The sequence below is a fragment of the Lissotriton helveticus genome, chromosome 12 (assembly GCF_964261635.1).
Source record: "Lissotriton helveticus chromosome 12, aLisHel1.1, whole genome shotgun sequence".
Taxonomy (NCBI): domain Eukaryota; kingdom Metazoa; phylum Chordata; class Amphibia; order Caudata; family Salamandridae; genus Lissotriton; species Lissotriton helveticus.
In genome coordinates this window covers 138083687-138155775 of record NC_136073.1, presented here as the reverse complement: position 1 = coordinate 138155775, position 72089 = coordinate 138083687, and positions in this window count along the sequence as shown.

The window sequence follows — 72089 nt, the reverse complement described above, 5'->3', positions numbered from 1 at the left end:
AGACTTACATTGGGTACACACCATATTGTGATCCGCTGCTTTAACTAGATTATTAAAAGGCACTGATTTGCAGTCTGGTAAAGTCAAATATATAAATCTTTCAGTGTCTATTCTAGTAGTACTTGATAAAGTACAGTTGTCGCAGTCATGCTGCCATTGAAAGGCTAAAAAGATTTTTTATATCTACACCTTCATCTTCCAATACATCAAACATATACATTAAAAATTCCTGACAATCCTGCTGAATATTCTGTGAAAATTGATTTTGACCAGAACATATGTCTAGAAGATTTCGAATTTCTGAAACACTTTCTATTTTTGCTCTATCACTGCTACATTTCTCAAACACGGAATTCAACAAACAACAGAATCTTTGATCCCGATTTTCAACAATCTGTTCTTGTAAATTTTGAAGAAAAAAAACAACATTAACCACTACATTAGCATAGCAGTTGACACCAGAACTGTTTTCAAACTGAAATCCAACAACATATTCAACAGAATCCTTTTTCTTTCTCCTTACAATTACAGTTTCATCTAGTTTTTGTCTTTTTGCTACTACCTCACTGCAATTATTCTCATTTCTTCTTTTTCGGCCTACCACACGTTTTTCAAACAGAGGATATTGAGGCAAATGTGGAGCATACTCTCTTCTTAACCTATTGTATTCTTTAACACAATGTAGATCTGCACAAATCTTTGTTTCATCACACTCAATCAAGTACAATCCTGATAAAGTTCTGACTCGTGATAATGCCACATATGCCATACCCTCTTTAAACACAGAACTTCCAATGTTCACCAAAGCGCTATCTACACTTAAACCTTGAGATTTATGAGCTGTCACCGCATATGCCAAACAAATAGGAAACTGTTTTCGGCGAACATATAAGTCTTTCACAAGCAAAAACCTAGCTGAACAACGACAAATTTGTTCTATTTCATCAATGCCATCAAATTTAATTTTTAAAATTTCAATTCATCTCTATTTTTGTAATTCACAAAACCAACAACATGACCCATTGCTCCATTTACCAGACCTCTTTCAACATTTAAATTCCTTCTCAAAATGATACGACAATTTAAACATACATTCAGAGTGTTTTCAAAACCAGCAGTATTAGATATAGTCTTCTCTAATGAATCCAATTTTGATTTCAAATTTTCAGACAAAATAATTGTTGCTCCCATATGTTCAATTTTATCTATAGCTTCCAGTCCACTATCTCTTCATTTTCTAACTTTAACATTTTGTTGTTGAACATGGAACATTCTTTCAGAGTTGGCATCAAACATATGCCAGATTTCTTCTCGTTAATTTTCTTAAAAATATTCTCTGGAAGAATGTTTTCATTTGGGTACAAATTTGAAATTAATCGTCCATGTAAAGCTTCTTTCCCTTGCTGACTTACTTTTCCGATTCTTACATCTTGTAGAATATTTTTATAATCTTCATCCTTTGCCTGCCGCATATTTTGAAGCAGTTCTGCATATTTGAAGTTTAACCATATATTAACGTTTCCAATGGTTCCTAGGCACTTCCTGGTATCTTCATGCGTGAGCATTTTGAACACAGGTTGTCCTTTCACTGGAGTCAACTGCAGTAGATCTCCAAAAACAATAATATGTTTTCCTCCAAATAAGACATCATAGGCTGTTCTAAGAATTTCTTGAATTCTCAAATGCACAAAAGCAAGCATTATATTTGACACCATGCTTACTTCATCAATGATAAGAAGTTTCATTTTCTTCAGGACTCTCGAAACTTCGGAACACGCATCTCCAGATAGCTTGTGATATTCCAATTTGTTATCATGATCCACTGGCAGCATCAGTAAACGATGTAAAGTAATCCCTTTAATATTATGTGCTGCCAGCCCAGTTGGAGCGGTAACAACACAAGATAGCGGTGATTCAGTCCTTTTCTGCAGATAAGTTGCAATTGCTTTAATCAGAAAACTTTTTCCAGTTCCCGCTTCTCCACTTACGTACAGTTGGACTGGTTTAAATGATGTACATGAGCACTCTTTTTTCTCATGAGTGAATCCATGTTCAATCTGATCTCTGACTTCGTCATATATCTGTTTCTGCTCAAGGTTTAGCTGTTTCACCAAATCTTCTAAGTTAACTACATCATCTTGAGCTTGTTCCATAGCTCTTTCCACCTCATCCATGGCAGTGGCAGCTTCATTTTGAATAATTGGTCCTCCAAGTGGATCCTGAGTCAATGAAGCAGAACTCTGACTGTCTTGAGAACTGTCTCTAGCAATCTCTGCAGCAATTGTTGTTTCTTGCTCTATTTCTTCGTTCAACATTTGCAGATAATTTGGAAAAACAGGACATTCTATGGTATCCTTGGTTGCATTAAAAGAATCTTCGTAACAGAGAAAATCTCCAAGTAGTTCCTCTTCTGTACGCCATGGCTTAAAGAGTTGCAAAAGAGCTAAATAGTAAAATTCCCTTTTCTCTGGATTTTCACAACTCAATTTTCGATGATTAATCAAATGGCCTTTTTTCAGTCTCACTAGACATCCTTCACACCCAATGATAGCATATATGCCATTGTTGATATCTTCCCTGATGGTTCTCTTATAAATATAGTTTTGCAGAACTTCATACAAACAACTGTTCTCAAGATGACTACTTCTATTTGGATAGTATGTATCCAACATGTTTGTCTTCAAAATATCTGTACTTTCTGGTTCTTTCTCCGTCAAATACTCTATTTCTTGTACAGATTTCAAAACTCGATTTCGTGTTGCAGCAAGACCTAGACTCACCCAAATGATGGTTCTAGATTTGGCATAGAGACTTGCTGATGACAATCGATCAGAACATTCATATGCTCCAATTTCTCGATGCGACAACATCTTCAGACTGTAGCTGTATAATTTCTTGCTTAGACTCTTTTCATGTGAAATGTCCTCCCACATTTCCTTCAGTTCTGTCTTTTCTTTTTTTGTGATGTAAGACGTCACATATCGAGCCACAGCAATAGAGTTGTCAGCAACGAATTGAATATCTATGTTAGCATTCCACATGGACAAAATCACTGGGTTGTAGTCGTTGAGTACTTGGACTCTTCGTTTCTTTTTAAATTGTATGTATTTTTGGGTGATTTCCTCGTCACAGTATGTCACAGAGAAGACATCAAATTATTTACTCTTCCTTTAGAAATCACTGGTCGTGGAAAGCTGAAACGACATTTTGTGTAGAACTTGTCCTTGTTTCTGAATTTTCGACGACAGTACTTTCCACAACGATGGGATTGAAAGCGTAAAACCTGTTGCCTTAAACTGTTTTCTTCGGTAGTTTTCGGAACAGCACATGTTGAATACTCTTCAATGAAGCTCATCACTGTCTCATCCGAATCTGTTCCAAATTTGGGTGCATCTTTAATCCACAACAACATATGTATGTGAGGAGCACCTCTCGCTTGATACTCCTTTCTCCAAAAGAAATCCAAAACCTCTCCAAGGGGAGGATTTTTTTGTTGGTAATAAAAGACATCATAGCTTCAAATCTATGATTGAAATATCTGCATACATTCACTGGATCCAAAGAACACAGTTCTCCAGGTGTTTTGAATTCTATATTTTGTATATTTGCATTTGCCTCTCGTAGAAATTGAAGTCGTCCCATGCATACTCGGCACAGCTAAGAGTGAGAAACCATGTAGGAGTTCCTAAGTTTCTTAGCATACATTTCAATTCCCCATGACGACGGTACCAATACTCGTTTGTACCACGCTGACATGCCATGAGATTGATTAAATGAGATTCCAAAATATTATCTTGCAGATTCACTTTCTCCATAAAGTCCCTCGCCGAAACTTTTTGCAGATGTGCTCCACTTCTCAGTATATGGTTTACTGCATAAGAAAGCCCAGACAAGTCACTTTCATACAGTAAATGAAACAAATAGGGAATGCTTTGACGAAACCTTGGATCTTCATCATATAATCTTACAGTTCGATATTCAGATGCAGGAATTTGAAGTGGTCGATCGTCATATCGTCCACCTCGACCTGTTGGAAACAGCTGTGGAAAACAAAGAGCTTCCAATCTTTCTTCCCATACACTAATGGGACTTCCTTTTGCTGCTTTCATTTGAAACAATTCAATTGCATTCCCCATTACTTCTTTGGAATGCAAAGGATGAACAGTATAATGTTCATATATTTCTTCACTTCTAGACACATCAACTTTTTCAATTTGGCCGCCTGAACAATCACTGTCTTCATCTGCAGCTGTTTCCTCTGCTGCAACACATACATCTTTGTAATACTCATTGTTTTTGACTAAATACAACGTTGCCTTTTTGACTTTCCTAACATCCACTAAATCTTGCCAGATTTTCTTACTCTTTGTCGGAACCCCATTAACTAGAATAACTAAAGGTTCCTCTTCTACTTTTTCTATACCAATTGTATCAATATTTTTTTTGAAATCTAGAGGCAAATAAACAACTCTTCCCTTTAATCCTCTCTGCAAATCTGTAGGAGGCAATTTCCCTATCTTAGGCTCCATGCGAACAATCGCCTGAAAAGGATGGACACATTGAATCAAAATAGACTCATATGTATTTAAATCCATCAATTGACGGGGAATGTCTACCAACTCCAGATTATTATGAACAGCTCTAGCAGGCATTCTAATTTGATTTAATTTATCATAACAATATTTACAAATACGCTGATCAGAACTCAAATCAAAACAATTCTCCACCCACAAATAAGTTGCAAAATCCTTCCACTCATAATTATTTATCTTTTCACTTTTTACGTATAAATCAACTAATCTAGTTTGATGCTTGTAAATGTGTAAATGTAGTTGAGCTTATATAGCGCACAGCTACCCGCAGTGGGTTTTCCGGCGCTTGCTTAGGGAACCCTTCCTGGTATTCCCCTGTGAGATAGCAGGGTATCCACAAGGTGAAAGTCAGGCATCCCACCGCGAGGGGCCGTTGTGGAGATTAAGCAAGCTATTGCCCAGAGTCGCAGAGTGTGAACCCGTGAGTCAAGGAGGCACCAGGAGTCGAGGAGGCACCGGGGCGAGAATTATCGAGTCTGTGGAATTTTTAGCCCAAGACCCTTGTCCAGGACCGATCTCAGCTTCCGGGTCTGCTGCCTCTAACCCCTGAGCCACACTTCTCCACATGCTTATAATGACTTCGTCGACAACACACACAAGTAAAATTCGGCCTTTCACTTGTTTTCACCTTAAACCTGGTAATTTCCTGGTCAAACTTTTCTGTACCTGAAATCTGTACATTGTCTTCCACATTACCTTGAATTGCTGTGTCAATTTCTACACTGTCCTCTTTTTCACCAAAATAACAAATCTCAATTTCTTCGCAAATCTTCTTCACATCTAATTCAGTTCCATGCAAAAGAGCACTGTTTAATTGTTTAAGCTTAAGTGCTGGACTTTTTGCATAATGCAACATCCTCACTAATTTCCTCATTTTGGTATGATGCACTGCTAACATCCTAAAATGATGAATAACACTCTGACAGACTTTTCTAGAAAGACAAGCCAGTGAATGCCCTTGCAAACCTGTGTTTTCTCTCACTCTGAAAGGATCTAAGTCTTGCAACAACTTCACTTTCTGCTTTAGACTTTTCTTACTATATGTACATAAGAAATTACAAAACAAATCAATTGATTCCTGTCGCACACTACAAATACGACTACACTTCCAAGTTTACACTGGACCCTTAGTACGTCTCCCTAAAACTTCATCAGTTAACACCTCTTCTGGTTCTCTAGGCACAAGTTTCTCTTTTTCAATCGGACAACCGTCTTTCACTTCATACGCTCGACCACTGGTGTCAACTGCATGCACTAAATCATTCTCCTGGAAGTAACTCTCCTCATTAAAAAATGGCTCACAACTTGAACTGTGCATCCATTCTCCTGAAAAAACTTTACAAAAATTAGTCAGATAAATTACTCTTTTCCATCTAATGTTTGATTTGAAAACATCAAATGTTTTGTTAAGTGTCCTAATTCTGTTGATTATTAAAATAAATAATTTTTTCTTAACTTCAAAAGCCTGATCAACAATCTTCTCTACACTTTTCTTTTTCTTATAAAAAGCAGCTCTCTGTTTACCTTTCCTAATATATTTTAACAAATTTAAAACCACCCTATTGCGAAACATTCGTTTACGAATGTCTCTAAACTGATTCTGCCTTCTATTGCTATACATATTAATCTTTCCTGCTCCAGTTGTAGGATTCTTTGAGGGTCTCTCCTTCCTTTTCAAATTTACTCTCTCATTCTCTTTTTCTACATGCTGTCCAACATTTGTTTTGATCTACATATGTTCCGTAGGAAAGACTTAGTTGTCTTACCAGGAGCTTTGTTCCTGTTTTTTGAAGTATTTGTTGTGGAAGAGTGCTGTAATTCCGTTGCTGTTTTTGTTTTTTTGCGGTTGTCATGTTTTCTTCTCCTTTGCCTTGAGGGCATCTTTCTTTACTCTTGAAATCTTGATTTCAATCTTTGTTAAAGAAAAAAATAGCACATAATAGACCACTATTACCAAACAACAAAGCAATGACAAAAAGCAAACGGTCTATTCAGGGTTACAGATCAGGTGAGGATTCTCCAGGGGTGTAGAAGAGGTGAGGCCTGTATTGAAGAGTGTAGTGGAAGACAGCTCTGTCCACAGGTACAAAGAAGATGAGACCTGTGTCTAAGAGTGCAGTAGGGGATAGGCTTCATGAAGTCTAGTCCACTGCACTCTTACACACAGGCTTCACCACCTATGCTTCCCAGGAAAGGCCTCTCTCCCACTACAGTCTTGAACATAGGCCTCACCTCCTCTGTCCCTCTGGACATGCCTCACCTCATCTGTACAATCTACTTCCTAATCTGAAGTAACACAGGTGACATTATTGTGAAAGGAGGAAATATATGTATTTAATCATGCAGACATTATTTATTCCTTCTCAAAAATCTAAAACTCATTGATATGCACCAAAATCGTTTTTTAAATAACATTTTAGACACAGAGTGCAGGTCCTATATACAAGCATTCAGTGTCCATGAGTACAGTGGAGAGGACTGACCTCCTCTCACCCTTGGACAAGCTTGACCTCATCTGTGTCCTCTGGGCAGGCCTCAATGTATTGAGTATAAATGATGGTAACTGGGTGCAGATGAGGTGACGCATGTCCAAGGGTGTAAATAAGCTAAGGCCTGTCTAAGGATACAGATTAGTTGAAGTCTATTCAGGGTTGCAGATGAGGTGAGGATTGTCTAGGGGTGCAGGAGAGGTGAGGTCTGTATTGAAGAGTGTAGTGGAAGAGAGGTCTGTCCACGGGTACAAAGAAGGTGAGACCTGTGTTTAAGAGTGCAGTGGGGGATATGCTTCATAAAGTCTAGTCCACTGCACTCTTAAACACAGGCCTCACCACCTATACTCCCCAGGAAAGGCATCTCTCCCACTACAGTCTTGAACAAAATACTCACCTCCTCTGTCCCTCTGGACATGCCTCACCTCATCTGCACAATCTACTTCCTAATCTGAGGTAACACAGGTAACATCATTGTGAAAGGGGCAAATTTATTTCTTTAAGCATGCAAACACTCTTTATTCCTTCTCAAAAATGTAAAAGCCATTTATTTTCCCCAAAATCGTTTTTCACTTCACATTTAAGAAACACAGCACATGTCCTATGTACAAGCATTCCATGTCATTACTGAAACCTCACTATTTTACAAAATACAATTCCTCTATGCAAGCAAACTCAATGTGCTTCCTACACTGAGGTAACACAGGTAACATCATTCTGAAAAGGTCAAATTTATTTCTTTCAGCATGCAAACACTATTTATTCCATCTCAAAAATTTAAAAGCCATTCATTTTCCCCAAAATCATTTTTCACCTCATATTTAAGAAACACAGCACAGGTCCTATGTACAAGCATTCCATGTCATTACTGAAACCTCACTATTTTACAAAATACAATTCCTCTATGCAAACAAACTCAATGTGCTTCCTACACTGAGTTAACACAGGTAACATCATTGTAAAGAGTCAAATTGACGCCTGTGTCTAAGAGTGCAGTCGGGGTTAGGCTTCATAAAGCCTAGTCCACTGCACTCTTAGACACAAGCCTCACCACCTATGCTCCCCAAGAAAGCCCTCCCTCCCACTACAGTTTTGAACAAAGACCTCACCTCCTCAGTACCTCTGGACATGCCTCACCTCATCTGCACAATCTACTTCCTAATCTGAGGTAACACAGGTGACATCATAGTGAAAGGGGCAAATGTATTTCTTTAAGCATGCACACATTATTTATTCCTTCTAAAAAATGTAAAAGTCATTCATTTTTCCCAAAATCGTTTTTGACATCCCATTTAAGAAACACAGCACAGGTCCTATGTACAAGCATTCCATGTCACTACTGAAACTTCACAATCTTACAAAATACAATTCCTCTATGCAGTAAAAACTTTTTACCAAGCATTATCAAAAAGCATGACACAAAGCAACATTAAAAAACCACAATTTGCTTCCAAATCTTCTCCATAGAGTATACAAGTCTCTATGTATATTAAATGAATCATTACTCACCTTTACAAATGTTTTAGGAGATTGAGAACAGTGTCAGACACACACACCAATATTTCTTTAGCAGAGCAAAAGGTATGTACTCCAGGCACTGCAACCATGAATGGCACAGAGAACCTCTAATTCTACACACATATTGCACAGGATAACCAATCAAAACTCTTCCCTCTCTATTTTCAAACCAACACCCTTCTCCCCCTCAGCCTTTTCTACCTGTTACCATAGCAACTCCCTCCTCACTGAGCTCTCAGGGTTAAAAGTTTATTCTACAATGTTGCAAATGAACTAAGCAAGGATGTTTGACCTCTCAATACACCAGCTTATCCGCTGCAATCTTTCTTTAAATGACTTTTTCTTAACCATTCAAATTGCTTCTTTCACAGAACAGAACCATGCACCCTAACTTCCAGTTTTCAACTATCTGAATCCACCAATCATTGCTTGTGATTGAAGAGCACTGAAACTCCACAGTTTTTTTATTTGCAAAATCATACTGTTCCAACTGCCATTTCATTCCCACACTTCATCTGACTGCACCAGAACCTCCTCTTACCATGTATTCTGTATGGATTATTGGACATAGCTACATCCACTGGGCTCAAAGGTATGCAGCTACTAGAACTTTTCACAAGCTTGATTTACCAAATGTAGACATAAAATGGATTGGCCAAAGAGTATTGAGATGTCATCAATTGATACCATTGGTGAAAACCTTTTTGCATCTCCCACACCCTAACCTCATAATTCTGCACTGTGGTGGAAATGACTTAGGCACTTTGACTGGGGTAGGTCTGGAAATGCTTTTAAAGGACACCTTTGAGCAATTGATGGCACTTTTTCCTCAAACTGCCTTGGTATATTCCAATATATGCCAAAGACAGAAATGGAAGTGGTCCAACTAATTTTGTCCACAATTTGAGAAAGCACAGAAACATGTGAATAAATCTGTTTCTGCTTACATGAGAGACTATGGAATGGGTTCAATATACAACAACAACTTGCGTTATAACATGCAAGATATCTACAGAGGAGATGGTGTGCACTTCTCAGATGAGGGGAATAGAATGTTCCTCCTGAATTTAAGACTGTGCATTGGAACCTGCTTGTAGGTACCTAAATCAGCCACAGAACCCAAAAGTTCTTTTCAGAGCTACCCTACCTCTGATCACTCAAAATGATTATTTTTCTCTAACTTTTTTCACTAACGTACGCTCCCCGGTACACTTCCCGGTGCGCGTACCGGGCGCTCCCCCCGCGAAAATTTAAAAAATAATTGTTTTTTTTGGGCCTATATGGGCCTCCTAAGCCCCCCTCAGAAAACCTAGGGGGTCAGGGAGTGTCTACCGTGCCCCCTTTTACCCATTCCCAACGTTGTTTGTCCTCCATCTTGTGTCTCAATTCTTCCGAAACACAAGATGGAGGACTCCCGTAGCGCTGCCGGTACGCGTACCGGGGCGCGCACCGGGAAGCGCTCCCAAAAAATGTTAAAAGTTAATTTACATAAAAACCACTGGAGACACTTTCACCATATATAGAATAGGCCCTACTACATACCAATCCCTACCATTTTCCCAAAATTGGTGGAATTCCATTGAGCCATTTGAGCTGTAGCATTGTCTAAATATCCTGAGGTACATGACAAAAACACATCTGAAGTGTTAGAATTTACAACCAATTAAAATGTTACTTTCATTTTCTACTTTTTTTTCCTGACATTTGATTGGTTATGTACATGAATATAAATGAAAAATGAGAGGGAAACACGGCCATTTTGACTACAACTACCTGAGGTACATCTTGAAAGAATTTTCACATTTTTTCTTCTTCACCTCTCTGTAAAGTAAGTTGATAATTTATAAGGGGCACTTTAAGTTAATTTGTAAAAACGTTTTCTGATAGTTATTTACTGTCCCTCTGCTATAGTTATAGATAGAGATAGGCTCCTCTGTTATATTTATGGATTGACTTAGGCTTCTCTGCTATAATTATGAATTTACTTACGCTTCTTCACAGGCACTTTTTTATATTTCTACTTCCTGCCTGTTACCATACACTGCCCAAAGTTAACTTCACTGTTAAAAAATCAGAACTACCTGTCTGAACTTAAACCCAACAGTGCCCTAACTCTACTGATATATTTATTTTTTATGCAATTTACAGCAAAAAAATGGAAGGGGAGCAAGAAAATATCAATGTTTCCTTCGAGATTACATATGAGGAGATTCTTAATGAAGATTTTTTTGAAGAAGATTTTATGGATCAGTCTTTGGATCAACAATATATTGAATGTTTACAAGATATAGAGACATGCATTTTTGAGGAGATTCCAGATGATCTAATGCTGGAAGTTTTATTGAACTATGAAAATTCTAACCAATACATTTTTATTTAATAATTAAAAATTGTTTGAGACATTATTCATTTTTATATCTAATTCATGAAGTACTACCAAAATGATTATGTTTATATTATAGTATAAAGTAAAACTTACAGTATACTGTGCAATTTTAAAACATCATAAGGGAGCAGGGTAGACTACCCATGATCCCCTAGGTCTTCTCAGGGAGTACTTAAATGATCTGTTTCTGGTTTCCTGACAGACTATGGTATGGATTCCATATACCACAATAACTTCTGTAACAACATGCAAGATATCTACAGAAAAAAAGGTATACATTGAATTTAAGACTCTGCATTGGTACCTACATGTTGGTACTTAAATCACCCACACAACATAACAACTCTATTCAGAGCTACCCTACCTCTAAGCACTTTAAATGATTATGTTACTGTTTCACTGAGTTTTCCCCATGTGTGGGGGGGGTGTGTGTGGGGGATGGTGGGGTGTGTCTGTGAGGTGTGTGTGTCTGGGGGGGTGAGGTGTATAGGTGTGTGTAAGTGTGTAGGGTATGTGGGTGTGGGTGGGGGTGTGGGGGTGTAAGGTATGTGTGTGGGTGTGGGTGTGTGGGGTGTTTGAGTGTAGGTGGAGGTGTGGGTGTGTGAGGTGTGTGTGGGAGGTGTGTGGGTGTGGGGGGTATGTGTGTAGGATGTGTGTGTATGTGTGGGATGTGCGGGTGTGTCTGTGAGGTGTGTGTGTGTGTGTGAGGGGGGAGGGAGGTGTGTGTGTGGGGTGTGTCTGTGAGGTATCTGTGTGTGCGTGTGTGTGTGTTGGGGGGATGAGGTGTGTGTGGGGGTGTGTGGGGTGTGTGGGTGTGGGTGTGGATGTGTAAGGTGTCGGTGTGGGGGTGTGGGGTGTTTGGGTGTGGGTGGAGGTGTGCGTGTGTGAGGTATGTGTGGGGAGTGTGTGGCTGTGGGGGTGTGGGGTTGTGTGCGTTTTGGTGTGTATGGGACGTACTTGTAGGTACCTAAAACAGCCACAGAACCCAAAAGCTCTTTTCAGAGCTACCCTACCTCTAATCACTCAAAACGATTTTTTTACACTACTATTTTCACTATTTTTCACCAAAGTACGCTCCCTGGTACGCTCCCCGGTGCGCGTACCGGGCGCTCCCCCCGCGAAAATCGAAAAAAAAAACTTAAAAGATTTTTAACCCGCGAGACTCTTTTATGGCCCCCACATCAAACCTAGGGGGTCAGGGGGGTCTACCCTGCCCCCTTTTGGTTATTTCCCCCTTTGTTTTTGACACCTCTTGTGTCTCGATCCTACCGAGACACAAGATGGCGGCCGCTCCGGACTGTTTGGAATGTTTACAGACACCCGAGAGCCAATCAGCTTTCCGTGCGCAAGTCGCGTGGCGCGCCCGGAGCGCTCACCCGTGCGCGTACCGGGGCGCGGCTATAGATATATATATTTTTTTGAACCTAAATTACTCAAAATCCTCTGGAGCACATATCTTGAGACATAGCAAAGGCACATCGGGCTACCAGTCCCTACAATTTTGCCAAGTTTGGTGAAAATCCATTCAGCCGTTCGAGCTAAAAGTAAGACCGACCGCCCTATGGAAATTAACATGGGAAAAACACGTTATGGGACCCCCCTTTTATCTCGACCCCCACTTCACGGATCCCCCCCAAACTTTCAGGGAAGGGCCGGAGCGCCGCGAGGCAAAGTTGAGGAAAATTTCAGGCAGGTTCCTCAACCGGCGCAAAAGTTATTCCCAATAGAATGTTGCGATTTCCCTATGGAAAACAATCCTAACTATAACTACCTACTGGCGACTGCCAGTAGGTACTATATATATATATATATATATATATATATATATATATATATATATATATATATATATATATATATATATATATATTACCTACTGGCGATAGCCAGTAGGTATATATAGTTAGGATTTTTTTCCTATGGGATTTTTGAAAATTCTATGTCGAATAACTTTGGCGTTTGAGGACAGAATTGGCTGAAATTTTCAGGAAAATGGAACATTTTGTTTCTGAGCAGCCCCTGAAAATTTGGGGGGGGTTCGTCAAGGGGGGGCCGAGAAAAAAGGGGGGTCCCAAATTGTGTTTTTCCCATGCAATTTTCCATAGGGCGGTTGGCCTCACTTTTAGCCCGAACGGCTGAATGGATTTACACCAGACTTGGCAAAATTGTAGGGACTGGTAGCCCGATGTGCCTTTGCTATGTCACAAGATATAGGCTCCAGTGGTTTTTACGAAAATTAACTTTGAAAAATATATATTGGGCTACATTGGGCTATATATATGTTGGAGCCCAAATGTAGCCCAATGTAGCCCAATGTAGCCCAATGTAGCCCAATATAGCCGAAAGATGGCCACCAGAGACAAAAAAAACAAATGTAGCCCAAATATCAGCCAGATGTAGCCCAACTATAGCCCAATGGCAGAATGTCCCAGAGTGTTCTAAAGAACAACTAGAGTGCTAACAGTCCTACTTATTACAAAGGTATGGCACACCTGAAGCCATCTTGATTGGAATAAAGTGGTAACTCTTAAAACATTTAATTTAAAAAGGAACAAAATGAGGGGGTTCATTTTGCCATAGAAAGTATGATTAGCGAATATATGATGAAATCCCGCATACCATCAGTCCGCAAAAAAAATCCTGCATGTACTATTAGGCCGCAAATTAAAATAACGAAAACTTTTAGAACGAATATGCCTTTAGCATACACTAAACAACTAAACTACCCTAAACCCTAAAACACTACCCCCAGCATGACCCTACACTACACAAACAGTACAACACTACCCTAAACCCTAAAACACTACCCCCAGCATGACCCTACACTACACAAACACTACAACACTACCCTAAACCCTAAAACACTACCCCCAGCATGACCCTACACTACGCAAACACTACAACACTACCCAAAACCCTAAAACACTACACCCCAGCATGACCCTACACTACGCAAACACTACAACACTACCCTAAACCCTAAAACACTACCCCCAGCATGACCCTACACTGCACAAACACTACAACACAACCCTAAACCCTAAAACACTACCCCCAGCATGACCCTACACTACACAAACACTACAACACTACCCTAAACCCTAAAACACTACCCCCAGCATGACCCTACACTACACAAACACTACAACACAACCCTAAACCCTAAAACACTACACCCCAGCATGACCCTACACTACGCAAACACTACAACACTACCCTAAACCCTAAAACACTACCCCCAGCATGACCCTACACTACGCAAACACTACAACACTACGCAAAACCCTAAAACACTACACCCCAGCATGACCCTACACTACACAAACACTACAACACTACCCTAAACCCTAAAACACTCCCCCCAGTATGACCCTACACTACACAAACACAACAACACTACCCTAAACCCTAAAACACTACCCCCAGCATGACCCTACACTACGCAAACACTACAACACTACCCTAAACCCTAAAACACTACCCCCAGCATGACCCTACACTACGCAAACACTACAACACTACCCAAAACCCTAAAACACTACACCCCAGCATGACCCTACACTACGCAAACACTACAACACTACCCTAAACCCTAAAACACTACCCCCAGCATGACCCTACACTACGCAAACATTACAACACTACCCTAAACCCTAAAACACTACCCCCAGCATGACCCTACACTACGCAAACACTACAACACTACCCAAAACCCTAAAACACTACACCCCAGCATGACCCTACACTACGCAAACAGTACAACACTACCCTAAACCCTAAAACACTACCCCCAGCATGACCCTACACTACGCAAACACTACAACACTACCCAAAACCCTAAAACACTACACCCCAGCATGACCCTACACTACGCAAACACTACAACACTACCCTAAACCCTAAAACACTACCCCCAGCATGACCCTACACTACGCAAACACTACAACACTACCCTAAACCCTAAAACACTACCCCCAGCATGACCCTACACTACGCAAACACTACAACACTACCCTAAACCCTAAAACACAACCCCCAGCATGACCCTACACTACGCAAACAATACAACACTACCCTAAACCCTAAAACACTACCCCCAGCATGACCCTACACTACGCAAACACTACAACACTACCCTAAACCCTAACACACTACCCCCAGCATGACCCTACACTACGCAAACACTACAACACTACCCTAAACCCTAAAACACTACACCCCAGCATGACCCTACACTACGCAAACACTACAACACTACCCTAAACCCTAAAACACTACCCCCAGCATGACCCTACACTACGCAAACACTACAACACTACCCTAAACCCTAAAACACTACACCCAGCATGACCCTACACTACGCAAACACTACAACACTACCCTAAACCCTAAAACACTACCCCCCAGAATGACCCTACACTACGCAAACACTACAACACTACCCTAAACCCTAAAACACTACCCCCAGCATGACCCTACACTACGCAAACACTACAACACTACCCAAAACCCTAAAACACTACCCCCAGACTTGACCCTACACTACGCAAACACTACAACACTACCCTACACTCTAAAACACTACCCCCAGCATGACCCTACACTACGCAAACACTACAACACTACCCTAAACCCTAAAACACTAGCCCCAGCATGACCCTACACTACGCAAACACTACAACACAACCCTAAACCCTAAAACACTACCCCCAGCATGACCCTACACTAAACAACCACCACAACTCTACACTACACTAACACAACACTACACTACACAACACTACACTACACAATCACTAACCCACGAAAAAATTAACACAAACCCACTTACCTCTCTCGTCATCGTGGTTTTCACAACGCAAATGCATTTACCATACATGCCTTTAAAACGTAATTCTTTGTAAAGGCATGGTCGATAAATGCACATGCGTTTTGAAAAAATGCGGGATAATGGTATGCGAGGTCCATGACCTTGCGGGATAATGGTATGCGGACTGAAAGTCTGCGGGATAAAAAATGCGGGAAAATGGCTGCAAACCATGATTAGCAGCAGACTTCCCTGGTGAGCACTAGCTTTACTACAGTCATCTAATGAGCAACTAGAGTGCTAACATTCAGAATTTATGGCAAATGTGTGACACATCTGAATGCCTTCTTGATAGAACCAAAGTAAACAAGCATTGAAAATGCAATAGATCTCGCCCTCGTTTAAGTTAAAGCCATTCTGTTTGTAATGAGGTGGCTTTTTAGCTTTGCTTTTATTAGTGTTTTTAAAACTTTCATGTAAATAACATGCATATGTATTCATATATGTATATGTATGCATGCATTTATATTTATATAGATATGCAGATTATATATGTTTATATATGTATATTACCTACTGGCGATAGCCAGTGGGTATATATAGTTAGGATTTTTTCTCTATGGGATTTCTGAAACTTCTATGTCTAATAACTTTGGCGTTTGTGGACGGAATTGGCTGATATTTTCAGGAAAATGGCACATTGTGTTTCTGAGCAGCCCCTAAAAATTTGGGGGGGTTTCGTCAAGGGGGGGCCGAGAAAAAAGGGGGGTCCCAAAACGCGTTTTTCCCATTCATTTTTCCATAGGGCGGTTGGACTCACTTTTAGCTTGAACGGCTGAATAGATTTACATGAAACTTGGCAAAATTGTAGATATGGTTTGCCCGACGTGCCTTTGCTATGTCTCAATATATGTGCTCCAGTGGATTTTGAGAAATTAACGTTTAAAAAAAATATATATATCTGTGACAGCGCTCCGGTTAGCGCCCCGGTTCGCGTACCTGACGCGTAACTGAACTTCGCGAAGTGAAGCTGATTGGCTCTCCGGTGTCTGTCAACATTCTAAACAGTCCGGAGCGGCCGCCATCTTGTCTCTCGGTAGGATCGAGACACAAGATGTGGTGAAAAACGAAGGGGGAAATGAAGGAAAGGGGGCAAGGTAGACCCCTCCTGACCCCCTAGGATTGATGAGGGGGATATTAAAGTCCCCCGCGATTTTTCGCGGTAGAGGCGCTTCCCGGTACGTGAACCGGGCAGCTAACCGGCAGCGTAACGGGAGTCCGCCATCTTGTGTTTTTGGAGCGTCGGGTTCGCGTACCGGGTAGCGTCCCGGTAAGCGTAACAAGGGGAAAACCAAGAGAAACAGTAAAAAAAAAATGAAGGTAATAGATTTCCAGCAAACTTGGCAAAATTGTAGGGACTGTTTGTTTGATGTGCCTTTGCAAGGCCTCAAGATATGTGCACGTGTGGATTTTGTCTAATTAAGGTTAAAAAAAAAATATATATCTGTAAGCGTGCTCCGGCACGCTTACGTTACGGGTTTTGTTTGCGCTGCAGAGCCGATACGTCACGGTTATGCGACGCGTCATGAGGCGTCTCACGTGGCTACGTGATACGTCACGTAATAAAGAATATATTTTACAGCTATAGATATTAGCTTTTAAAAAAACCAATGAAATTCACTGAAAAAACCATAGGTTATAGACCATATGAAATTCCATATATAGTTAGTTGCACTAACTATATATCGCGCACCCGCAATCCCCTGCTGATGATGTCACATATTACATCATTCATGACATGGTCAGTGACATCACTGATGACATCACTGATGACATCTCAAATGACATCACTGATGACATCACTGATGACATCTCAAATGACATCACTGATGACATCATGACACACGAATACCAGTTACTACATACGCACTCACTGATTCCTACGTCTACACACACATTCACTCATTCACCCATACAATCACTCATACATACAGTCACTCATTATTACAACACTATCATATGCACTCATACACCTATGCAGACACTCACACACTGCCACTCATCCATGGAGTTACTCACACACCTAGTCAGTCCTGTAAAGAATCAATCACACTTCCATTTCCTCATCTATACAGTTAAACACAGAACACCATACTTCAGTGACATCACTGATGACATCACTGATGACATCTCAAATGACATCACTGATGACATCTGAAATGACATCACTGATGACATCATGACACACCAATACCAGTTACTACATACGCACTCACTGATTCCTACGTCTACACACACATTCACTCATTCACCCATACAATCACTCATACATACAGTCACTCATTATTACAACACTATCATATGCACTCATACACCTAGTCAGTCCTGTGAAGAATCAATCACACTTCGATTTCCTCATCTATACAGTTAAACACAGAACACCATACTTTTTCACACATATACTAACACATACTTACTCTCTTATACAATCACTGATACAAGTACACATTGATATGCACAGAGTCACACACCTCTCAGCCAGCCACACACACACTCAGTCTTCCATACATCCACTCATTCTTCAATATGTAAAACATATTTAAACTTTACAAAAACACACAGACACTAGATGATGTCATCAGTGATGTCATTTGAGATGTCATCAGTGATGTCATCAGTGATGTCATTTGAGATGTCATCAGTGATGTCATCAGTGATGTCACTGACCATGTCATGAATGCTGTAATATGTGACATCATCAGCAGTGGATTGCGGGTGCGCGATATATAGTTAGTGCAACTAACTATATATGGAATTTCATTGGTTTTATGTCAATAAAATGTCCAGCTAACTATATATGGTCTCTAACCTATGGTTTTTTCAGTGAATATATATATATATTCACTGAAAAAACCATAGGTTATACACCATATATAGTTAGGAATTAGCATTTAAAAAACCTTATTTTACTCACACAAAACCAATGAAATTCCATATATAGTTAGTTGTACTAACTATATATCACGCACCCGCAATCCACTGCTGATCATGTCACATATGACATCATTCATGACATGGTCAGTGACATCACTGATGACATCACTGATGACATCTCAAATGACATCACTGATGACATCACTGATGACATCTCAAATGACATCACTGATGACATCACTGATGACAACATCCAGTGACTGTATTTTTCTGTAAAGTTAAAATATGTCTTACATATTGAAGAATGAGTGGATGTATAAGTGTCTGGATGAAGGATTTAGTAGGTGCATGACTGACTGTATGAGTGAGTGGTTAAATGTGTCTCACTGAGTGCATGGGTTAGTGACTAAACTGTCTTAATTTGTGCATCATTATGTCTGTTGTTCTGTAAACTGCTGCATGTGTTGATCAGTAGCTATATGAGTAACTATATGGGTTATTGATTGGTTGCCCAAGCATTTGTATGGGAGACTGAGAGTGTGTGTGGGTGGCTGGGAGGTGTATGACTCTGTGCATAGATGTATGGGTTCAAAAGTGCATGTGGAAACACCTGTATGGGTGGTTGACTGTGTGCATGACTGTATTGGTGAGTGAATAGATATCTCAGTGCTACATGTCAAAGTAAGTACATATGTAAAATACAGTACATGTGAGAGTTGACATATATAAATAACTGTGCATAAGAGCCAGTGAATGTGTGAGTGGCTGTATGGATCATTGTGCTCTTGTATCCAGGATTGTATAAGTGAGTAAATATGTTTTAGTATATGTTTGAATAAGTAAGGTGTGTATAACTGTATAGTTGTGAAAATGGAGCTGTGATTGATTCTTTGCATGACTGACTAGGTGTGTAAGTAACTCCATGGATGAGTGACAGTCTGTGAGTGTCTGTTTACACTGAGTGTATCTAAGGTTATATTAGAGTCTGAAGAGGTTCATCGTATTATCACATGAATGATGTCATCAGTGATGTGATCATTAATGTCAAATGAGATTTTATCAGTGATGTCATCAGTGATGTCATTTGAGATGTCATCAGTGATGTCATCAGTGATGTCATTTGAGATGTCATCAGTGATGTCATCAGTGATGTCACTGACCATGTCATGAATGATGTCATATGTGACATGATCAGCAGTGGATTGCGGGTGTGTGATATATAGTTAGTACAACTAACTATATATGGAATTTCATTGGTTTTGTGTGAGTAAAATAAGGTTTTTTAAATGCTAATTCCTAACTATATATGGTGTATAACCTATGGTTTTTTCAGTGAATTTTCAAGGTTTTGTAAATGCAAATTCCTAACTATATATGGTCTATAACCTATAGTTTTTTCAATGAATTTCATTGGTTTTTTAAAAGCTAATATCTATAGCTGTAAAATGTATTCTTCTTTAAATACAAAAATATATTTTATATGTTTATTAATAATTTTTTTTTAATATTTTTTTTGTTTCGCTCCCGGTCCGCGAACCGGGAAGCTTTCCGTTAGCTCAAATAGATGCCGCGACCCGGTCCGCGAACCGATAAGAAATCAACATAGTGACGGTATCGCGTTGCCGCGTAATGCGTCTTATGACGTACTGCGTTAGCGCACCCGGAAGTGTCCCGGGGCGCGGACCGAGGCGCGAAACGCAGCGACCCGGAAGCGATCCGCGGCGCGTCGCGAAAGCGCGACGTATCGCGTTGCCGCGTAATGCGTCTTGTGACGTATCGCGTTAGCGCACCCAGAAGTGTCCCGGGGCGCGGACCGAGGCGCGAAGCTGAGCGACCCGGAAGCTAACCGGGGAGCGTTCCGCAGCGCGTAACATGAGCGTGAGAGGTCATGTGACTTGGTAATAAAACTTTTCATTGGTTCATTTCATTTTTGGTTTCATAATGATGGAAGGCTAGGTCAGGTGACCTAAAAATAACACTTTTCATTGGTTGAGAACTTTTGCTTTTCCCAAATGATGAAAACCCCTCCTTCTTTCCTCACTCTGACTTTCATCTTGGTGAGAGAAAGACCCTTTTACATTCTAGAGAAATGGCTTCCATTGTTGCTTCAGCTAGTGTTCCCCCACCACCACCCCCACCTCCTCAAGGGAAGAAAGGACCACTTGCTCAACCAATCTTTGAAGAAGAGGAAGATCAAGAAGAGGAGGAAGAGGAGGAAGAGCCTGAGTTTTTGCCAGAGGAGCCCAGGAGGTACAATAGAAAAGAAAACTACATCTGGCAATTTTTTAAATTTCCAGCAGGGCAAAAAAAAGTCAATGCCAGATATGTGTTTTGCCGTATTTGCGACGAACGACTTTCAAGGGGCACAGACAAGAAATACAGCTTTGGAAATTATACGATGCACAGGCATATGAGTAGGTGGCACCCAAATAATTATAGTGCTGCCCAGCTTCGTGATGAACAGCAAAATCCCCTGGCAATGGTGAGAAGATCTGTTGTCAAAGAAGTATCGGGACCAGAGGCGAGGGAGGTGATCCCGAACATTCAAATGGACATGGGGGAAGTAAAGCAAGTGTGCGTGTGGTGCAGCCAAACACTTTGCTACCGAGAAAGTAGCATTACTCTTATAATGAGAGCTATCAAGAATCATGTTTGCCCGAAACGCCCCAAAAAATAAATTCTTCTTTTTTTCGTTGCTCCTGTTGAGCGCTTTTCAATTAATCATTTTTGTTTCCCCCCTCCCCCCCAAAAAACAAAAAAATTACAAAATGTTCAGAAAAAACAAAAAAAATATAAAAAATGTTCAGAAAAATAATAAAAAAAATTTAAAACAACAAAAACCAAAAAAAAAAGTTCTTTTCAGAACTACCTCCCCATTATAAAAAAAATTGGTAGAATTTTTGAAACTCTGCCAACCTCTATTTCTTTTAGTTCGCTTCCAGTTCGCACTCCGGTACGCGAACCAGGAGCGAACCAAAAATTTTTTTTTTTAAAAAGAACAGTAAGTATAAGGGAAGGAAACAGACAGTTATGTTACAAGAAAGACAGCTACAGGGAGTAAAGAAAACATACTGTTACCCGCAATCCACTTCTGATCATGTCACATATTATATCATTCTTGACATGGTCAGTGACATCATCAGCAGTGGATTGCGAGTAACAGTATCTTTTGTTTACTTCCTATAGCTGTCTTTCTTGTAACATAAATGTCTGTTTCCTATCCTTATACTTACTGTTCTTGTTTTAAAAATTTTTTGAGATCATTCAGAAACAGTAACATTAATAGAGACAGAATGAGTGAATAATAATGAAGAAGTATGAGAAGAGAGGGACTGAGAAAAATACTGGAAGGAGTAGAATAATTAAGTAATAGAGAAAGGAATGAGAGAAGTAGCAAACGCAGGAAAGTAAGGATTAAAGAAATGAAGCAGTAGAACTAATAGATGTTAAATGTGATAGATTAAATGATTGATTCAGGATGACGATAAGGTGTGTCCTCTCCAAAAGTTTGTTTAAGATGAGGCCTACTCAGGGTTGCATATCAAATTTATGCTTGTTGAAGAATACAGAGGAGATAATACATGTGAAGGCCTACCATTGAAGTAAAACATGTCCACTTCACTCTTGAACAACGGCCAGACCTCTTCTGTGTCCATAGACAGACCTAAAGTTCATCTGCACAATGTCATCCGTAAACTTAGAAAACACAAGTAATGTAATTGAAAAACGTGGAGTTTCTTTTGCTCATTTCAAAATCACATCACCTGTGTTGCCTTTGCTTAGGTATCTCATAGTGCAGATGTAGTTCAGCATATGAAACAGTACGCAGAAGTGCAGCAGTGTATGCATTAATACATGTGAAGGCCTACCAATGAAGTAAGTCATGTCCACTTATTACATCATTCATGACATAGTCAGTGACATCATCAGCAGTGGATTGCGGGTTAAAAGAGTAGAAAACATTTACCTTATAAATCTTGTTAACTTTTTCAAATATTTTTTCATACTTTCAATCTGTAAAAGAGAGAAGAAACATTTCAAAAATATTAAAACATGTATTTAAAAATTTGAAAAGACAAGGGAAAAGGTTCAAGAAGAAACAGTTTTTCAAAAACTTTGAGATTTACAGAAGCCTCTGCTGCTATACGTCCCCTACACAATCCTAAAGATATATATTTTAAACAAACAGTATCTTGATGCTGATGAAGTGAGGCCTATTTTGGAACATGGTGCATCTTTTGCACTGCTGATGTCTCACAATAGTGATGCAATAGCAGCGCAAAAAAGATGTAAAGCCATCATAAAATTGTGTCTAACATTTTAAATGATTCTTTCAGGATACAAATAAGATGTGTCCTTTCAAGAGGTTTCTTTAAGGTGAGGCCTATTCAGTTTTCAAAAAAAAAACAGTACCCAGAAGTGCAGCACTGTAAGCATTAACTTTGACACTTACAGAAGCCTCAGTTTCTCCATATCTACCTCACATTTCTAAATGTATATCATAAGTACAAAAAGTAGAACATTAATTATACATGTTAAATGGTTTATTTTTGCTGTTCTCAGAATGTATCAAATTTCACTAAAAACAGTGACTTGAAGGTATTCATCATGTAACAGCGGGGGAAAAAAAACACAATCAAAATGATTGTGTTTAAAAAACCCAAACAACATAAGAAATCAAAATTCAGAACTCCTTAAAGTTAACTTACTTTCCATGACGTCCAAGGATGTCCTATGAACAGCTTACACTCTTTTGTGCTGTTATTACTTTCAGCCCGCCACTTTCTGAAAGAAAATCTCCATCGTTTTTAAAAACACGTTACATGCAATAAATGACTTCTTGCTCTCTACCACAAGTTTCCACAAGGCCAAATCTGGTCAGAGCCATTTATAACTCTTGGATTTCTTGTAAGCCAATCCCGTCATTTGTCATTTCCGCAACTTTCAGAATTAAAATGTTGAAGATCATTTTCACAATCCTGGAATAGTAATATCTTCCCCTTCTTGCTCAGTCATGTTCTACATTTCCTATGACACTGATACTGCTTACTATGAAGCAGACTTACACTACCTCTATGACTACTACAATTATTTAATTCTCTACATCACTTTTAATCACAAAGCAATGTAAAACAGTAGACAGCATTGCAGACTTACATTCCCTCTACTCCATGTTTTGATTGGCTGCTTCAATTAGCTTATAAAAAGAAACAGTTTTTCTGAACTCATTCAAAGTGCACGTATTTCTCCATGACGTCCAGTCTTATGGTTAGAAGTTATGTCTCTGAACTACACTTATCCTCAAGGCCAAATTGTGTAGGAGCCATTAGAACTTCTTGAAATTCCACAGAGCACATCCTGAGATTATTTCCCTAACATTTTGGTTTTAAAAACACCAGGTAAGAGTTTTTAAGGTCATACGGCAATTTTGTTTTTGAAAATTAAAACAGAATCATTGCAGAATGACCAGCCATTTCTAGACTTTAAATAAGCTGTGTAATGTCCTGATGTTATTGAAGGGCCGTCATGATATATAATTGCTGCAGTTACAAAAGTCCTTCCTGATATTGACAACTGCGAAGCTACAAAATTTTTAATTAAAGTTGTCAATTTTGTTCCATCAGGCCTACATCGTTGGAACATTAAAATTACATACTGGCCATATGTTCGTATAAATAATGTGGACATCATTTCAGATTTACATTGGCTACACTCCATGTTGTGATCAGCTGCTTTTACTAGCTTATTAAAAGAGACTGATTTACTGTCTGGCAAAGTTAAATATATAAATCTTTCTGAGTCTACACTAGTAGTACTTGATACCATACAGTTCTCGCAGTCATGCTGCCATTGATAAGAAAGCCCAAACAGCTGATCTACATCTACACCTTCAGCATGTAATACATCAAGCATATACATTAAAAACTCCTGACAATCTTGCTGAATATTTTGAGAGAATTGTGTTTGCCCTGAACATCTGTCTAACAGATTTCGAATTTCAGACACACTTTCTATGTTTCTTCTATCAGTGCTACATTTCTCTAACACAGAATTTAACAAACTGCAAAATCTTTGATCAGAATTGACCACAATCTCTTCTTTTACATTTTCTAGAGAAAACAAAACATTAACCACTACATTAGCATAGCAGTTGACACCAGAACTGTTTTCAAACTGAAAACCAACAACATCTTCAACAGAATCCTTTTTGTTTCTGCTTGTAATTTTAGGTTCATTGACTTTTTGTCTTTTTGCTACAACCTCCCCAGTATTGGTCACATTTCTTCGTTTCCGGCCTACCACACGTTTCTCAAACAAAGGATACTGAGGCAAATGTGGCGCATACTCTCTTCTTAACCTATTGTATTCCTTAACACAATCTAGATCCGCACAAATGTTTGTGACATCACACTCAATCAAGTACAATCCCGATAAAGTTCTAACTCGTGACAATGCCACATATGCCATACCCTCCTTGAACACAGAACTGCCAATATTCACCAATGCACTGTCTACACTTAAACCTTGCGATTTATGAATTGTCACCGCATATGCCAAGCAAACAGGAAACTGCTTACGGCGAACATATAAGTCTTTTACAAGCAAAAATCTAGCAGAACAACAACCAATTAGCTGTACTTCCTCAATGCCATCAAATTTAATTTTTAAAAATTCAATTCCATCTCTATTTCTGTATTTCACAAAATCAACAACATTACCCATTGATCCATTTACCAGACCTCTTTCAACATGTAAATTCCTTCTTAAAATTATACGGCAGTTCAAGCACACATTCAGAGTCTTTTCAAAACCTGCAGTTTTAGATATACTCTTCTCTAATGAATCCAATTTTGTTTTCAGATTCTCAGACAAAATAATTGTTGATCCCATATGCTCTACTCTATCAATAGCTTCCACTTTCACAATCTCTTGCTTTTCTAAATGCAACATTTTGTTGTTAAATTTGGCACATTCTGCAAGAGTTGGCATCAAACATATTCCAGATTTCTTCTCAGTAATTTTCTGAAAAATATTCTCAGGCACAACATCTTGTTCTGGATATAAATTTGACAGTAATCGTGCATGTAAAGCTTCTTTCCCATGCTCGGTCACTTTTCCAATTCTAACATCTTGTAGAATAGTCTTGTAAACTTCATCCTTCGCCTGACGCATATTTTCATGCAGTTCAGCATAATTGAAGTTTAACCATATATTGACGTTGCCAATGCTGCCTAGGCACTTCCTGGTATCTTCATGCGTGAGCATTTTGAACACAGGTTGCCCTTTCACTGGTGTCAGCTGCAGAAGATCTCCGAAAACAATGATGTGTTTGCCACCAAATAACACATCATACTCTGTTTTGAGAACTTCTTGCATCCTCAAATGCACAAAGGCAAGCATGACATTGGAAACCATGCTTACTTCGTCAATGATAAGAAGTTTCATTTTCCTCAAGATTCTTGAAACTTCAAAACAAGCATCTCCAGATAGCTTGTGATATTGTAATTTGTTGTCATGCTCCACTGGCAGCATCAGTAAACGATGTAAAGTAATCCCTTTAATATTATGTGCTGCCAGTCCAGTTGGAGCAGTGACAACACAAGACAGCGATGACTCTGTCCTTTCCTGCAAATAGCATGAAGTTGCTTTAATGAGGAAACTTTTTCCAGTTCCCGCTTCTCCACTCACGTACAGTCGGACAGGCTTCAACGACGTACATGAGCACTCTTTCTTATCATGACTTAATCCATGATCAATTTGCATGGTAACTTCGTCATATATTTTCCTCTGCTCAACGTTGAGTTGTCTTTCCAACTCTTCTAAGTTAACCGCATCTTCTTGAGCATGTGCCATGGCTCTTTCCACTTCATTCATAGCAGTGGCAGCTTCATTTTCAATAACAGGTCCTCCTAGTGGATCCTGACTCAATGAAGCAGAACTCTGACTGTCCTTAGAACTGTCTCTGGCAATCTCGGCTGCAATCGTTGCTTCCTGCTCAATTTCCGCATTCAACATTTCTACATATTTGGGAAAAGCAGGACATTCTATGGTCTCCTTGGCGGCATTGAAAGAGTCTTCGTAACAGAGGAAATCTCCAAGCAGTTCCTCTTCTGCACGCCAAGGCTTGAAAAGTTGCAAAAGTGCTAAATAGAAAAACTCCTTTTTTTCAGGAGATTCGCCACTCAATTTTCGATGGTTTACCAAGTGGCATTTTCTTTGCTTGACCAGACATCCCTCACTTCCTATTACAGCATACACTCCTTTCTCAGTATCTTCTTTGATGTTCCTCTTGAATATGTAATTTTGAAGAACCTCATACAGACAAACATTCTCGAGGTGAATGCTTCGATTTGGATAATATGTATCCAACATGTTGGTCTTCAAAATGTCGGTACTGTTTGGCTCCTTTTCCGCCAAATACTCAATTTCCCGCACAGGTTTGAGAACTCGATTACGCGTTGCAGCAAGACCAAGACTCGCCCAAACGATACTCCTGGACTTGGCATAGAGACTTGCTGAAGACAACCGGTCAGAACATTCGTACGCTCCGATTTCTCGATGCGACAACATCTTCAGACTGAAACTGTACAACTTCTTGCTGAGGCTCTTTTCATGGGAAATGTCCTCCCACATATCCTTCAATTCTGTCTTCTCTTTTTTGGTGATGTAAGACGTCACATACCGAGCCACAGCCATACAGTTATCAGCCACAAACTGTATATCCATGTTAGCATTCCACATGGACATAATCACCGGGTTGTAGTCGTTGATGTACTTGGACTCTTCGTTCCTCTTCAAATTGTAAGTGTTTTTAGGTGATTTCTTCATGACATTGTGTCGCAGCGAAGACATCAAACTGTTTACTCTTCCTTTAGAAATCACCGGTCGTGGAAAGCCGAAACGACATTTAGTGTAGAACTTGTCCTTGTTTCGGAATTTACGACGGCAGTACTTTCCACATCGATGGCTTTGGAAACGCAGAACTTTTTCTCTTAGGCTTTTCTTCTCCTTTGCGTTTGGAACAGCACACGTAGAATACTGTTGGATGAAACTCATCACTGAGTCTTCTGGATCCGTTCCAAATTTAGGTGCATCCTTGATCCACAGCAACATATGTATATGAGGAGCACCTCTTGCTTGGTACTCCTTTCTCCAGAAGAAATCCAACACCTCTCCAAGAGGTGGATTCTTCTTATTCATGATGAAAGACATCATAGCTTCAAATCTATGATTGAAGTACCTACATACATTGACTGGATCCAAAGAGCACAGTTCTCCGGGTGTCTTGAATTCGATGTTATCTACGTTAGCATTTGCCTCTCGTAGAAATTCAAGTAAGTCTTCCCAGCCATACTCGGCACAGCTCAGAGTGAGGAACCATGTGGGAGTACCTAAATTCCTCAGCATACATTTTAAATCACCATGACGACGGTACCAGTACTCATTAGTACCACGCTGACACGCCATGAGATTAATCAGGTGAGAATCCAAAATACTGTCTTGGACATTGACTTTATCCATAAAGTCACTTGCCGAGATGTTTTGCATGTGTATACCACTTTTCAAGATGTGGTTCACTGCATATGACAGTCCAGACAGATCGCTTTCAAACAGGAGATGAAACAAATAAGGAATGCATTGTCGAAACCTAGCATCTCCTGCATACAATCGCAAAGTCCGGTATTCAGAAGCAGGAATTTGATGAGGTCGCTCATCATATCTTCCTCCCTGACCTGTTGGAAAAAGCTGTGGGAAACACCGAGCTTCCAAACTTTCCTACCAAACACTAATGGGACTCCCTTTGGCTTGTTTCATTTGAAACAACTCAATAGCATTCCCCATGACTTCCTTGGAATGCAAAGGATGAACACTATAATGTTCATATATTTCTTCACTAGTAGAGGGTTCTACTTTCTCAATTTGACCAGCACACAAATCGCTATCCTCTTCCTCACTTACTTCCTCTTCTGCAACATATACATTCTTATAGTATTTATTATTTTTTTTCAAATACAATGTTGCCTTTTTAACTTTCCTAACATCTACTAAATCTTGCCATATTTTCTTATTCTTTGTCGGAACCCCATTAACTAAGATAACCAGAGGTTCCTCTTCCACTTTTTCTACTCCAATTGTGTTAATGTTTTTCTTCAAATCTAGAGGCAAATAAACAACTCTTCCCTTTAATCCTCTCTGTAAATCTGATGGAGGCAATTTCCCTGTCTTTGGCTCCATTCTTACAATAGCCTGAAAGGGATGGATACTTTGAATCAAAATAGATTCATAAGTATTTAAATCCTTCAATTCAGAAGGAATCTCAACCAATTCCAGATTATTATGAACTGCTCTAGCAGGCATCTGGTTTTGATTTAATTTGCAACAACAATAACTACACACACGTTGATCCAATCCCAAATCAAAACAATTTTCTACCATCAAGTATGTTGCGAAATCCTTCCATTCACTATTATTTTCCCTTTCACTTTTTGCATATAAATCCACTAACTTAGTCTGATTCTTATAATAAGTGCGTCGACAACACACACAAGTGAAATTTGGCCTCTCACTTGATTTCACCTCAAACGTCGCAATTTCCCTCTGGAAATTATCTGTACTGGAAACCTGTACACTATCTTCCACATGACCCTCTTCTTCTTGCTCAATTTCAACATTCTCCTCTTTACTTCCAAAGTAACAAAACTCAATTTCTTCACATATATTCTTCACATCTATTTCAGAACCATGCAAAAGAGCAGCGCATAATTGTTTAAGCATAATTGCTGGACTCTTAGCATAATACAACATTCTAACTAATTTCCTCACTTTATTATGATGCACTGCTAGCATCCTGAAATGATGAAAAACACTCTGGCATACTCTCCTGGAAAGACAAGCCAGTGAATGACCATGCAAACCTGTCACTTCTCTTACTCTGCAAGGATCTAATTCTTGCAACAACCTTATTTTCTGCTTCAAACTTTTCTTATTAAATGACCGTACAAAATCACAAAGCAAATTGATGGAATCCTGTCGCACACTGCAAATACTACTACACTTCCAGGTGTACACAGGACCCTTAGCACGTCTTCCTAAAACCTCATTACCTAACACCTCTTCTGCCTCTGTTGTCACAAGTTTTTCTTTTTCAACTGGACAACCATCTTTCACTTCATAAGCACGACCACTGGTGTCAACTGCATGCACCAAATCATTATCCTGGAAATAACTCTCCTCATTAAAAAATGCCTCAGAGCTGGAACTATGCATCCATTCTCCAGAAAAAACTTCACAAAAATTACTACGATTAACTATTCTCTTCCATCTACTATTTCTTTTGAAATCATAAATTGCCTTGTTTAGCTTCCTAATTCTATTGATTATCAAAATAAATAACTTACGTTTAATTTCAAATGCCTGATCAATAACTTTCTCAACTTTTTTTTTTCTCTTATAAAAAACCAGTTTCTGTTGACCTTTCTTAATATTTTTTAACAAATTGCCAATTATCCTGTTGCGGAACATTCGTTTACGAATCTCCCTAAACTGTTGTTTCCTTCTACTATCATGCACAGAGTTATCTCTTGCTCTAGCACTAACATTTTTGATTGGCCTTTCCTTTCCATTTGAATTCCTTCTCGTTTTATGGACTGAAACATTTTCTGTAGTAATATTTTTTTTACTACACATATTTCTTATGAAATATTTTGTGCTCTTACCCGGTGCTTTCTTCGTGACTTGACAAATCTTTTTGTTAGAGGACTGCTGATTATTTTCTTTCACCTGCTGTCTTTGACGTTTTGCAGCCTTTCTCTGTCTTTCTATTGTTGGCATGGTGAAATCTTGAAATGATCTGCAGTTGAATCTGTGGTAAAATATAATAAAAAATGTTATTAACCATTATTACCAAACAGTAAAACAATAACAGTGATCAAAAACTTAACACACTACTTGACATTTTAAATAGAAGATTTTTTAGTCCTTGCAAATTTACAATACAGAAATAGCAGAAAAGAAATGACATTTATATTTATGTTACCTGTGCTATTTTATATGTGAATCTGATCTAATTTTATGAGCATATTTTAATATTTTATTGAAGACACTACACATAACCTGCTTTTGAAGGTGTCTTTATTTTTAAATTAAACGGTTTACCTTTTTACTTTTTATTAATTATACATTTTAAAAATAAATGTTTATATTTCCATAGGCTCAAGCAGGTCAGCTTCCCATCCTATGTCATATAATTCGGACAAATCTGCATCCTCATCACGCTCTTCTTCATCCTCAGGATTTAAATCATCCAAGGGATCAACATCCACTGATGTTTCAATTACAAGTTCAATGATGAGGTCAAAATCAACTGATTGCAGATTGTCGCTCATGTTGAGGTTGTCTTTATCTTTAAAGAAAGATAACAACAATGAGATGTTGCAGAGTAAGAGACAAATCTCAGAGATTATAATAGTAAAATTGTTTAACAAGAGTAATATTTTGCAGCTATTATTTAGCCATGTCCAGCAATGCTGAGCAGGTGAAGACTATGTCTAAATTTTCAGTGAACAGGACTCATCTCTTCTTAACCTTGGATAAGCCTCACCGACTCTGTGTGTCCAGCACATACTTAAATGTAAAGGGGCAGATTTATGTTAAATGGCACATCCCCAGGCATGCACCAGTTAACGTGCACCACTACTCTGCCACCCATGGTGTGCCGTATTTACAATCAGATAGGAGAAAGCTTCGTCAAAACCCTGCGCCTGCTTTAAGCAGGCATAGGTCTTGACGCAACATTGTGGAGATGGGGCACCCCTGAGCCTTGCTTGAGCTGCATCGCACTTGCGATACAACTCCAGCAATCACTACCTTTACAGCACAGATACGTCACGCATCTGTGCCATTTTTGCCCCATGATGCCCCGCATTCTAAATGCAGCACACCATGGGTGGCGGAACAGCGGCGCAGGATGACTGACACATCCCTGGTGATGCACCAGTCATCATAAATCTATCCCTAAGCTTCTTATCTTGTTACAGATGAACCGCCATATGTAGCATGAAACTATTTTGCATTTCCTAAATAGCGAATTTTAAGGAATAAATAGCAATTCTTTACCATTCCTAATTTGCAATGAGCAAATTGCTAATTGCAAGTTACCCATTCATTTCCATGGGCTAGGAGGCTCATAGGAATGAAGGTTTAATTTGCGATTAGCAATTTGCTCATCACAAATTAGGAATTTTTCCAAGGGTGCAGGGGTGTCTCAAGAACACCCTGCTGCACCCCTGAAAAAGAAATTTGGGGGCATATGGCACACATACATGCCCTAAGGGCATGTGTTGGCGTCATATGGGACCTTTTGTTTTTTTGAAAAAAAGCTTTTTGAAAAGAATTCACAAATTACCACCAATTTACCACAATAGTTTCCAAATCCTTAATGTCATTTTTTACATATTTTTTGTTTGATACATTGCATTTAAGTAGTCACAAAATTTGCAAATCCTTCAGTGCAATTGCAAAATAAGGAATAGCAAATTTTGCTACTCCTTATTTTGCATCAAACTTGTTTGATACATACCATTTGTCTAATTAACATTCGCAAAGGCCGAAATTCGTAGAATTTTGATCTTTGCGAATGCTAATTAGCTTGATACATATGGCCCCAAGTGAGGCCTGTCTTGCGACATGGTGCATCTTTTGCATCACTGCTGCATCGGTTTCATGTGGTACGTTTTTTTTACACCATGACATATCTGCCTAAATGCATCAATTTGTAATGTTGTCGCCTCATAGCAAATCTTTTGCACCGCCGCTGCATCATAAAAGTGACGCACAGTGGCACAAAAGAGGCATACACCTATCATAAATCTGTTCCTAGCATTTTAAATGATTAATCCAGGATGACGATAAGGTGTGGCCTATCCAGAGGTTTGTTTAAGGTGAGGCCTACTCAGGATTGCAGATTAAAGTTACGCTTGATGAAGAATACAGAGGAGATAATACATGTAAAGGCCTACCAATGAAGTAAGTAATGTGCACTTTATTGCGCCAGTCATCATAAATGTATCCCTAAGCTTCTTATCTTGTTACAGATGAACCACCATATGTACCATCAAACTATTTTGCATTTCCTAAATAGCAAATTTTAAGGAATAAATAGCAATTCTTTACCATTCCTAATTTGCAATGAGCAAATTGCTAATTGCAAATTAGCACCGCCGCTGCATCATAAAAGTGACGCACAGTGGCACAAAAGAGGCATACACCTATCATAAATCTGTCCCTAGCATTTTAAATGATTAATCCAGGATGACAATAAGGTGTGGCCTATCCAAAGGTTTGTTTAAGGTGAGGCCTACTCAGGATTGCAGATTAAAGTTACGCTTGATGAAGAATACAGAGGAGATAATACATGTAAAGGCCTACCAATGAAGTAAGTAATATCCACTTTATTGCGCCAGTCATCATAAATGTATCCCTAAGCTTCTTATCTTGTTACAGATGAACCACCATATGTACCATCAAACTATTTTGCATTTCCTAAATAGCAAATTTTAAGGAATAAATAGCAATTCTTTACCATTCTTAATTTGCAATGAGCAAATTGCTAATTGCAAGTTACCCATTCATTTCCATGGAGCAGGAGGCCCATAGGAATGAAGGTGCAATTTGCGATTAGCAATTAGCTCATCGCAAATTAGGAATTTTTTCAAGCGTGCAGGGGTGTCTCAAGAACACCCTGCTGCACCCCTGAAAACGAAATTTGGGGGCATATGGCGCACATAAATTTTAACAACATTCCTTTACCTCAAAAACGATTTTCAATTCATAATTTGAAAACACTGCCCACAGGGAAATTACTTAAAATGTCCTTAAGACACATGAAAGTGTTTTTTTATTGCCTTTCCAGCATGGTTTGGTCACTTTTAACATGGCTATGTAACACAAACATTTAAAATCTAAATTTCCCATGCAGAGGTCGGAGCATATTTACAAGCAACTTGCGCCACAGAGAAAGGTCTTACATTAAAATGGGAAAAATAACATCAGGGACAGTCAATTGCCTTATAAAGAAGCATACACCATTATGTCCTTGTCATAAATTTAAAAACAATATCTTTTCCCCAAAAACGATTTTCAATTCATAATTTGAAAACACTGCCCACAGGGAAATTACTTAAAATGTCCTTAAGACACATGAAAGTGTTTTTTTATTGCCTTTCCAGCATGGTTGGGTCACTTTTAACATGGCTATGTAACACAAACATTTAAAATCTAAATTTCCCATGCACAGGTCGGAGCATATTTACAAGCAACTTGCGCCACAGAGAAAGGTCTTACATTAAAATGGGAAAAATAACATCAGGGACAGTCAATTGCCGTATAAAGAAGCATACACCATTATGTCCTTGTCATAAATTTAAAAACAATTCCTTTTCCCCAAAAACGATTTTCAAATCATAATTTCAAAACACTGCACATGGGAAAATTACTTAAAATGTCCTTAAGACACATAAAAGCGTTTTTTGATTGCCTTTGCAGCATGTTTGTATCACTTTTAACATGGCTATGTAACACAAACATTCAAAATCTAAATTTTCCATGCACATGTGGGAGCATATTTACAAGCAATTTGCGCCACATAATTCATAATTTTCTCCTTAAAGCACACTATTCTCTATCTAAATTAAAGAAATATTTTCTCACCTTAGCAAATACTTTGAGTTTGAAAACAGTCTCAGAAACACACCAATTTGTCTTCAGCAGAGCAAAAGGTATGCACTCCAGAGTCTGCAGCTATCAAAAGCACAGAAATGCTGTAATTCTTCACACATATCTCTCATGTCACCCAATCAAAAATCTTCCCTCACTTTTTTTCAAATGAAAACCCTTCCCCCCTCTGACCTTTCTGCCTTTTCTGCATGGCAACCACCTCTTGGAAGACTTCTGGTGTTTGCAAGTTCACACAACAATGTTGCAATTGAACTCTGAACTCTCAGTGCACCTGCATATCCAGTGCATTCTTTCATTTAATGATTTTTTATTGACCATTCAAAATACATCTTTCAAAGAACACATCCGTGCACCCTAACTTTCTGTTTTCAGCAATCAAAATCCACCAATCACTGTTACTGCTTCATGAACACAGAAACTCCACAGTTTTTTTCATTTTAAACTCTCATTTTTTCAACTGCCATTTCATTGCCACACTTCATCTGACTGCAGGAGAACCTTCTCTCACCATGTTTTCTGTCTGGATTGTTGGACATAGTTATATTCACTGGGCTCAAAGGTACGTTGAAAACAGGAAATTACCTAACCTCAATTTACAAGATGTGGAAATTAAGTGGTTTGGCCACAGAGGATTAAAATGTCACCAATTGATACCATTGGTGAAAACCTTTATGCATTTGCCCAAACCTGACCTGTTAATTGTGCACTGTGGAGGTAATGACTTGGGCACTTTGACTGGTGTAGGTCTGGAAATGCTTTTAAAGGACACCTTTGAGCAATTAATGGCACTTTTTCCTCAGACTGCCTTGGTATATTCAAATATATGCCAAAGACAGAAATGGAGGTGGTCAAACCAATTTTGTCCACAAATTGAGAAGTCGAGGAAGCATGTAAACAAATCTGTTTCAGCTTACATGAGAGACCATGGAATGGGCTCCCTGTACAACAATAACTTGCGTTACTACATGCAAGATATCTACAGAGGAGATGGAGTTCACTTCTCAGATGAGGGCAACAGAATTTTCACTCTGAATTTAAGAATGTGCATTGGTACCTACTTATAAGTACCTAAATGTACCATAAACCCAAAAGCTCTTCTCAGAGCTACCCTACATCTAATCACTCACAATTATTATTTTACTCTAACATTTTTCACTAATTTTCAACAAAGTACGCTCCCTGGGGCGCTACCCGGTACACGAACCGGGAGCTAACCTCGCGAATTTTTTTTTAAAAATGTTTTTTTTTCGCACATATAAGCCTCCTCAGCCACCCTCAGAAAACCTAGGGGGTCAAGATAACTCTACCGTGCCCCCTTCTACCCATTCTGAACATTATTTGCCCTCCATCCTGTATCTTAATTCGACCGAAACACAAAATGGTGGACTCCCGGAACGCTTAAGGTTCGCGAACCGGGGCGCTCAACGGTTCGCGTACCGGGTCGCTCCCTGGGAAGCGCACCATCAAAAAAGGTGGTAAAGTAGTTCACAGAAAAGCCACTGGAGACAATTTCACCAAATATAGATTAGCTCATACTACATACCAATCCCTACCATTTTCACAAATTTGATTGGAATTCCATTTAGTCATTTAGCCTGTAGACCTCTCTAAATACCCTGAGGTAAATTACTTCACAAAACACATCTGAAGTGTTGGAATTGACAACCAATGAAAATGTTACTTTCATTTTCTACTTTTTTTACCTGACATTTCATTGGTTATATACCTGAATATATATAAAGGAAGAGAAGAAAACACAGCCATTTTGACTACTACTTCTTGCTGTACATTTCAATAGTATTTTCACTAATTCCTTCAACTTCTTTCTAAAGGTAAGTTTTTATTTTTAAAACTGAAGTATATTGTGCACTATAAGTTAATATGGTAAACTTTTTCTGATAGATATATACTATCCCTCTGTAGTAGTTATAGATTTAGAGAGACTTCTCTGTTATAGTTATGGATGGAGTTAGGCTTCTCTTGTATAATTATGAATTTACTTACGTTAAATCACATACACTTTTTTATATTCCTACTTCCACTCTGATACTATACACTGCCCAAAGATAAATTCACTGATAAAAAATGCCTATCTAAAATTATTCCCAACATTGCCCTATCTCTACTAATATATATTTTTTTAATCCAAATTTCAGGCAAAATGGAAGGCGAAAACCAAGTTTCTTTTGAAATGGACCTGCAAGAGAGCAGCCAAGAATTGATTGATACAATTGATCAAATTGACATTGAATTTTTCGATGAAACTTGGAACAATGAACTACTGCAATGTGTACAAGCAGTAGATAACCTCCTTGCAAATGAGGACATTTTACACCCTCAGAGACTACAATGTATATTCCATGATAATTATGAAATTTCTGACAATGAAATGTTAGAAAGTTTAATAAATTATGAAACACAATCACAATAAAAAAAAATGCTTAAAAAATAAAGAAAATAAAAAATAATCAACAAAACCAACAATCAATTAACATACTGCATTTGAAAAGTCTCTCATTCATTTTTCATTGTAGTACGCTGCCCAGAACGCTTCCCGGTTCGCGGACCGGGCGCTACCCACGCAAAAAAACAAAAAAAAATTATTATTTTTTTTGCCCCGCGGGGCCCTTTTAAAGCCTCCACATTAAACCTAGGGGGTCAGGGAGGATCTACTATGCCCCCTTATGGTTATTTTCACCTTTGTTTTGGCCTCCTCTTGTCTCTCAATCCTACCGAGAGACAACATGGCGGCCGCTCCGGACTGTTTAGAATGTTGACAGACACCGGAGAGCCAATCAGCTTCGCTACGCGAAGTTCCGGTACGCGCCCCGGTCCGCGAACCGGGGAGCTGCCCGGTCCGCTGTTACAGATATATATCTTTTTTTAAACGTTAATTTCTCAAAATCCACTGGAGCACATATATTGAGACCTACAAAAGGCACATCGGGCTACCAGTCCCTACAATTTTGCCAAGTTTCGTGCAAATCCATTCAGCCGTTCGGGCTAAAAGTGAGGCCAACCGCCCTATGGAAAACTCAATGTTAAAAACACGTTTTGGGACCCCCCTTTTTTCTCGGCCCCCCCTTGACGAACACCCCCCAAATTTTCAGGGGCTGCTCAGAAACAAAATGTTCCATTTTCCAGAAAATTTCAGCCAATTCCGTCCACAAACGCCAAAGTTATTAGACATAGAATTTTCAAAAATCCCATAGGGAAAAAATCCTAACTATATATACCTACTGGCGACCGCCAGTAGGTAATATATATATATATATATATATATATATATATATATATATATATATATATATATATATTCAAAATGTAGAACTCCTGCAAACTCCGGATGGCGAAGAAGGAGAGACGGACCACTTCAGATAATCAGGCAAGATGTTTAATTCGACCATGTTATTTCAGTAAGATGACGCGTTTTGGGCTCGAAAGCCCTTGTTCACATGTGGACCATAGATCTACTGATTCTTTTTAGGTCTCGTCTGACCTAGCGGATGCGCTGTTCTGGCAAGACATTTAGGGAGGGCTAAAAAAATGCTACCATGGCCACCCTAGAGCTACAGTGCATGTGCACGGGCGTGCGCTTAGGAGCAGAGGCGCCAAATGGCAAACCTCGTCATGCTTATTAAGTGCCAGTGATCACTTTCACTTTCGCCTGCGATCACTTCAGCAGAGCACCTTTGCTGTTCTTGTTCAAAGAACATCAAACATCAATGAACATATTGTTGTGTTAATGCTTTGCTGCTCCCGCCCGTTTGACTTGCAATGTGCTTTCTCTTTCCACAAACTCGATGTTTGTGGTTCCTTTATTTTGAGATGCTTTTAATATTACTGTCACACACACAACCACAACTACACACACAGCCACACACACAACCACGCGCACAACCACACAACCACACACATACAACCACACACAACCACACATACAACCAGACACACACAACCACAGGCACAACCACACACACAACCACACACAGCCACACCAGTGGCGTAACAAACCTTGAGGGGGCCCCCCTGCAGGGTATGTGAAGGGGCCCCCTCCGGACTCAATCTAGAGCTCTCCAGCAGAACTGCCGTGCTGACGGGGCCCCCTGGAGGGTGTGGGCCCCCCCACACCGCGGGGGCTGCAGGGGCCTGTGTTACGCCCCTGAGCCACACACACACAACAATCAGACAATCACACACACACCCACACACACAATCACACACACACACATACACACACACAACCACACACACAACCATAGCCACACACACAACCACATGCACAACCACATGCACAACCACACACACAACCACACAAACACAACCCGACACTCAACCACACACGCACCCACAGCTACACACACAACCACACACACAGCCACACACACACACACACACACACCAACCACACACTCACACACAACAACCACACAACCACGCACACAACCACACACACACACACATAACCACAACCAAAACCACACACACAACCACACACACAACCACACTCACAAACACATGCTCAACCACACACACAACCACACTTAACCACATACATACAACCACACACAACCACCCAACCACACAACCACACACACAAACACACACAACCACACACAAAAAAACATACAACCACACACACAACCAAACACACACAGCCACACACACACAACCACACACACATAACCACACACACACAACCACACACAAAACCACAACCACTCAAACAACCACACACACAACCACACACACTATCACACACAAACACAACCACACACAGAACCACACACACAACCACACACAACCACACACAGAACCATACAAACAACCACAAACCACCTTAAACACACACACAACCACACACACAACCACACACACACAACCACACCCACATACAACCACACCCAACCACACATGCAACCACAACCTACAACCACACAAGCAACCACACCCACAAAAACACACACACAACCACACACACAGTCACACACAACCACACACAAACACAAACACAACCAAACACACAACCACACACAAGCACCCACACAACCACATACATAGCCACACAACCACACACACAACCACACACACACACAACCACAACCACACACACAACCACACAACCACGCACACAACCACACACACAACCACACACACACACACACAAAACCACACACACAACCACACACACAACCACACACACACACAACCACACACACACACACAACCACACACACAACCATAACCACACACACACAACCACACACACAACCACACACAACCACACACACAACCACGCACACACAACCACACACCCAATTCAATTCAATAACTTTATGCGGTTATTATGCAGAAAAAATAACCATACAATTGCAATTAATATATCACAATTTGAGAATTAAAAAAATATAGAAACAATCGTGGTACATTATAAATTAACTGATTAAAATTTCATACATAAATTGATTTCCGTGATCTAAAAACATTCTTTACAAACATAGAAACAGATGCAACAGTTAAAATATTATCTAGTTGTTGGATGGCTAACAAGGCAGGACGACATTGCCTGAGTTCCATACTCAATAATGGTACAATCCATCTTGTCCTAGGAATAGTGTAAAATTGACAAAATACCAAGATATGCATGTCCGATTGGCTGGACAAATCATCGCATGGACATTTACACAATTGTCTTGCCCAGTCATTCATCTTGGGGAAGCTTAGGAATCTAAATAAAATATTTAGCCTAAACCGCGTTGAAAGAAACCTTTCAAAATCACTCATGTACAGCTTAACATACGGTTGAATATTAAAAGTGGTCATTGTTAAATGGTGAGCCACCACAGAAAACTTTATAATGAACAAGGGTCCTTAGCTTATTTTAGAATCCAAAAAACAATACTGTATAGAAACACAATGGAAAGCTATACGTTATAAAGTTTCCAAACCCAGCCGGGAAAGGAGTTTATTTTATCAAGAAACAATGTTCAATCCTACAATACAAACGTAATAACAAGACACAAGCCTGTGCCGTACAAAAAAGAGGGAAAAGAAAAATAGAATAAAGGTGAAAGCGGTGTCTATCAGGCAAAGAAAGAGAGCAAGGACAGGGCACTGTAAATAGGTAAAAGATCAATAACAGTATCGCCTGGAGTGGAGTATACACAATCTTATTTGTCAATATTGTAAATGTAAATCCACTCATGGGTGTCTGAAAACTTTGTCATCTCTGTATTCCTTCTATATTCTCCCAGAAACGTCATGCAAAGATTTTTAAGTTTCTTCCTGGAGACCTGGCACATAGATAAGGGATAAATATAATATTCTTGGTGGCCTATTTGTGCAAGAAATGTATTTACGTAATATAACCATCTTATCTTGCTAACATTATCAAGACTCATCGCGTCCCTCAAAACCAGACGGTTAAAAACGCATTCCTCAGTAGTCCATACCCTGCGCCACAAAAGAACCGGTTGTACCTTTATAACATCTTCTAAACAGGTTGTCCAAGTTCAGCATGGCAAATGTACGTGAAGACACTATCCGGGACTGCTAAAAGATACCTCATGAAGCCGTTTTCTGCCACTGTAGCGATTTCACATTTACATGGCCCCATATTCCAGCACCATAAGTTGCAATTGCTACACATGTTGCTCTATAAACGCATAAAAGTTCCCCAATTGGTCATCTGCCCATTTTTCTACTAAAATTAGTCAAAGCCATTAAGGATTTACAGAACAGCAACCTTCTTGATTTTATCGCTTTAATCAACGATCCGGACTAATCAAACAGTATTCCCAAATAAGGAAAAGTGGGGGTAAAATCCAGTGGTTTCGAGTTAATGTACATTACTTTTTTCTTTTTATCTGCACCAATACCACAGTTCATACAGACGTTTTTGTATACTTGATTCTCAAATCCAAATTTGTCATGAATTGTGAGAATGATGTAACCATCCTTTGCATGGCCACGGGTTTCTGGGCCATCAGGACCGCGTCATCCACGCATAGGAGTGCAGGGACAGATCTACCAGCTATCAAAGTCATGTCCCTGCACTCCTGTAACAGTGTTCTTTCTGGGTCATTAATATATATTGTGAAGAAGAAGGGGCAAGAATGCATCCTTGCCGCACTCCTCTTGCAATACTAAACGGCCTAGTACACTCCCTGTTCTTGACTAATCTAACTTTAACCCTTGCCCCTGAATAAAGCTCCCTAAGAAAAAGAATTATATTTTCCTCTATTCCTAATTTTTCCAGGATCAACCATAATTTTCTGTGGGTAACGCAATCAAATGCTGATGTTAAGTCGACAAAGGTTAAAAATGTACAGCCTCCCTTGGCGTTACTATATTTTTCTAAAAGAATGCATAAATTAAGGCCCTGGTCAACGGTGCCAAGGCCCTTCCTAAATCCATACTAAAGATTACTAATTATCGAGTGCTCTTCAGCCCATGATTGTAATCTATTTAAAATCACACAACCGATAATCTTAATTGTGGAGTCCAATAACGATATAGGGCGATAGCACGAACAACTTGTTCTATCCCCCTTTTTGAATATAGGTACAATAATAGACCCAAACCATGATGGTAACAACCCGGTCGAGCAGCATGCATTAAACAACTGCGTGAGGAGTGGACCCCAGAAGGCCATGTTATTTTTATACGAATCAACCGGCACCCCATCCGGGCCCAGAGCCTTTCCTCCCATGCTGGCATTAATTCCCAAATTAACTTTGTTCAGGGTGATACCCAGATCCAGTCTCTTAAAGGTATTTGGGGTCTCCTCGTCCACTACGTTCTCAGTTTGTACCAGCTATGATGTAGTCGAGGCACTGTATAAGTCTGCATAATGTGATACCCATTCGCTCTCTGATATGGCTATCTCTACACTTGCTTTTGTTTTATCATTTAAAAAGGGGGCATTAACTGCTTTCCAGAAAGAAACAGTATCTTTATTCAAGGAAGCCTCGCACAAAGACTCCCATGCTTCCTTTTTCAATGCATCCTTTCTTTTTTTCAGGGTCATCTTATAGATCTTTCTCATGTCCCTTATTAAAATCTGATCTTTATCATTGCCTCGGATGGAGCATTGTTATAAATTTTACAATAATCAAGCAAAGCACTTTACCAATGCATCCTGACCGTGTGATAATCTCTATTATTATGGAGCATCTCTATTTTCTCACATTTAGGAAGATTCGATATATAGGTGCCCTACCATATGTTGAGCCTATCGCTGGGGTAAATAATGTTTTAAAACCACACAGATGATGTGCCTCTTTAACCCAGGTTTCTTGTACACTCAACACTCAATATGTCATACTAATTTACGAGATCAATCCAGATTTGATTAGACCCAGATTTGATTAAACTGCACCCGCACCCACAACGGCACTCACATACAACCACACACACACACAACCACTCATACAAAAACACACACACACACACACACAACCACACACACACAACCACACACACACACAACCACACACACTACCATACACACAACCACACAGACACACAACCACAACCACACATGCAACCACACACACAACCACACCCATACACACAACCACACACACACACACAACCACACACACAGCCTAACACACACAACCACACACACACAACAACAGATAACACAAACACAACCACACACACAACCACACAAACAACCACACACACACAACCACGTCAAACCACACACACAACCACACGCACACACACACAAGCACACACACAACCACAGACACACACGCAACTACACACACAAACAAAACCTCAAACACAACACATACAACCACAACCAGACACATAACCGCACACACACAACCACACACACACCCAACCACACACACCCAACCAACCAACTACATACAACCACAACCACACACACAACCACACAACCAACCACACCCACAAAAACACACAACCACACACACACACACACACAACCACACACACACAACCACACACACACAACCACACCCACAACCACACAACCAGAACCACACACAACCACCCAATCACACACACAACCACACACACAACCACATACACATACAACCAAACACACAGCCACACACACACAACCACACACACACCCACACATACAACCACACACACAACCACACACAACCACACACACAACCACACATGCACAGCCACACACACACAACCACACAAACAACCACAAGGACACACACAACCACACACATAACCACACACACATACACACTCAACCACACTCACACATCCACACACAACCACACACAAAACCACATACACAGCCACACAACAACACTCACACAACCACACATGTAGCCAAACACAGCCATACACACAACCACACCCACAACTACACACAACCACACACATAACCACACACAACCACACACACACAAAACCACACACACAACCACACACACACAACAACACACACACACAGACACACACATATAAAAACACACAACCACACACACAACCACACACACAACCACACACAACCAAAAACACAACACATACAAACACAACCACACACAAAACCACACAACCACACACACACACAACCACACACACACACACAACCACACACACACATATTCATACACACACACAAACACATAGCTACAACATTTCACAAACACACCTCTCTCTATTCCACACAGCTCTTGGTTTACCTTTGATTCAAGTTGATAGTATATTCGATAATTTCTAGCTTCTAGCTATTAACGAGGTAGTCCTGCAGCTCCCGCCTTGATTTTTGCCATGATACTCCTCCAGTCCTGACTCTGAGTAGCACTGTCCCAGATCAGTCATTATCATCATCTTGATTCAAGAAATCATGATGAACAGTACACTGCTGTTGTAGACGAGGTAGACAATGAAACAGAATTGCAGTATGTTGCATAGGTTTTCTGTTTGTTAACTAAAGTGACTGTTATGATCTATGTAGAACCTGAAAAAAGGAGTACACCCTGCAATTAATGAAATCTTGCTATGTGTGAAAGGGTTGTTCATCACCTATAGGAAAACAAATGAACGCTCATCACTCCTACAAACAATACAAATCAAAAATCATTTAAAAAAAGTTCCCATAATACAATTCAACAACCACAACATGAATCATCAATCAACTTATATCATTACTCATGCAATCAGTCACTCCCTGTTGCAATAGTTAAAGTAACCTCAACCAATTCAAGGATGGGTAGTTCAGATAGATATTCAATAATCTTTGCTGCAGGCATCACATTGGAATTTGGTCTTGGCCGGAAGTTTTGTGGGTAATAAATGATTTTATGGGGCAGCACTTCTAGTTTTAAGTGAAGCAAAAAGGAATAGGCATTAGGCAATAGGCATTCAAGGGGGAAGGCTTTGTCCCCAGTGTCATGAAGGAATTGTATAGGCTTCTTCAATGTACACTGGTCCAACTGCAATCTGGCAATATATATGTGACTAATAAAAAAGGTGGGGCTGCATAAATCTGACCCAAAAATAATTATGTTCTACTTGCTAATCTTTTGTTGATTTTTGCAAAGAAATAACTAAGTTCAATGAGAAAAATGTAATTGTTCCATGGGGGCACTGGCATACTTAGTCCAGGAAGTAGAGTTCGTTGTCAGACTCAGGTGGTTCACCCAGAAGTTGGTCAGCTAACACGTTTGATTCCATTTTGGACTAATCACCCTCTTCCTCCTCCTGTGCTGCTGTTTCAGGAATGGTATAATTGTGTGGAGTAACATGTTGGTTAATGTTGATCATAGTCAATCTCTCCACATTTAGAAGTGAAAGTCTGGTCCTTCTCACCGTGACGACTGCACCAGATGCACTGAACACATGTTCCAGTATAGGGACAGTGGTTCGGCCACATAAAAAAACTCTTCCATTTATGTTCCCCTTTCCCGATGGAAATTCACAGCATATGTGTAAGCAGTACACAACTGATAAAACAAGAATTCATCAAATCTTTTTTTGTATTAGAAAATTACCAGAGAGTGGTTGAAAATAACCCTGGTAAAATGCGTACCAGCCAAGTGACAGAGAAAGATGGCTTGCACTCACCCTCCTGTTGGATGAGCATGGGTGCAGTTTATAAGCACATCACAAATGGGAAACTACTGGCAGCACAATAATGTTGTTACGTTATGTTCTCTTTATCTACTATTTTTTTTCTTGTTAAACAGATGGAGTAAAAAGAAAATGAACAAGCACAAGATAAGTCTATCTTTTGTATACAAAAAAGAAGCAGCAATCTGCCCTTTCTTCACGAAAAAGGAGTAGCGTAGTATTGACCCTCAGCTCTCACCAGGGAGGGAATTTCTTCTTTTTTTGTTGCCCTGAAGAAAGCTCTGGACCAATTTTGGGCCATATATTGGGCTGAAACATGTTGGCACTATGGTCATAGGACCACTAATATCCAATTGCCCCTTTATATGCTTTTATTTTTAATATCCCAGACATTTCCCAGAATAAAGGGATACCGGGAATTGTCTGAGGATTTTTAATATTTAAGACCCCCTGGCCACATCTCGTAAGAGGTCCCTGAAAAACGGTTGAGCCCAACCTGACCTTTAGGAGTCGGGGTGACCGGATGATGAAGCATGACACCACCAGGGGGTGTGAGGGTAACATAAACAAAAGGAATCTTTTCCTTTCCCACAACCTAGTGGGTAATAACTAGGATGCTTCATTATTAACCTTCCCATTCCTAACTAGGGTTAGTTGAAGTTATTTCTATAACTGTGGGGTACCTTTTGTGATTTAGGGCCAGATATAGGTAGCCAAATACCGGTCGGTAATGGCCGAAAATCGGTAATTTCGGCCGTTACCGACCGGTATTTGAAAAATGAGATGTAGGAGTCAAAATACTACTGAATCGGTAAATACGAGTCGGTAATCTACAGATTCAGAAAATTCCGAATCCTAATTTACCAAATTCTTAATTACCGAATCGGTAATTAAGAAATGGTAAAAAATGACTATCGAGATGTAGGAAACCAAAAAAATACCGAATTTCATGAAATTCGGTATTTAAGAGTCGGTAAATACCATGGATTGAAAGAAGGTGGTAACCAGGTGCAGGCTATAAAACAAGGTCCCAAAATGCAACAATGCAACCAGAATGGCGGCATTCTATGTCATAGCAAGGTGGCTACGGCTACAGGCAGCAGGAGAGAGGGTATGGAGAAGGGAGGAGCAAGTCTACAGGCAGAGGATAACGCTCTTCCACTGACTGAGCCAGAGATACTGCAAAGGTACAGGCTACACCCCCCCACCATCCAGGACTTGATCAGGGACCTGCACCCACTCCTGGATCACCCAACACCAAGGGTGCACGCCATTCCACCCCATGTGCAGGTGCTGTGTAGCCTACACCTGCTTGCCTCTGGGAGTTACCAGAGTGTGATTGCTGCAGTAGGTGGTGTGTCCCAAAGCTGCCTGTCCCATTTCTTTAGGAAGTTCCTTGAGGCCATGATGCAGAGAATGCATCATTACATTCGGTTCCCTGACACACATGCGGAACTTGCGAAGACCAAAACAGATTTCTATCAACAGGCTCACTTCCCTCATGTGATAGGCTGTATAGATGGCACCCACATTCCACTATGCCCACCTGCAGCAACAGAACATATTTACAGGAACCGGAAATCAACACACTCAATCAATGTGCAGGTGATATGCAACGCTGGCAACATCATAACAGACATTGTGGCCAAATTCCCTGGGAGTACCCTCGACTCGTACATCTTCTAGAATAGTGGGATATACACACGCCTTGTTGCCGGTGAATTTGGTGATGGATACCTGCTAGGTAAATAACTGTGACACACCCTGATAGTGAATGCAGATGGATCAATCATGAGTATGTATCTAATGTCATTCTCTTTTACACCCAGGTGATAGTGCATATGCTCTGCGGTCCTTTGTTCTCACCCCCTACATGAATGCATCTACCAGGAGTGAGAGGCGTTACAATGTGGCACACAGAGCAACACGCAGCATCGTAGAACGCACATTCGGATTATTAAAAAGCAGGTTCTGCTGCCTCCATAAGAGTGGAGGTGCACGGCAGTACACTCCAATCATCTGCTGCAAAATAATAGCAACCTGTGCCATGCTGCAGAATCTTGCCACCAAGGAAGGCACAGAGGGGGAGATCACACATCATGAGGACATTGATGATGGAACAGAACAGGCAGAGCCCTATGCAGCAGGAGCAGTGGCAGCAACAGATGGTAGACTGAGACGGGCAGAAATCACACGCAGATATTTTTAAGTAAGTAAGTAGACACAGACATGTTTAGCATTTGAAGTATGTAGTTTAATAGTCACTACAGCACTTCACTGATACCACTACAATGTCAGTATTCCACATTGGGTGGCCACAGTTGACCTCACCGTGACCTGTCCAGTGGGTTAAGGGCATTGTCAATGTTTGCACCCACACACTAAAGTGCGGGATGTACGGGGCTGTGTGTCAATGTGCGCAGTGGTGCCGGGGTCAGCAGGTTGGTGCCTGCTGCTCCTACGAATGTCTGGAACAGGAGTGCTAGAGCCACTCCTGCTGGTGGAGTCTTCTGTGTCCCCGACACCTGTGTCTCCAGCAGTGGCTGCCTGGTGTGTCAGCAACACCTCCATGGCAGAGGTGACTCTCCCCATCCCCCTTGACAAATCGGTGCAGCAGTGCACAATGTCATCCTGCATGGTGACAGAGCGCCGGCATAGCAGGGAGGTTGCAGTGGCAAGCCAGTTCATGGCTTTTGTTTGTTGCCGCATGCATTGACGGTCCCTTCGCCTCTCGGAGTGGTCACTCTCTAGTTTTTCACAGAGGGCACTCATGCACTGTGTCATTTCCCTCATACCCTCTGCCATGGAGTGCATGCATTCAGACATGGAGCTGATCCCCCTGTCAATGTTGGACATCCTGCTGTTTAATATGCGCACCTGTCTATGCACCGCTAAAATGCCCTTTGCTTGCAGGTGCTGGACCTTCACCATGGTGGCCTCAAGACCACAGAAGATCCCCTCTCCTTACTGGCCTTTGCCTCTCTCTCGTACCCTACAGTCTCGGACACCAGCATGCCCAGCTCTAGATGAACTCTGTTGCCCAGCATTGTCAGCAAGAGGTAGATGACTTTGTGTGCGAGCCTCCACATCTTCCTCATCTGATGTTTCGAGGATCTTGAGAGGGGGCACATCATGCCTCCTTAGCCTTCCCAGCACAGATGACTCTGATGCTGGTGTTGGGAAAAGTGCAGTTGCCTCCAAATTTTATGACCCAAACAGCAGAGGTGACAGTGGCTGTGGTGTGGTGGGTTGCTCCGGTGTAGTGGCTGCCTGCGCTGTGGATGTTGTTTCAGGTACTGTGCTTGGTCCTGATCTGTCGGGTGTTTTCTCCCTCATCTTCGTTGCCGGTGCCCTCTCCTCCCTTTCCTGCGCTGTACTGCGCAATGACTCTCCTGTGGGCAGATATGGACAATGGGTCAGTGGTGTTGTTCACCTGTGTGACATTATTAAATCACATTCCTAACACACAATTGCTTAGTCCTCGACTGCTTATGGATGCAGTGTGTGGCATGCCATGCAAGAATCTATGTTGACTGCATTGATGTATGTTCCTATGACTACGTCTCCCATGATGCATTGGTGGTAAGTACTAAAACCAGTAGTGGAGTGTGATGCAGACACCCGAATTGGGGAAGGGGACAGGGAATAGGGTGTGGATTAATGGCCATGCATCTTACCTTGTTTTCTTGCAGCTCTGGCTGAGCTGTCAGCATTCCCGATCCCATGTATGCTTTCAGGCTCCAGGGTGGATTCCACCAGCTGCTCCAGGTCTGTCAGTCTTGGTGCATGGCTCCTCCCTCCTCCCTCCACCTGTAGCTCCGGCTTCTTTCCTCTGTGTTGCAATTTTTTTTTTGGTGATGATCCGCAGATCGTACCACCTTTTTTTGAGGTCATCTATGTCTCTGTGTGTGACCCCAATGGCATTTACTTTAGTCTGAATCTCCAGCCAGGTGTTCCATTTTACAGACTCTGCAATATGCAGAGACTGTTTGCCAAACAGCTGGGTGTGGTGTTTGACCACCTCCTCCACCAGCACCAGGAGTTCTGCTGGGCTGAATTTGATCTTCCTCTTACGTTCAGCTCCATCCTTCTGGTCATCCTGGGACTCCATTATGATGCTCTGCTGTGCTCAGGGCAGCATGCTCCTCAGTGTTTCCTCCTGCTCTCAAACAGTTCAGTTGCTCTGCACCTGCATGGGTGTGGCCAACTCCAGGTACTGGGGAGGGGTAGTTGCATCTGATTGGGTGGTTCCTCTGTTGCTTTGTTGTGGGTGGTGGTGGGTGTTCCTGATTGGTTGACTGGCTCACATGGCTTCTTTTCATATTTACCGATTCAGTATTTACCGATTCGGAAAATACCAAATCCCTATGGGCCTGGAGGCCCATAGGGATGAATGGGATTTACCGATTCGGTAATTACCGATTCGGTATTTTCCGAATCGGTAAATACCGATTGGGGATTCCGATTGTTACCAAATCGGTAATTTTTACCGATTTTTTTACCTACATCCCGTTTTCCTATTCTGAAATACCGATTCGGTATGATTCGGTATTTAAGAATCGGCAAATTGGGATTACCTACATCTGGCCCTTAGTGTCTACCATGGGAGACGTACTCCCATCAGAGATTTCCTTTCTGCCCTTACGACACGGGAGAAGTTCATCTTCTCTTGTTGTCATAGTGTTTCCAAGCCTATGTTTTAGACACCTTTTCTAAGTTTTTTATTAAACCGCTCACACTGATATCTAAAAATAGCCGTTCTTTTTCTTTCAGAACAGGGCATACACAACTAAGTGCACAAACAAAAAAACCCTACCTTTCGTTCCTGAATTGCATATTAATGAGTTTACCGCCCAGGCTTCGTGTCCAAGTGATGGCATGAACCTAGGTTGTGTAGGTACATTTCCGACATATTCAGAAATGACATTTATGCTGTAGTATATTTAGGATCTTTTTGTTCTGTGAAATCTGGTTTGCACTGCCATGGAATGTCATGTGTCGTTACTTGGGGATATTGTGATCTAAGACCTACTGTGTTTACGCTCCACACATAGGTATCACGGAGGAGCCGGAAGGCAGCTTCCCATCTACAGGTCCTTTCTTTACCTACAAACCATGAAGGAGAGAGATGTGATCAGATAATACCGTCCCAATAAAGGGACAAAAATGATTTGATACCGTCGGCACACCTACTTCGTTTCTTTCACTAAACTTTATTTAACCAACACCTCGATCGGGATACACATCCCATATACTTCTATAGCTTTCTTAATCTTTTTAACCACTCAAGATGGCTGTCTAGATAGTCCGTCATCTAGTTCTATTAACCTCACGTGACTTGCTTCACCAATCACTTTAGCTTAATATAGACACATCACCGCGTTCGCGTAGGACGCCAAGTACTGCAGCTAACGGACTCGTCGCACCAGTACGAAACGCCAATCCACATTTCTAGTAAGTCGTTTAGGATTACTCCATAGTTCGATAACACAGCTTTCCTATCGCAAATAGGACCTTGCGTAATGCTATTCACCCTTACAGCTTAGTCGACATTATTCATCATAACCCTGCAACTGTAAGTTAGGTTTACAACCATTACAACGAAACTTTTACCACGCAGTGCTGTTACAACGCAGGTTTTACTACGCATACCATTACAACGCATTACACTGGGGGGCGCTCTAGGATAGGGAATAAGTTTAATTTACTATCCAACACCTTCCCTACTATCCACGGGGACTGGAGTTGGAATAGTAAATTAAACTATTCACTATCCAGCACCCCCAAGTGTAATGCATTGTAATGGTATGCGTAGTAAAACCTGCGTTGTAACAGCATGCGTGGTAAAAGCATGCGTTGTAACGTCATACATTCGTAAGTTATATAGATATCCCGGGCACTCTGTTAACCTCTTAACTCAGTCAGAGCACTTTGGACCTTGTTCCGCCTCCAACCACACACTGAACACTGAATACTTTCGATGACATTTGGTTCTGTCCTCTTCACCGAACTTTCTCCTAACTCTCACTGAACCCAGTTCACTTTTTTCCTCACATTGTTTGTTTCTCACACCAGTGACCCCACGTGGCTGCATGTATTTAGACACATCATTGCATGACACGCAACATCTACGTGCTAGTGTATTGTAATTTGCATTGATTGCTATATCTCCTTCATTTTTTAGAACTCCTTGAAAAAGGGCTGACAAGCCCGAAATGCATTGGGGTTAAGGCAACATGTACATATGATGAACAATGATGCCATGATGATAACGTCATTTATATGATATGCTGAAAATATCAAATGATACTAACAATCAAATATAAACTTTGCAAGATCTAATGAACATTGTTTGGGAGTCTATTTTTGATGAACCCAGAGGAGTGCCTCATACAGGGATGCATTCATATGCATGTATGCATAACTTTCAAGTTTCTGAGTTGTGCCATTACCAGGCATATGAGGCTGTGTCTGAGTACAACCTGGACATGGAATGATCCTGGAAAAGTCTCTCACATGTTTTAATCATATATATCGATTATGACACCTACCTGCAATAGTAGAAATGGAAGTTGTTACGACGCCAATGGACTTTCATCCCATCATGTGTGTTTTGCAATATGTGTACCATCATGTGCTCAAAAACAATGTGGTTGTGAGGATAGACTATGGTAATTTCCATTCATATCACCTAGATAATCAATGTGTGAAAACGGTACTTAACTGTAGATGTGTGTCCTCATTCTATGTCACAGTGCAAGTGCCACACCACTGACATATGATTGTAACTTACCTAAAGATGCAGCACAACTTGGTGTACTGGGACCTGTTTGCACTGGCCAATAGTACAGATATGTTTGCTTTTCTTTTGTCTACTGCTTGTGTATGGCATTTATGGTGTTTGTCATCTGCTACCAGGTTTTCACAAAAAAGAAAATTTGTGTTCCGCATTGAAGTTTGCATTGTTTGATGTAGCTCCTCCTAAATTGTTGTTTTGCTGATTGAACATGACAAAATAGGTTAGTGGCCTAGATTGTTGAGTGGGATGTCAACTTGTGATAATTGTTCAATAGTTGATTATCTGTGAATAGGTAGTGTGGACTAAAGTTTGAATGATACACTGAATCTGTATAGCTATCCTGTGGTGCCACATTTGATTACCTTTGTGGCACTTAATTTATCCTTTACATGTACTTTTTGACCTAGGTTGATTACTCTTTCATCAGAGTAATCACATGATACTTACAACAATTTTAGATGGATATCAAAGGCACAACGTGTGCTGGTATTGATGTGCAAAGTGTTTTTATTTAACAAACATGGTGAATAGGTGATGACACAATACAGATCAGTGAAACAAAATCACAAAGTTGACAGTGTTGCTGTGTGAAATCCACAAAATCATAGCCACAGGTATCGGAGTCCAAAGTCCAACAGTGTACTTCTATCTGATGTGGAATATTTGATATGGATAGTCAAGAAAGTGACCGGTTAGCGCACAAAGAAGGATATCAGGTGCGCCATTTTTTACAGGTTGAGAGTTGTGCATTGCCATCTGACCCACCCTTATCTTTCTTCTGACGACTCACTCCATGTTTGGGAGGGATACAATAACTGCTGGTTCAAAAACACAAGAGAATCACCCTTATTTAGAAAAAAGGGACAGTCTAAAACAAAACAAATTCCCTTTTTCCTCCTAATTATATGCAAATCTGTAGGTAAATGTTTACTAGGTATGGCAAAAGAATAAAACAACTAATAACTGAACATTATTTGCTTTGGGAAGCAAATGAACATAATCATACACCTCTTTCTTTTAGTGATTGAAGGTGCTTAAAACTATTTGTCATATATCTGAATGGAAAAATAGAAAAATTAGGTATAAAACCAAACAATTTTACTGACCATCAATAATGCAAAAAATCCTTTCATTTATTTATAATATATTGACTGACGGAGACGCTTTTGAATTGTTTGCACATTTGGTCCCTGCTGGGAAGCTGCTGCAGAGAGGAGAATTGTGGACGGGGAAAACCTGCTGACCTCGGGACGGGACTGCGAGGCCCACCAGGCTGTGCGTGGACCATCAGCACACCTGCCGCCTCTTCCCGTGACCCCTCCCCTCTGTTAACGCTCTTGAAAACACCTCGCGGCCCCCGCTTCGCGGGAGCCGCTCGGAGCCGCTTTTGAATTGTTTGCACATTTGGTCCCTGCTGGGAAGCTGCTGCAGAGAGGAGAATTGTGGACGGGGAAAACCTGCTGACCTCGGGACGGGACTGCGAGGCCCACCAGGCTGTGCGTGGACCATCAGCACACCTGCCGCCTCTTCCCGTGACCCCTCCCCTCTGTTAACGCTCTTGAAAACGCCTCGCGGGTGCCGCTCGGAGACGCTTTTGAATTGTTTGCACATTTAGTCCCTGCTGGGAAGCTGCTGCAGAGAGGAGAATTGTGGACGGGGAAAACCTGCTGACCTCGGGACGGGACTGCGAGGCCCACCAGGCTGTGCGTGGACCATCAGCACACCTGCCGCCTCTTCCCGTGACCCCTCCCCTCTGTTAACGCTCTTGAAAACGCCTTGCGGCCCCCGCTTCGCGGGAGCCGCTCGGAGACGCTTTTGAATTGTTTGCACATTTGGTCCCTGCTGGGAAGCTGCTGCAGAGAGGAGAATTGTGGACGGGGAAAACCTGCTGACCTCGGGACGGGACTGCGAGGCCCACCAGGCTGTGCGTGGACCATCAGCACACCTGCCGCCTCTTCCCGTGACACCTCCCCTCTTCTCAACCACCTACATATGACCTGGTATAGAAACACGTGAGCGGGACCCGTGAGCGGGACAAATCCCGGGACAAAGCCCGGTCTAAGGGCGGACCCTCTGAGACCCTCAGAGCACCGAGGAGACCGGACTGGGCATAACCCTTTATATTTTCATTGTAAGTTCATCGTTACTGAAAGCGATTGGGATCAGGTTTTCTTTCTGCTTGATTAGCCTAGTTACTTGCTACAAATGTCTTCATTAACGCCTAGCGTAGACTCGCCTGTGTTGGACAAACAGGGTGTACTGTTGAATAGAACTTTGGACAAGTATTTTACAAAATCTACCCCTGATGTTACTAAGGAAACTGCTTTGGCGGAGCGGCGAGCGGAACGCCGCCGCTCCGTGGAAAGCATGAAAACCAGGTCAGTATCACTGGTATCCTTACCCACTAATTATACTACTGATATTAATCCAATAGCTGATGTGACGGTACATATATTGGATAGCCAGCCCTCGGAAGTGAGTGATACTATGCCTATACTGAATACTTCCCCCGAGGCGGATGCGAATGGACCGTCCATTATAATTGATATAAGCACCACAAGTACATTGAAGGCACCTGCCTTGGCCCCTGCAAAAATATTCCAAAATAGGGCAAAAGAATCTATGACTATGTCCAGAACTTACGGGCCACCGCCGAATAAAAAACGGCGGAAAAGGGGGGATTTACAACAACCCAAGTTGAGTTGTTCTGATTTTTGGAAAAAGGCGAATATTACTGCCCAAAAATCTAACATTGTACAACCAGCCATAGATGGAATGCATATTACACCTCCTTCTTTACCAAGTTTGCCTACAGATAAGGAGGATAGCATGGATACTGGCACGGTTGTCATTGTACCCAATGAGGATCAGGGCTCTGTAACCTTGCTTAGTTTAGAAAGTTTAATCAAAACATACTCTGCATCGATTATAGGGAGGCTGATGGAAGTAGAATGTAGACTGTGTAAAATTGAGCAGGCTTTGGGAAATAAGGATGTTGTAATCAATACTGCACAAAATAAAGCACCTAGTTTAGCACTGAACGATGCATCACAAAATACACTACTACCCTCCAAACCATTGACAACTGTTCCTATTTCTATCCCTTCCTCATAATCAACCACCCTAAAGCCCCCGGGGACTATAGTGACTGTTGAAAAAAACCCACCCCCCCAAATTACCTCCACACAGAAAACCAGACCAGTTGCCATCTACTATTATTAGTAAAACTTCCAACAACGTGGCTAATACATTTTTGGAGAGACCGTCAAGGGATATGGGGGATACCAGGTACACCTGGGGGAAACCTAGAAGGACTCCACTACCAGAATTACCACCTGATGCAGTACCCTATGTGGTAGTCCTAACAAGGGTGCCAGTATTGGAACAGAACAAGCGGGAGGGCTTCGCGCAATTGAAAAATAAGATTATGCATTGGCGTAGACTAAACAGGCCAATTGCTAATCATATTGATGGCAAAATCATCCATGTTCGACGTCTTCAATGGTAGGGTGGTAGACCTAAAGACATCGAAGGCGATGTGGTGGTCGTGAATTTTAGGGACCCAAATGCTGTACAATTTATTTTAAATTGGCCAATAGGCAGCTCCAACAACCTCATAGTTCCCAGACCTTTAACATATTTTTACCCAAGGTCTGTGGTGTTTCCATCTCAGCACCAACCAACACAGCACATAACCTACACCCACCCTACTAGCCATCCAATTGTACAAGACATAGGGAATAGTCAATATGCATTGTGTCCTCCTACAACGCAGAATGTTAGGAATTCACAATTTGTACCCTACCCTGTGACAGCTCCAGACCTCATTGGATGGAATTATGTACCAGTCAGAATTCAGAATGGCCAGAACAGAGGGATGGATCATCTCAAACCATTTACACCCCTAGAGACTCATAATAGATTTGATATTTTTAGCGGTCTAGAGGATTGTGATTAATGGTTTTTGTGCGGGGGGGGTGAGGAAAGTGGAATAAGAAAACCTACGGTTGAGGGTGTCACCAAGGAAATTGAAGTAATGGCGTTTTCTGAGCCCTTTTTGGTCAAACCTGGATTTAGTGACGTAACTAATCCAGGAGAACGCTGTATAGAATCAGATGTATTAGTAATATCCCAGAGCAAAACGAGTGAAAAGTAATTGCCTGAGGAAATAGCCTTGGTAGCACATACTGTGGCCCCCGTATGTTCCGGAGAGACATTAAGGGAGCACCCAGAGATGACATTTGGACATGGGGAGCCGGTAAAACTAGTCTGCTGGAACATAGCCGGAATCGCAAAAAATCTGAGGGATCCGGTTTGGGCGAGCTTCATTGAATCTTTTGATTTCTGTATGTTACAGGAAACCTGGGCAATTGACACACCACGTAGAGTGGGGTACAAGACCTATGGAATTGGTGCGATTCCATCTAGAAGTGGAAGGCCTTCGGGGGGACTTTTGATTTGGGTGAAAGTAAAACTAAGGGTACATATCGAGGTGGTGGACACAAACTCCATAGATATACTGGCACTAAAAGTTACAACATGTAAAGGGAAAAAACTATTCTTAATAAACATCTACAATAGGCCTTTACCCTCATCAAGTGAATCACCAACCCTAGTTAAATTAGACCATTTCCTAAGTGGACTGGATCCCAGGGAGGATCTTATCATCTTGGCTGGCGATTTAAATTGTAACTTTGAGCCAGTTTTGGGCCTTAGTGACATTTTTGCTGAGGAAGATCAGGCGAACAAAATCCCTATTTTGGAGAATGCTAAACCAGTGAAATGTTCAACTTTGGCTCTCCAATTGAATAAACTATGTACGGAGCACTGTTTGAGGGCCTGTAACGGACGGTTACCGTCCGACAGTTCGAAGAAACCAACCTTTTGCAGGACTAACTGCAAAAGTAACTTAGACTTTGTGATCGCCTCTATACCCATTTGGTCGTATCTTCTTTACCTCGATGTAATGGAGAGGCTAGAAAGTGACCATTTTCCCTTAAATCTTACAGTAGATGTTTCACTGTTCAATGATATAGCCCAATTGTCTCCATCACAGGAAAATAGCGGTGATAATATCGAGCTCCATATTAGTAACAATAGGAGATCACTTAAATGGCCTTTTATATTGGACCATAGTGATATCCTTAGTGAAATTTATACACTTTTTGCCGGGACTTTTGAACCCTATTTAGGCTTAATGCCTGAAGAGGAAACCAAAACTTCCGTTTTGCTAAGACACCAACAATTCTTTATTGATCTTAAATTATTAGTCACCAAAATGCCCAAAAAGAATCAGCAAAAGACTAAGAATCTGTCTCATAGTAAGCCCTGGTACGATAGATCCTGCAGAGAGTCTAAAAGGGAACTCCTATTGGCAGTTAAGTCTAAGTCCCTCTTGGACACTCAAAATGCAAGGAATAAATATAAGTCCGTCCAGAGGGCCTCTAAAATAGCATGGAAGGAAGACAAATGGGCTGCAATGCTGCTGGCCGCCAAATCTCACGATAATGTGGCCTTTTGGAGGCTAGTAGCAAATGGGAACAATGTAGGTAGAGTGGTTAAGGACGTCTTTTTGGATGAGCAAACTTGGATTAATCACTTTACTAATTTATATAAAAAATATGATGATTCCCATATGGACATGAACATCCCAAGCTACGAAACATCAATAGATCATCTCGCTTTTACATTAGGGGAAACTGAGCTGGCAATAAGCCAAATAAAATCGGGTAAAGCCCCAGGTCTCGACAAGATCCCGGGGGATCTATACAAGCATGATTTAAAAGTATGGGCACCCTATATTAATTATCTGTGCAATATGCTATCCCGCACTTTAGAATTTCCTGAAAGTTGAAAGGGAGCAGAAATTGTTTTAATTTTTAAAAAAGGAGATAGGATGGACCCCTGTAACTACCGGCCAATTAGTTTAATGGATATCCTCCAGAAAATTTACCCACGACATATTTTATTGCGTGTGAGTGATTGGTTGGAGGAAAATACAATTTTAACTAAGTTTCAAGCCGGGTTTAGATCAAAAATCAGCACAATAGACCAGATTTTTTGATTTTGCTGCCTCTATTGGAAATACGTAAAGATTAAAAGGGGTCATTTATATGTTGCGTTTGTTGATTTAAGGGCAGCATTCGATTTAGTGCCTCGCAATCTTTTATGGAAAACCCTGAGTGCAGCAGGTCTGCCTAACAATTTAATAGTTCAGATTAAAGAGTTACATGAAGGGAATTTTGCGTGAATTAGATGGGGTCCAAATGGCGAATTTACCCAAAAAATCCCCATCGAGCATGGTGTTCGCCAGGGTTGTGTTCTGGCCCCTACGCTTTTTTCCCTTTTTGTAAACGACATCCCCTCATACTTAGAGGGATGTAACAACGACTCCCCAAAACTGAACGGTGAAAGGGTAACATCACTTTTATTTGCTGATGACACTATTCTGATTTCCCAAACCAAAAAACGCCTCCAGACACTATTGAACACCTTTAGTAAATACTGCAGCAAGAAGGGGCTGGAGATTAATGGGAAAAAGACCAAATGCATGGCCCTAAATCCAACAAAACCAGACAAGGGTTGCTTAACTCTGGAAGGAGTAAAACTGGAGTCAGTGCCACACTTCTCATATCTAGGGGTGTCACTAGATTCGAGCTTTTCCTGGAGAGCCCAAATAGAAAAAAGCAAGTTGATATTTGCCCAGAACGTAAAACCAATTCTCAAGGAACAAAGCCTGAGTACTAGCAAAGCTGTGTCCCCAGCGATTGAACTTTTCAAATTTAAAGTCCAACCATCAGTCCTATATGGCGCAGAAATTTGGGGGCCGGGGTCTAAGGACACTTTTAGTGTCCTGGACAATAACTTCATGCGAAGCTTGGTAAGGGTCCCAAGAGGTACTCCATTAGTACCTCTGCAACTTGATTTAAATTTCAAAAGAACTGACCACCAAGTATTGATCCGACCTTTAATGCTTTGGGTTAGATTATGGCATGTTCCCGAACTTCAAGACTATAGAGATGGGTTAAAAGAAATTTGGCGCTGGATAGTCTAAAAGTTATCCCATGGCTTAGGCATGTTAAAGTTTGGTTTAGCAATTTTGGTTTGAAACAATTCTGGGAGAATCCTGAGCAACTACCCCCCAACTCAAAACTAATCTTAAAAAGGGTTTTCTGGTCCTTTATAGCAAATAGGATCACAAGTGTTACAACTGGTGGGACGTTAATTTCAAACTTCCTAAGTTTTAAGGATGTCCCACTTTTTGAGACCTTTATGGATGAAATAGAGCGCCCAATTGCCAAAACTTTGTTTTTAAAATTTAGATATGGGAATCTTTTAATTAAGACAACTTTGGCACGTTGGGTTAGAAATTTAGACTCATCATCCTTAGCAAATGATGAAATTTGCTCTTTGTGTCATCTAAACCAGATAGAAAATGAGCAACATATTCTCTTTTTCTGCCCTGTATATGCTCAGGCCAGGAAAAGATGGATCAAACCAATATGCCTATTGCTGGGTCTAAGGTCATGTACACAGGCACTGAGAATTCTGACAACAAACTCAATGCAAACAATAACATTCAGTGTCAGTAGATTTTTACATAGTATTTTCTTACAAAGGAAAAAATTGGGGCATCAGCTGTAATTTGATCTCACTTCAGGATTAGAATTAACTCCATTTTGGAATTAGTGAGTAGTCCATCCTATGTTTTTAAGATTGTCTATTCGTGCTCCGATTGTCTTCCAACATGAAATGTATTGTTTTAGCTAATGATTTTAGTAATCAAAATGTAATGTTTTCTTTTCTTTTATGGCATCAAAGCCGAAATAAAGACTTTTGAATTGAATTGAATTGACTGAGATGTATTTTTTTAAAAAACATTACAAAGTTGAAAACATATGTATAGATGAATTATATCATGCAAATTAATTTCATATTATTAGTATTAAAATGGATCATAAAAATGTATATCAAAATTCCACAGTTTATGTTAAAAACAAATATAACACAAAAAATACATAAAATTAAAATAAATAAAAAGATTTGGAAAATGTTGATGCGGCGTTTCAGTGAACAAAACATTAATTCATCACCTTGTTCTGGGCAAACAATAATAAAAAGGATTTTTTTCTATAAGACCAAGAGAGAAGATTACACAGTGGTTACATTTGTTCAAAGTTCATCATGTTACATCGATAATTTTTACTTTACCTAATTAATATGTTCATTTGTTTTCGCCAAACTTATTTTATAAATAAGTATAAACCTAACATTTCCTCAATTTCCCCTTGTGCTATGAAGATATCTGATAAAAATTCCCAACAAAGAAAATTGACAAAAGCCAGAAGAAAACTGGTGAAATGTGCTTAAACTTAAACTTTTAGTTTTCTTTTGTCCCTACTGGGTCGTACAATCTTTATGTATGGTGTTACTCGTCATTTTCCTTTAGTAATGGACATTTTTATTTATTATAATCCAAATTCGATTATCATGAGAAACCATTGAAATATTTGTTTAGTACTAAATGTACCTTCTTATAAAATGGATTCCTCATTAAGAAAGGTAACTCATGGTCCTGTAATTGCACATGGAGAATACCTTTTGTATGATTCTTTCTACATGTGTCTCTTGCTTCAATCCTTAAATCTGTTGGAAACTAATAACAGGACTGAACTTAAGCATACAGACCTTGTATTATAGTTCCTTAATATTAATAGGGTACAGTACATACATCGAGGTATATTTGGGGTAAGTCAATCAATATAGTTTTTCAAGTTAATTATATTAGAATGCCCCCCTTGCGTAGAAATCAATGAATACCTATACCTGTCGAAATTAGATAAAACAGATTGTTTTCTTTTTTCCCCAAAACAGATAATCTATTATCTAAAACCTGCACCATATCTTACCTCTTTTTCTCTGTGAGGTTATAGGACACACAATAGTGGCTGGAGCCTGCTAATCCCTTCACACCTCCTTTCTATATATTTAAATTTAGTGGATTTTTTTAGGGTCAAGTCATGATTCTAAAAAATTATTGGTATGCGATCAACTGGCACAAGTCCGTACTGTTTATGTTGATGGGCCAGTTTCCCCGCCTTCCGGCAGACTGCACAATAGTGATGGCGATGGAGGGATTTCACTATTTGGGGATCTTTGTCACTTCAGACCCAGCCTGTTTATACAGCTCCTATCTGGCCCCCCTTTGGCTAGGTTAAGAGCAGATGTGAAGCATTAAAGGACCCTGCCTTTGACACTGGTGGGGTGGGCAGCACTCTTTAAAATGCTGGCCCTTCCTCGATTTCTTTAAATACTACATAACTGTCCACACAGAGTCCCGGACTCTTATTTTAAAGCAGTTGAGGGCGAGATTCAAACGCTGCTGTGGGATGGGAGGGCCCCCAAGAATGCACAGCAGAAATTGACAAAAGGCTGGTATGACGGAAGCATAGCACTCCTTGACTTACAGCGTTACTACTGGGCGGCGCAATTGGTGACCGTCACTGGATATATCACCCCCCGAACGACCCAGCCCATGCTCTTGATCGTACCAAACTGATCGCTTCAGTTATCTGGGGGCCCTGTACACTACTGATAGGAAAAATAGGGGGAGGTTCTTCGGACCTACCCTACATACATTGGAAATTTGGTGTATAGTTAATTCCCGGGCATGCTGTGCAATCAGCCTGGGTTTGATAAAAGGGACCTCATTGGGGTCCCAGCAGTGAAAGATCTGGTTAAGAAGGAAGCAATACTCACATTCAGTAACATCTAGTGGCAATACCATCTGGCGCAAGGAGAAATATACAGGTATTTACAGATTAGACATGCGCTACAGGCGGCATTCCCGTCTCTCGAGATATACCAGAATCGTCACCACTGGAAGATCGTTTCCTAGATGGGCCTCTTAGTTTGAAGGCAATATCTCTAACTTATAAGAAGTTGAGAAATAACCTGCCAGACAACTTTCCGAAGCTCAGGGAGCGGTGGCAAGACGACTTATTTCCTATAGATAACGAGGACTGGCAAACAGCTCTTATGTCCCCTCGAGAAGTGGCCATCACACAGAGATTCAGGCTGATTCAGCTTCGGATATTACACCTATCATAAATCACATGGAAAGTTTTGGCGAGAATAGGAGCTATACCTGACGACCTTTGCATGAAGGGGTGTGGACAGACCTTGTGGAGTTGCCCAAAGATACATGCCCTATGGGAGGGAGCCTCAGACCGCATGCAAACAGCCTTGGGAAAGGACATAGTATTAACACCACAACTGGGACTGTTGAACATATGGGAGGCGACTGATCTCATGGAAGTTGAACAGCAATTTACAACACTGTGATACACATTGGTGAAACAAGATCTGGCCAGAGGATGGGGGAAGCGAGCCCACCACTCATCACCCTGTGGGCTAAAGAAATGGATAGATACATGTTGGCAGAGACCGAGCTTTTTAAGGCTCGGTGGTGCCCAAGAAATGGGATAGGAATTGGTCGCATTGGAATAAATATCGAGGGTATCCCTGTGTGTCGCCTACTGTTGAAATGGAGATGCATAGCCAAGCGGGACATGTGGGAATTGTTTAATATGCACATTAATGAGAATTAATGTCTGCTTGGTAATTATGTTGGTTATTATGTTGACTATCGTGAACATGTCATCCAATCATGTATGTATAGCTGTGATTGAAACCAATAAACAAAATAAAAGAAGATATATATATTGCTTTAAGTCATTACCAATTTTAAAAAGAGATTTAATTTGTTTTATGATCCTGTAATCCCCACATCTTCATTGCTTTTCATTGTGTTTCCTTTATGTGTCGTTTAATTTGAATATTATCATAAAAAAAGGAATACCCCCAATTTAGCAATAAAAGTCCACCGTACCCAAAGAGTATGACGTGAAACTTATACACTTAAATTTCATAACATTAATTTTCTTTGTAATCAATATTAATGACTCTGCTTAAGAAGACCAATTCTTTAAAACTCTGTACCTCACCTTTAATATTCTGGTGCTCCACTTGTATAGGGTCCAAATGAAAAATAGAATTCAGTTTGACACCTTTTATGGCACATCTTGGTGACAACGTTATGTTGCGTGATGACATCACTAGATTACCATAGAATGCCGGCTGTTTGATTGCACTAGTTTAAAAATACCAGCACTGTAGTGTAGTTCCTATAATCCCAATAGGCTCAGCGCATTGGAATAATATATCCTATAGCTGTGACGTAGGGCTTATGTCTACTAGGTCTCTATCGAATATATTAGACTTAATTGTGAGTGCTAGCTAGCTCAGAGGTCACTAGAAACTTTCTAGAATAAACAAGAAGGGATTTGTTTCTGACAACCGCATAAACATGACAACTTTGTTTCCCCAAGATAAAACGTATCTTCAGAGTCGTGGAAACAATAGATATATAGATCACTCAGTCAATCGTGCATGCTTCGTTTCACCAGAGGTGCAGAGAAATTAGATAGACAGGCGTTTTCAATAAAAAGGATTTATTGAACAGTCTTCTTTCTCAAGCATAAGAAGTGATCTGCTTAAATCGTAAAACTGGTTGCAAAATATAAAGCATACAGTAGAAAGAGTAGAATAAAATAATACTGTAAGAGCATAGTATGGTTCCTGAACCATAACAAAATACATACATAAATAACAGAGGCTAAAAGTACTCAACTGGTGCTTCTAAAATACTCCTACCCCGATGTACCTAAGCTAAGCTTAGTACGAGGGAAGAAGTAAGTGAGGTGTAGCATAAATATATTATCCTTTTGCCAAGAATCTGCCCAAGATTTCTCTTAGGGTGTAATCAGTTCCGTACCTTAATTTGAAATGAAGAAGGTCAGGCTCAGGACTCGATTTCCCAACAACCCGCAAGCGTAGCTTGGAAACACTGGGGCTGGATTTCTCAGCAGGAGAAAAGACAGGATCTCTCTCAGTGCGTCTGCTGGAGGGTCGGCTTCCTTCGGCACTTGCTGTAGCAGGGTGCGTCAGGCAAGAAGATAGTCGAACTGCTCCAAATCACCATGTGTTTGCTAAGGCAAGTGTGGCCATATTTATACCTTGAAGTTGCCAAGTTTGACGTAAAGGGGGACATAATAACGTCATTAAAGACTCTCAGTTCTTTGAAAACTCCAGGAGTTCTTGGACAAGTCAGTATTCGAGCAAGGGGAAGTCCTTATTCGCTGAAGCTGAGTTTTCCAAGAAATCGTTCTAGATTTCCGGAACTATTGGAAGTAGCCCTGCCGTATTTGAACTGCATGAGCTATGTCTAAATATGGTTATGATTCTTATGCCTATATAAGGATATGACCAACACCTCGATCGAGATACACATCCCATATACTTCTATAGCTTTCTTAATCTTTTTAACCACTCAAGATGGCTGTCTAGATAGTCCGTCATCTAGTTCTATTAAACTCACGTGACTTGCTTCACCATTCACTTTAGCTTAATATAGACACATCACCGCGTTCGCGTAGGACGCCAAGTGCTGCAGCTAACGGACTCGTAGCACCAGTACTGTAGTGTAGTTCCTATTATCCCAATAGGCTCTGCGCATTGGAATAATACCTTTAATTTCTAATTTCTAATTTCTAGGTTTGGTGAAGCGCAACAGCTACCCCAGCAATGGGGCGTCCCGGCGCTAAAAGACAGACACATACCTCTAAGGCAGGGGGGGAAGGCTGAAAGCCCTAGGTGGCAGGAAAAAGGTGGGTCTTGATAGCTTTACGAAAGGTTGAGAGACAGTCTATGGAGCGGATACTGAGGGGGAGATTGTTCCATAGTTTAGGACCGAGAACACTAAAGGAGCGACCTCCAGTGCGACAGAGCCTAGTTCTGGGAACAGCCAGAAGAAGTTGGTTGGAGGAGCGGAGTTCGCGACCGGGGACATAGGGTCGGGCCAGGTTTCGCAGTAGGGGGGGATTTCCCTGTTTGACGATCTTAAAGATCGTGATAAGAGCTTTAAATTTAACTCTGTGTTCCACGGGCAGCCAGTGGAGTTTGCGGATGGTAGCTCTAACTGAGCATCTGCGTGGGAGACCAACCAGCATTCTGGCCGCCGCGTTCTGGATACGTTGGAACCTAGCTGTTTCTGCTTTGTTTGTTCCCAAGAGGAGGACGTTAGCATAGTCCAGGCGTGACAGGATAGTTGCCTGGATAATTAGCTGGCGGGCCTTAGAATCAAAGAGTCCAAGTATAGGCTTGAGATTCCTTAGGAGACCGATGCAGGTGGCCGCCACCTTTTTAGTATGTGACTGGAAGCTGAGTTTAGCATCCATCCAGACTCCCAGATTTTTTACACAGTTTTTAGGGAGTGGAATGGTGCCCAAGGATGAAGGCCACCAGTGCTCGTTCCATAGGCTGGTGTTTCGGCCCAGGAGGAGCACCTCGGTTTTCCCGGCATTAAGTTGGAGGTAATTCTCCGTCATCCACTGTGCCACCGCCACTTCAATAGTATAGGCCTAGACCAGACATTAACTAGGTCTTCTATTGTCGATATTAGACTTAAAGTTTTGGGTTTGCCAGCTAGCTCAGAGTTCACTAGAAACTTTCTCGAATAGGCAAGGAGGAGTTGAACCTCCCTGGATAAACAAGAAGGGATTTAGTTTCTGACAACCATAGAACATGACAACTTTGCTCTCCCCTAATCAAGAGTGTATCTCTAGAGTCGTGTGAAAACAAAAGACAACTTATTTTACTCAGTCAGTACGTGCATTCTTAGTCTCACCAGATTGTAGAGAAAAGGAAGAGACGGGCGTGTTCAATAAAAGATGGTATTTATTGATCAGTCTCTTTTCTCATACAAGAGAAATGAATCGATATTATTGCAATACTTATGGTTAAGTAAAGTGCATACATTAAAAGCAGAAGTATAAAATAATACTGTAAAAACATTTATATGGTTTCTAAGCCATATGGTGGTTTAAAATGGATGAAATAGATACATACACATATACATTTGACTAATCGTACTCAACTGGTGTTCCTAACTACGCCTACCCCAGTGTACCTGACCTAAGCCTAATACGTGGGCGGGAATAGAAAGTAGCAGTTTAAGTTAAGTTTGTTTTGCCAAGTGACTGACTCAAGAATTCTCTGCAAGGGGTTATTCAGTTCTGTACCTGGAATTTAGGATGAATGAGGGATGGTATCTCTCGTCTCTGGTCTCGATATTCCAAGCTGCCTGCGAGGGCTGCTCGGAAGCGCCGGAGCTGGATTTCTCGGCAGGAGAAAGCAGCGTCTCGTTCTCAGCGCGTCAGGAAGGCGGGGCTGCGCCAGCGGGGTCTGCTCTGCTCTGGGCTTCGGCAAGTCTGGCTGCTCCGATCTCGTCACCACCGCGTGTGTTTGCTTAAGGCAATACCGGTAATATTTATACCTGTAAGGTGCCGAGATTGACGTAAGGATGGACATAGATACGTCAATAAGGATGTCATACGACTTGGTCGTTAGCACATTCTTTTGCTGAAGTTCTCGATGAAATCAAAACAATGGCCGCAGGGTTTTTCCCAGGTTGTCATAGGTTTGATTTGTTTTGAGAACTCCGTATGCCTTATCAGGGGCTGGAGGAATATCGCTTGTCTAATTAGATGGCAAGCGTTATGACCTAATCAGATAACACGTTCCTGTGCCGTGGTGTGGCTTCATCAGATAACGGTTTCTGCATCATGGGATGGCTGCTAGTTAACTTGTTAACCAGAACAGGGTCAGGAATAGGGGGATCGATACAGAACCTATAGGAATACATCACACCCACTCCACGCTAACTATGGCCATATTTACGAATCTAGGCATAGTAAAACATACTGTAGAGTATCGTGTATACCTTACCACCCCAAAATACATAAAAAGCATTTTGAAATTATCTAATATACGGAAAAAACAGTCACATGTATTATATGCACTCAAGCTGTAGAATAATGCTAAAGTAATCACGCATATGTATACATTATTGCTAATTGGTATATGAGAATTTACACATGAAATGGCTCTTAATACAGAAGAAAAAAGTTCGAGACCATTTCATCACTGAATAAAAATAATTATGAACATACCAGCGGGCAGCTAATGTCTATAAAGTTTCTAAAAATAGAAATTTTAGTTCTCTAAGAATAGTTCTTACTTTAAGCAGATGATTAGTGTCCCGAAAAATCGTAAAAATATTTTGGGGCTGCTGAAAAAATTGCTGTCCGTGAACTGGAGGGGAAATTGTTCCTGTTATTTTGCTATTCTAGTCGAAGGCCAAATTCAGGGAACGCCGTGTGCTAGCTTGCTCAAAAGTCTCTATTTCTGCTCTGGTGAGAACATCATATCATTGAGACTGTCGAAAAAGCTGTCAACAGCTTCCTGGGAGAGTTCCACTAACTCGGAAAAAGGTGTAACCATGCATTTGTGCGCATGATTGTCTCCATTGACATTTTGATTAGTATTGCTGACAGAAGGTCGTACCTGATCGATGCTGCTTTCATCTTGAACTTCACTACCCCTTAATCGTAGTGGTCAAGTTTCCACGAATGCCGTCATCAGGATTGGTAGCCGTTGAGGGCAGCACAAAGCATGAGCCTTTATTGGACTCAACAATGTTTCTGCATCCATTGGCGCATCTGATTGTAGCGTCAGACAGGTGTCCAACACGCATTCTTCTCCGCACAGCAAGCACCTTAATACAGGTAAAACACATCGATGCCACATTGGTCGAAATGAAAGAAACCAAGTCATGTTCAGGTCTCTAAGCCGGGAAAGTCCCAGGATTTTTGATATCCGGTCCCGGTATCCAATGGCTCGGATTGTTTCTTCCCTTGTCGCAGGTGTTTTGTCTGTGACACGGTTTGCCATAACGAAAAATAAGGACTAAGAATAGGATTCCTGCAATTAGTCCCAAAATGAGGGGAAGTCCGCCAAAAATCGAATGGACGAAGTCTGGAAAAATACCCAGTATGGCTTTGAATGGTGTTAATGCCATTGAAAATGCTGTCTTAAATACCTTTGAGACTCCACTGGTATCAGAAATATTTAAGATTTCATTCAGGATTTCTGCGAAATGTAAGGGGGAATTAGTTGATAACAATGAGTGAATCTCTGCAGTCGTCCTTGCGACTAGGAGATCATACGTTTCTTTTGATGACGTGAGCCTGGTCGGCGTCTGAAGAAGCACTGTTTTCATTCTGCTTAAATTATCTATTCGAATAGAAGTAATTTTCAAGTTAGGCCATGCCCTTGCCTCCCTGTCTGGAAAGGAGCTGGGGAACAATGAGTGTCCACAGCACATGACCTTCGCAGTCGTAGTTACGAGATAAGGAGTCCCGGGCATAAGACTACAACATCTGCGATCCACAATTAGAATGTAACTCCCGTTATAGAGTCTTTTAAAGAATGGTTCTATCTCTGTTGCAGGTGCGCCTAGCTGGTGACATGAAAGGTTATTTGAGTTCCCTTCACAGGCTCCATGCAAACTAATTCCATTACACAGAAGTGTACCGCTTAGTGACATCGCACAATTATTGCCACTAAGAAACACTTTCTGTCCTTTATTACTGACACATGCATGTGAATAGGGCAAGTTCCATGTTGTCTTAATGTACCCTTTTCCCAATTTTTCGTACATGCCAGCCTGTATATATTTTTGGCAGTATTGAAACCTGAAGGTTGATATTGGAATATTAATTATCCCATGTATTATCCATTCACTGACAGGTCGTTCTGACATTGTCACTGGTAATCTCTCAAGTTTCTCAATGCTCAGGATTGTATAATCAGCACCCTTCTGTGCAATACTGATTTGTTTATCAGTAAGGTTAAAGGTATTGAATAGTGACGTTGTGTTGATTAAACGCCAAGGCACATAGCCTGAATGCAGATTTTGTAACGTCCAGCCAAGCTGTACAATAGAACGCAATTGAGACTGACCGTGTTGTAACAACAGTAAGTCTTGCGATATTATGTCGATTGCTGAAGACACAATGCTCTCCAAAGAAAAAATTCTGGAGGACAGAGTCATTAACCCATTGTCCACTACAGAAAGTGATTTTTCCAAATTAATACGGTCAATTTCCCGTATACTTTCTGCTGTCTCAATTTGAGTAACCTTCCAGGCCTCGTTGTAAGCTGCATATACAGAGGCTGCTATGAAGCGTTTTTGACGCTGTTTGCGCGGTCCCATAATGAAATCACGCAAGTCAGCACCATCAGTAAGTAAAGTTAGGTGTTGCTTAATTTCTGCCAGTGTGGAAGTTTGTAGCCATTGAAGGCAGAGTTTGCCCACACTGTAGGTGGTTATTATCCCTGGGTGTTGTCTTTGGGAATATCTAGGGTCTGGCCTGGTCAATGTGAACCCCTGTGTTTTGTTCAGGAATCTGTCTTGACAGTTATTAGTATCTGTGGGCCAGATTAACCATTGTTTCCAATCAGGATGTGTTCTGTTTTGGTTTAATACATAGTTTACGTCTATCTCTTCATCTGTAGAGCTATTGCTGTTCATAGTTGGCTTCGGAATAGACGGTTTATTTAAGTCTTTGATTTTGGCTAGGCCAAGACAGGTGGTTTGTTGAACAGTGTCATTTAAAAATATAATTTGTTCTGGGATCATGCAGGCTCTAAACAATGATTCTATACCTTGTACTTGCCATTCTTTTGTACCCCAAACACTTTTTACTTCAACATTTTTGTCCCAATAATCAAAACCAAAAGTATTCATTCGTTCAAAAAATGAGTCTGAATATATCAATTTCGTGTTTGTTAGCATGGTCTTTGTCCCTGTCTTATTTGACAATTTGAAATAAAATGTTTCAGCATTACTTGTGTTGAACCCTGAAAAGTATGAATATTTGTCATAAAAGGTTCCTGAGCTTCCTTTTGGAGGGGTTGCACAATGTTCCCATTGATTATAATTTAAAACATTTCTAGGTTGTGCCGATTTATGTAGAAAATGGTTACCATAGTGGTTGTAACAGTACATACTATCATAATTAGTCGAACCCTGCAAATAATCATGTTTGGTAAATTAAGCAGACATCACTAAGTCAGACATCATATTATTTATACTTTCAAAGTCCCAATCATCAGCAAATGAGCTTGGTTTTACCAAGTCACTCAACGAGATCTTGATTTGGTGTGGATATTTCAGGATTTCGACCGGACCATAAATTTCATAGTCAGTATTGTCCCATGCTACCCCACCCGGTATAGGATTGGCTGTGAAGTTGACTGAAGAAAGTTCTCTTTTCTCGACGTGTGAAGATGTGTGTGGTTTGAGGATCAAGTTGATTTTCTGACTTGCTGTGTCCATTTTAGCATATTTTCCCTCAATGAAGCGTCCCAAAGTTAGTACCATGATGAGCCAAAGTATGAGGATAAATGCACCAAAGCCCACCCAAAATTCAATCCATGAAGAAATCAGATAGGTTTCTTTCAGTTGTTTCAAAAGTTCTTTAGCTTTATCTTTAAAGGTTTTTGTTGATGGCTGTGTTTTTGATTCACTGAGGTCTTCAGAGGAATCATCGAAGTTTATGAAGTAGCTGGATGCAGTTCTGTCAATTGTTCCAATTGCTCCAGGATTACTGTTTCTTGCATATTCGTTTGTTACTTCATTGTAGGTTGGTGTGTCTTTACTAAATGTTTTTACTTGGGTTTTCAGAGGTTTAAGTTCCATTGCATTGTTGCACAGTCCTTGTTGTTCTTCTGTAGGCGTTTCGAATGTGATTAGCCTCTTAGTTAGGACCTCTGTATTGGTAGCAAATCTTGGTGTTCTACTACTTATCGGGAGTCCACTTGGCCTACTGTTTGTTATCGGCCACATGATTGTGGTTTTACCAGGTCGATGGATACAACTCGGTTCTCCTTTTTACCAGCAAGCGGCGGTAGTACAACTGATCTTGTCCCGTTGATAGACAAGACAGGAACTGCTTTTCTGTAAGAAGGCCCAAATTCCTTCTTTACCGCGATCTTTTCTCTGACTAGATCCCCGACTTTTGGAATCCAGACAGGTCTTGCTGGGACAGGTGGTGGTTCTTCAGTGGTTGTTGGCTGCTGTTTTAACTTTATGTTGCTCAGGTCTTTTCTTGTTTTGTTTAAGTCCTGCAAAATAGCCAAACGATCTTTGATATCAAAGCTTTTTTCCTTTACCACTGAAGTCTGACTGTCAAGATCTAAGACTAACATCCTAGTTCCAAACAATAATTCGTACGGACTGAATCCCTTCAGAGAATTTCTTGGCAGGTTATTTAGACTACGTTGGACACTTATTAGATGTTTGACCCACCCAGCTCCCGAACCTAATACCTTTGCTGTTATAGATTGCTTTATGTCACGGTTTTTTCTTTCTACAATTCCGTTCCCCTCAGGGTGAAATGGACAAGAGTATCGCAATGCAATGCCCATGCTGGTCATGGCCTCCTTATAAGCTCGAGAGCTAAAAGCAGGACCCTGGTCAGGATGCAGCATGCCAATTGCGTATGTGCCGATAAAGACTCGCAAATCTTTTATAACAGTTCTGGCGTCAGCCGAGCGCTGGGGCCACATCCATATGAATCTCGTGCATGAATCCACTGCGACCAGGATATATTTATAGTTACCATCCCTTTGTAATGGTCCACAGTGGTCCAGATAAACACAGGCTAATGGTTTATCTGAGATTAGAAGGGGCGTCTGCGCTGGTCGTCTCACCGTTGATACTTTCATTCTTTGACATATTTCACATTCTAAAACATAGTTCCTTGTTTGTCTTCTCATTTGTGGCCAC